Here is a 70,662-nt window from a genome sequence, read left to right on the forward strand (position 1 = left end):
ACATGAAGGCGACAGGAGCGGCCACATAACATGACCGCTCTCAGTCAGCTCCAGCAGCAACTGAGGTGAGCAGCGCGATCAGGGATGACATCACTCAGGTCACTTGCGGCCACCACTGGATCCTCCAACTGTGAGAGCAAGTCGCCAAAGTGACAGAAGTGAGCTGAGCGATCTGCAAAAAAAGTCACAGGTGAGTTGCATCTCAGGTGGAGCACTCCAGCTAGCTGCAAGTAACCTGAGTGACGGCAGCGATAATCACACCGCTAACTTCAGTCACTCAGGGGTTTATCGGTCACCGGTGAGTCCTTCACAGGTGACCACTAATCAGGACGCTACACACAGACAGAGCCCTGGTATGACAATGAAGTCAGGTGAAGTTCATACGAGTTCATTCTCATCGCATGTCTCTGTCTGTGTCGGCTGTCAGCGGGTATGTAGCAACGACATTTTGCCACACACACGGATCATTTCAAACGGAAACCACACGCACGGACATTACATGTACGTATCTCACACATACACGGACATTCCACAAGCACACACGGGGAGCATACGCCATCACACGGATGTCACACGTACTGGAGAAACACCCATAAAAAACGGAACACGCACCCGAAAAACGGAACTTAAGACACTTTTTTTATGCGGAAATGTGGCAGAGGGCTAAGTGAGTAAAATAAGCTGCATAATGGATTTACAGCACTTTGTAGAAATACAGCAGAGTACGGCGGCTACACAGGGAGCAGGGAACACAAGAGTGTATACAGCACAGAATATAAGGAGCACCAGAGAGTAATCTGCGCCATCTGGAGAGTATATTGTGCTGTATACCTGTACACTGTATTCCTCAGCATTGAGTGAGGACATGCGCAGACATCACTAGGTGACACCATCAGGTACAGGAGGAGCGAGGATCCTATAAGGAGATGGGGTCACAATAGACAGATCGTGCTGTATAACGAGGGTCCGGCCATCATTGTCATAAACATCCTCCTTCCACCCAGTAGCTCCTGATAAGAGCAATTAAATCCCGGCTGATGACGGCTCCTGCAGCTTTATAAGATAATTCCTATAAAATAGGAGAACGTGGAGACATGAAAAGAAGAGAGCAGAATGTGAGGAAAGATTAGAGGGAACAGAGAAGAGTGTCAGTAAAGTGATGAGATAGGTCGAATCATATGGGGGTAGATATTGAACTGATCGTCCAGCATAGTGCATTCCAGAAAACTGGCTCATCACAAGAGAAGTCCTGAAGACAGAGGTTCACATTATGGAGGATGGGAGTCTCACATCAGACGTCTGTGTCTGGCAATCTGGCAGGCAGGTCACCGGAGCTCACACTCAGGGCTCCCCACTGCCCTCAAAGCTGAAACCTCTGCCGGAATTCCGTGCGGCCGTGTCACGTAATCCGGCAGTCTGGCAGCGGGTGTCAATACATGGAGGACTTTATGCCATTTTTTCAATTATTTATTTGCTTTTACTCTCCAGTTCGGGGACCCAGACATCTCGTGTTAGGGCAGCAACCATAGAAGCCGGCACAGAGGGAGATCTAATGCGCGGACCTGGAAGTAGTGAGACAGCCACTGGAGTCTCAGTAAGGCCAGAGCCACACGTGATAATGACTCAGAGACTCTGCATCACCCGGCACGGCCGCACACTCTCCGGACAGGAGCGGTCGGCTTTATGTGTTTCTATGCAGCTCAGATGCTCCTGTCCAGAGAGTGTGTGGCCGTGCCGGGTGATGCCGATGCGAGACTCGCCGTTATTAATGCCATCTGTGAATGTATTGCTGTAAAGAAAATATATGTAATAATTGTAATATAATCCTATACATGGCTATTATGCTCTGCTGCATAATCCCTGCGAGTCTGAGCATTGCATTTGCTGAGTAGAGCTGTTCTGTGTCTGATATTGGAATAATCGGGATTGCTGCGATGGCGGCTGCAGTGTAGATTAGTGATGAGCGAGCATGCTTGTCACTACTCGGTACTCGCACGAGTATCACTGTACTCGGGCTGCTCGGCGGGGACCGAGTAATCTCGCGATACTCGTGCTTTACTCGTGGTCTTCATTTCTGCATGTTGGCGCTCTTTTGAGAGCCAGCCCTCATGCAGGGATTGGCTGGCAGACCACTGCAATGCCACAGCCCTGTTAGTTGTGGAATTGCAGTGATTGGCCGGCCTGCACAGCGTCACCGAGCCTTTATATAGGCCGGCGCGCTGTGCTCTGCTCACAGCTATCCAGACAGTGAGTGTAGGGAGAGTGTCGCTGATTCAGGGAAAGCTTTGCGGCCCTTTATAGTTAGTTCCGGAGCAGGGCTGCAAACAGTGTGACCAGAAGTCCTTCTCAGGACTATTCTAGTTGTATACAGGCAGGCAGGGTATAGCCAGGTCGGAGTACAGTAGCAGAGTCCTTCTCAGGACTATTGTTGCTATATACAGGCAGGGTATAGCCAGGTCGGAATACAGGCTAGTGATCAGAAGAGTCCTTGTCAGGACTATTGTAGCAGTATACAGGCAGGCAGGCAGGGTATATATAGCCATTCCTAGTGGTGACCGTATACCAGCCTTCATCATATCTGGGGCTGGTGTACACAGTGTAAAACAGTCCAGATAGTGTCAGACTTCTCAGTAATTGTCGCTCCTAAAAACCAGTTAGGTTCTTATTGCGTCCGTGCTTGCATTTAAAAACAGCACGTGTGTGGCAGTCGGTGGCAGGGTACAGGTGCGCGTTTTGCACAAACTATTATATAACGCACAAGTCTAGTGTATAATACACGTCAGTCAGCAGTGTCTGATAGTGTCAGACTTCTCAGTAATTGTCGCTCCTAAAAACCAGTTAGGTTCTTATTGCGTCCGTGCTTGCATTTAAAAACAGCACGTGTGTGGCAGTCGGTGGCAGGGTACAGGTGCGCGTTTTGCACAAACTATTATATAACGCACAAGTCTAGTGTATAATACACGTCAGTCAGCAGTGTCTGATAGTGTCAGACTTCTCAGTAATTGTCGCTCCTAAAAACCAGTTAGGTTCTTATTGCGTCCGTGCTTGCATTTAAAAACAGCACGTGTGTGGCAGTCGGTGGCAGGGTACAGGTGCGCGTTTTGCACAAACTATTATATAACGCACAAGTCTAGTGTATAATACACGTCAGTCAGCAGTGTCTGATAGTGTCAGACTTCTCAGTAATTGTCGCTCCTAAAAACCAGTTAGGTTCTTATTGCGTCCGTGCTTGCATTTAAAAACAGCACGTGTGTGGCAGTCGGTGGCAGCGTCAGGCTCCACGTTGTCCCTGGATAGAGACGTGCATGAGGGCCTCAAAACATTGTTCCCATTGCAAAGGAGTGGGTCTCCTGTCGTTGTAATGTCCATTCTGCAAAGAATGGGCGAAAAAATTTACCACTGGGGGTATACCTGAAACAAAGGCCTAAGTATTGCAATTTGTAACGGTCATCATCATGGTGGCGCATGAGGAGAAGGAGGAGCAGTCCAGCGATTAGCCAAACTCCAGAAGTGTGTACCCATGGGTGAGTGGAGGTACATGGCAAACTTTAAATTCCGCTCTCATTTGCTGGTGGTGTGGTGAAGTCTGGCCCAATCCAACCCTTGTTCATCTTGATCAGAGTCAGCTTGTCAGCATTTTCAGTTGACAGGCGGGTGCGTTTATCTGTAATGATTCCACCTGCGGCACTAAAAACACGCTCTGACAAAACGCTAGCAGCAGGGCAGGCCAGGCCTTCCAAGGCGTAGAGAGCCAATTCATGCCACGTGTCCAGCTTGGATACCCAATAATTGTAAGGCACAGAGGAATGTCGGAGTACAGTTGTTCGATCTGCAAGGTACTCCTTCAGCATCTGGGCAAACTTAGGATTTCTTGTGGCACTACCCCGCACCTCAGGGGCTGTGGTACGTGAGGGGCTGAGAAAACTGTCACACATCTTAAAGACTGTTCCCCTACCTCTGGCGGATTGGACTTGTGCCTCTCTCGGCTGTACGCCTCGGTTGTCCACTGATTCATGACCTATGCCGCTAGCGTTTTGTGAGGGGAATGCTTTGCCTACTTCCGTGACTATGGCCTTCTGGAACTGCTGCATTTTGCCTGACCTCTCCGCCTCGGGAATAAGAGACATAAAGTTCTCCTTTTAGCGTGGGTCTAACAGTGTTACCAACCAGTAATGATTGTCGGCCAAGATGTTCTTAACGCGAGGGTCACGAGACAGGCAGCTTACCATAAAGTCAGCCATGTGTGCCAGACTCTTAACAGCCATCACTTCAGTATCCTGACCGACACGATGACTGAACATGCTGTCCTCCTCCTCCTCATCATCTACCCTGTCCTCTGGCCAGCCACGCTGAACCGAGGATATGACTGCATGTCATATCCTCAATTTGGCCAGAGAGTTGCTCCATGTCTTCATCCTCCTCCTCGTCATAGTCCTCCACTGCACGTTGTGATGAGACGAGGCTGGGCTGTGTGTTATCATCACCCACACCCACTACTGTTTCTTGCTGAAACTCATCGCGCTCCGCCTGCAATGCATCATGTTTGTTTTCTGAGCAGAGACCATTTTAGAAGGCAGAGAAGCGGTATGGTGACGCTAATAATGTCGTCATCGCCGCTCACCATCTTGTTGTAGTCCTCAAAGTTTTGGCGGATGGTGCATAGGTCGGACATCCATCTCCACTCCTCAGGTGTTATGTGTGGAGTTTGACCCATTTCCCGACGGCTTAGGTGATGCAGGTACTCAACAACTGCCCTCTTCTGCTCACATATCCTGACCAACATGTGCAGAGTTGAATTCCAACGCGTGGGGACATCACACACCAGTCTGTGTGCCGGAAGATGCAAACGGCGTCTTAAGGCGGCAAGGCCGGCTGAAGCAGTAGGTGACTTTCGAAAATGTGCAGACAGGCGGCGAACTTTTACCAGCAGATCAGACAGCTCTGACTATGACTTTAGAAACCGCTGAACCTCGAGGTTGAGCACATGGGCCACGCATGGAACATGTGTCAGCTGGCCTCGCCTCAAAGCCGCCACCAGGTTCCGGCCATTGTCACACACCACCTTTCCTGGCTTTAGGTTCAGAGTTGTGAGCCAGTGATCTGCCTGCTGTTTCAGAGCTGTCCACAGCTCTTCTGCATTGTGGGGTTTGTCACCTATGCAGATTAGCTTCAGCACTGCCTGTTGCCGCTTCGCCGAGGCAGTGCTGCAGTGCTTCTGTGTCGCCCTGGACAAGCCAGGGGCCACAGAGCACAACACTTAAACACCCCACACTCCCTGCAGGCATATCATAGTCAAAACACAAAATCCTTGTTGCCTTCCCCAGGGGCTGTTGTCCACACCAGGGTGTGGAGCCAGGCGGTTGGTCTCCACCCACCGAGGAGGAGGGAAAACACAGGCAGTGAGAGTTAAGCTAAGGAAGTGGAAGGAGGAAAGTAGTAGAGAGGAGAAAAGTGACAGCAAAGAGCCTGAAGTTGGTCCGGGTGTGTGGCCTGGACAGGACAGCAAGGTTGGCAGGATGTGGTGACCGTCTGCAGTGGAGGCCGATTGGAGTCTGCCGTAAGGACCGTGGACGGGTGGTGACCCGGCCGTACCGGACCGGTATACAAAGCGAAGCCAGCACCATTGGCAGAGGACTTTCGGATCCCGGCAAGGCTTGGTGTCGCCGTGAATTTGCCAAATCCGTTATTGAAGGGGACCTCAGGGTTTCCAAACAGCCAAGTCCAGATAGAAGGCAACCGTACAACCGTGAAGGGGAGACACAGCCACCGCCAAGGGCAACCGTCTCCCAGGGCCAGCGCCTGTGGGCAAAAGGGGCTCCTCCGGCCCATATCCAGGTCAGGGAGCGGGTTACCGTTGGGAAACCATCACTACCAACACTTAACTTCGGTGCAGGGAGAGACAGTCATCACTAACCTGCAGGGAGGAACAACCGCAGCCGTCCGAGTGACCCGTCCATCCAGCCACTTGTTTTACCCTGAACTGTGTCATCATCATTGGGCTGAGTGAGTACCTCCGTGCCGTGCGGCACAGCGCTGCCCCTGCGACCATGCACTTCATCAGGCCCCGCAACCCGCCTGTCATCCATCTCTACCCCATCACCAGGCCCCGGGACAACCAACCCCCCTACCCACGTAGGGGAGAAATAACAACAAAGCTGCTCCCTGTCACAGGCTCCCGGGATCCCCGTCCAGAGCAGCGGTGGTGTCCACACAATCACCACAACCGTGGGTGGCGTCACGGACAATATCCCCAAAACCCAAACCACCCCTTTTCACTCACGGGCGAGTAGCGCCGCTCGAGTCCCCGGGATCCGGCCATCGCTCGAGCCAACGAGCAGCAGCAGCCGTAGAGCTGCGTCAGCCGGACCCGAGCAGTGGGAGAGCGCACCGTCCCCTCCTCCGCCAGCGACACTTACAGCTTGGGACTGGTGTGGAGGGTAAAGTGGATCAGGATGCGCAGGAGGAGGAGGAGGCTGAGGAGCATGACATTCCGGAGCTGTAGAGTGTGTGTGAAACCCTGACTGAGGTAGGGCCTGCAAAACTTGGTGTGTGAAGGACGTATTCCGTCCCTCGCTCAGACTGGGTCCCAGCTTGCACAATATTAACCCAGTGTGACGTCAACGAGATGTAGCGGCCTTGCCCACATGCACTTGTCCACGTGTCTGTGGTTAGGTGGACTTTGGCTGAAACAGCGTTGTTCCGGGCACGTGTGATGTTTTGTGACACGTGGTTAGTTATGCAATGCGGGGACGGCACACAGGGAGAAATAGTGGCGGCTGTGGACCGAGTAACGTGGGACAGCTGCCACCATCAGTTCGCGGAATGCTTCTGTCTCAACCAGCCTAAAAGGCAACATTTCCAGCGCAAGCAGTCGCGAAATGTTAGCATTTAGAACTGTGGCATGTGGGGTGTTGGCAGTGTATTTGCGCCTGCGCTCAAAGGTTTGCTGAATGGATAACTGAACGTTGCGCTGGGACAAGGACGTGCTTGATGATGGTGTTCTTTCTGCGTAGGCAACTGCAGGTGCAGGAGTGGAGGAGGCTTGTTCGCAGGCAGCATGGACAGGGGATTGGCTCGCATGCACAACCAGCGAAGACGTAGCAGTGACATCAGCAAGCACTGCTCCTCGACTCTGTTGTACTTCCCACAAAGTCGGGTGCTTGGCTGACATGTGCCTGATCATGCTGGTGGTGGTCAGGCTGCTAGTTTTGGTACCCCTGCTGATGCTGGCATGGCAGGTGTTGCAAATGGCCTTTTTAGAATCATCTGGAGCCAACTTAAAAAACTGCCAGTGTCAGAGTTCCTGGTTTTCCAGTTTTCTTTTGAAAGAGCTTGCCCTTTGTTAACATGGAGTTTTCTGTTATGTTGCCCTACTTCCTGTCCATCTGTTTAAAAGCCGCCCCTAAAGCTTAGTCCAGTGCCTGAGTATACTGCTTCCTGTGTGCTCCTGCCCTGCTGCTTTTGGTTCCTGATTGTTATTCGGATCCTCTTGGAAAACAACCGACACCGACTCTGGACTTCATCTGGTATCATCTAGCTGTACCTGGACTCCGTTTGCCGTCTTTGGTCGGAACTTCTGCCCGGTTCCTTCCGTTTAATACCACTCTGGACTCACATCACGTACAGACATTTTTCGACTTACCTATTGCCCTTTTGTGTCCCGGCTGCTGCGCATTTAGGGCTTCTGGGGTGATTGCCAGACAGTCCCTGTATAGGGGTTTGCTGTTGGTGGTCTCCCTGGGGGAGTCCGGTGCGCGGTACCGGGAATTCCCTTTCGCTCAGTCCCTGGAAGGTATTTCCTGTATTTATGTTCTACTGTGTTTTTGTTCCGTTTATGTACATATTTGCTGGTTGCATATTATAAATGTCTTGCACCAAGAACTCGTCTCTGGTTGTCATTGCCCTAACGCAATCGAAATCCTCAATACATACAATAGTATTACAGCCAGACTCGGGAAGACCTAACATTTGTACAGGCACCTTGTGTCGTGTTGTTCCGGGGAACAGTTGACTGACGTCTGCCTGGGGCCACCACTCTGCTTCTTACTGCCTGTTGTGATGCTACGCCTCCCTCCCCCTGTGCACTGCTGTCCTCGCTCTGCATATCCTCCTGCCAGGTTGGGTCAGTTACTGGATCATCCACCACGTCGTCTTCCTCTTCCGCACCCTGCTCCTCCTCCTGACTTCCTGACAATTGTGTCTCATCATCGTCCACCCCTTGTTGAGACACGTTGCCAACTTCGTGAGAACGTGGCTGCTCAAATATTTGTGCATCTGTACATACAATCTCGTCATGGCCCACTTCAACAGGAGCTGGCGAGAGGCCAGAATTTGTGAATGGAAACGTGAACGAACAGCTATTCCGAGTGTCCAAGTGTGGGATCAGTAATGTCCGTGGACGTGTACTCGGCCTGGTGGTAGGAAGGAGGATCAGGTTCTGAAATGTGCGGTGCAGTATCACGGCTACTGACACTTGACCGTGTGGAAGACAGAGTGTTTGTGGTGGTGCCAATCTGACTGGAAGCATTATCCGCTATCCAACTAACAACCTGTTGACACTGGTCTTGGTTCAAGAGGGGTGTACTGCTGCGGTCCCCAAGAATTTGGGACAGGACGTGCGAGCGACTAGATGTGGCCCTTTGTTGTGGCGAAATTAGAGCTTGCACACAACCTCGGTGTCTGCCTGCACCACCATCACGTCCACTTCCTTGTTCGTTGACAACGCCCTTGCGCATTTTGCAATGCTGTGCTGATGTGTATTCACTAGACTTGTGTGTTATATCCAAGTTTGTGCAAAACTCACACAAATGCAGCGGAAAGCTGCCACCAACAGGCACACACGTGCGGTTTTTAAATGCAAGCACGGAGGCACTAAGAACCTAACAGGTCTCTATCCAGGGACAACGTAGAGCCTCCCAATGTTTGGCTTCCCTGCCTAAGGGCTATACTATAATACACCCACTTCCTTCCAATGGGCACTTCAGGTTTACAGGCCTTCATGCACGTCTCTATCCAGGGACAACGTGGAGCCTCCCAATGTTTGGCTTCCCTGCCTAAGGGCTATACTATAATACACCCACTTCCTTCCAATGGGCACTTCAGGTTTACAGGCCTTCATGCACGTCTCTATCCAGGGACAACGTGGAGCCTCCCAATGTTTGGCTTCCCTGCCTAAGGGCTATACTATAATACACCCACTTCCTTCCAATGGGCACTTCAGGTTTACAGGCCTTCATGCACGTCTCTATCCAGGGACAACGTGGAGCCTCCCAATGTTTGGCTTCCCTGCCTAAGGGCTATACTATAATACACCCACTTCCTTCCAATGGGCACTTCAGGTTTACAGGCCTTCATGCACGTCTCTATCCAGGGACAACGTGGAGCCTCCCAATGTTTGGCTTCCCTGCCTAAGGGCTATACTATAATACACCCACTTCCTTCCAATGGGCACTTCAGGTTTACAGGCCTTCATGCACGTCTCTATCCAGGGACAACGTGGAGCCTCCCAATGTTTGGCTTCCCTGCCTAAGGGCTATACTATAATACACCCACTTCCTTCCAATGGGCACTTCAGGTTTACAGGCCTTCATGCACGTCTCTATCCAGGGACAACGTGGAGCCTCCCAATGTTTGGCTTCCCTGCCTAAGGGCTATACTATAATACACCCACTTCCTTCCAATGGGCACTTCAGGTTTACAGGCCTTCATGCACGTCTCTATCCAGGGACAACGTGGAGCCTCCCAATGTTTGGCTTCCCTGCCTAAGGGCTATACTATAATACACCCACTTCCTTCCAATGGGCACTTCAGGTTTACAGGCCTTCATGCACGTCTCTATCCAGGGACAACGTGGAGCCTCCCAATGTTTGGCTTCCCTGCCTAAGGGCTATACTATAATACACCCACTTCCTTCCAATGGGCACTTCAGGTTTACAGGCCCTCATGCACGTCTGTATGCAGGGGCATTGGTGAACCTCACAATTTAGGACTGCCCTGGCTAAGGAAAATACTACAAAGACTCACTTCCTCAAAATGGGCACATTAGACTCAAGAGGCCTTCATGTACGTCTCTTCTCAGGGACATCGGAGTGCCACACAATGTTTTCACGTAAAATCTTTCATGTATTGATCTCAAAAAGTAACATACACCAGCTCTATCTCACTATTGGGTATGTGCCCTTAACATTTCCGCCATGAAAAATCATTTTGGGGTCATTTTGGAAGGTTTTCTGGTGAGTCCGTAAAAATGGCGTAAAACGCGGACAAAATTGTTCACAGCTGTGACTTTTGAGTGATAAATGCTTCAAGGGGTCTTCCCCATGCTGTTGCCATGTCATTTGAGCACTCTTCTGAGACTTTTGTGACATTTTTAGGGTTTCTCCATGCTGCCGGGAGGTCATTTCACAAAAATACTCGGGTCTCCCATAGGATAACATTGGGCTCGTTGCTCGGGCCGAGTACACGAGTATCTTGGGAGGCTCGGCCCGAGCTTCGAGCACCCGAGCTTTTTAGTACTCGCTCATCACTAGTGTAGATACAATAATGCCGCTATGTATCAGCCCCGTGTTTAGCTCCTCATTGTCACCTGCTTTGCTTGTATTGCAGGTAATTCATCTGATCTAATGCTAATGTTACAGCTAATAATAAACACATCATTATCCCCGCGGCTGATATATTGCCGTGCACCTATAGAAGTGAATAGGCTTTGTGTTATACAGATTTAGGCCGGTCTCTTCTGAATATATAGTAAATGCTGATGTTAGTGACTGCTGGTGATAAATATAATGTGATTATTATCGTCACTTACTGCTGCGGATTCTTACATTGCACTACATGGGGTCTATGTCGGCATAAGTGATGATTGGGACCGACATCCATTGCCTATTGGTCGCTGGTGCTGCTTTGAGCAGCGCTATTGGCTGTGTTCGGCCGTGGTTACTGTTTCCCCGTTGCTCCGCTTTGATAGGCAGCAGTGTCCGTCATGTCATGGATCGGAGGCTGATTGCAGGACTGAAGGGAGGAAGCAGGAGCCGCTCCCCGCTGTAGCTATCATGTCGCCTACTATTGTTACATGCATCATATGTAACATCATGTAACTAGACAAGCTGCCACATACCCCTGATGAATCTGGGCAGCAATCAGGAATTCAGATAAAACGCGTAGGGCGCGTACACAATAGAGAGCACAAGCACTGGAGATAAAATGATCTACCGCTCAGTTTTATTAATCTACTCAGTCACTGACTTTAATTTTGTAATGGTCATTTGAGAATTTAATACATAATATAATTGACTATCTCTGATAGGGTTGCCATTAGTGAAAAATTATAATAAAAATTTGTCCCCTCTCAGACCTATTGATCTATCAGCATTGTATGATCTGTTCAGTGACTTGTCTCCTATAATAGAGGAATCAACGCCATATGCATTCAGTCTGCTCTGTAAATAATGGCAGAATGAATGCTTGCTAAAAAGCCCATGTAATATGTATTGTGGATGGGTAGATCATATTTAGGCAGCAGTTTGCACCTTACTTTTTTCATATTCGTGATTTCCAAAATTGAACATTATAGGAATGGATTTTAAATGATCAAATAAAGGTCAATTTTTATCTCCAAATTAAGGAAAACTGTGAAATATATGTTTTTTTTTAAGACATCTATTACACGTTTAGTGAAAGGGACGTACAGAGGGGTTAAATGCTAAATACACAAATAATTACAGGCTAGTGGAGATTGCTCATTCATCATCTTCTTCCTCTTATTCTTCATCATCCTCTTCTCTTGAACTTTTCAGGCTCAGCAGGGACCTTTTTTTGGCTCTAATTCGCCTTTGTACAGATACAGCGCCATGTCCTTGTACGTCTTCAGTTTGGATGTTTCTTCTCGTAAGGCGCCTTGTTTCCTGATGAAATGCAATTCCACATCTCTCCTAATTTCTATGCAGCGTCCCCAATGGTCAGACCTGGCTGCTGCCCCCTGATTTCAGGATGGAACTTTTCCTTCTCTGTAGCAGACATTGTCTTCCCCTGTTCCCAGCACTTACTGGAGAATAATGCAAAGTTCACAGACGCATCAGGATGATTTTCCTTCTGCTCTTCTCTGCAAGTCTGTACAAAGTAGACATAGGAGGACACTATATTGTATACACTGCTGTATATATTGTACACAGTGCTAAATATACTGTACATACTTCTGTATACACTATATACTGTACTCTGTGCTCTATTATTATGGATACTTATAAAAGCCTGTTGTGCTGTGCAGTCTGTGCTGTATATACAACGGAGCTCTGTGTGTGGATTCTGTATATTGTGTCTCCGCTTTTTCCTCCGTATTTCACCTTTTGCACAATAGTTGGTGTCAGATGCGTGAATTAATATTTCTGTGATCACACGGATTTTTTCTGCTTTCTGATGGGGAGTGAGTCGCATTGTGAAGCCATCGCCCGATCACAGCTCTTCCCTCCATTACAGGCCTTAGAGATAAAAGCTTCACAGAGGATAAGACACAATCTTGTGCCGGAGATCGCACTCATCCTCCTCTGGGTGTGATCCACTAATGTGGGACGTGTCCTCCCCCCAATACTCTGCACACACGGGATAGATTTATATTCCAGCTCCGGGAGGTGCAGGCAGCGGAGGCCATCGCCTGTGTTACCCTTCTGGGCTCTCAGCAGCGCCAGGTCGCCCCCACATCGTACAATCCGCTTCCTGCACGATGGATAATGTAGTGAAGATCCCTGTGGTGGTGACAAGAGCCGGGAATAGGAGGACGAGCTCCCGCAGCAGGTTTATCTTCCCGGACACTCAGTGATGAGCAGATCGGGAGGACGGCGGCGCTGATCCCGGGATCCTCTGCGCTCTTTCCCGGCATCTCTGGCAGTGACGGCCACACACGCTCCGCGGAGATGATGGCGGAGGAGAAGTGATGGCGGAAGCTCCTCACCCGTCCGGCTGTAGCCGATAATATAGAGCTTTTATCCCGGGCAGGGAAGCACAAGGGGAGAGCGGAGCTTCACTGGGCTCAGCCGGGAGAAGGCGGGGCCTGTGCTGAGTGTCAGCCAATAGAAGCTCAGGAGGGTGCAGCTCAGCAGCCAATCAGTGCGCAGTAAGACTGTATATATAACAGGCGCCTCCAGCTCCGGCCTCAGTATTTTTCTCTCAGGAGATTTTTGTGCTTATTTCCCGCTCACACGATGGCAGAGACCGCACCGGCCGCCGCTCCTCCTCCCGCCGAACCGGCCGCCAAAGCGAAGAAGGCGCCGAAGAAATCCGGGGCCGCCAAGAAAAGCAGCAAATCCTCCGGTCCCAGCGCCTCCGACCTGATCATGAAAGCCGTGTCCGCCTCCAAGGAGCGCAGTGGGGTGTCTCTGGCCGCCCTGAAGAAGGTTCTGTCTGCCGGAGGATACGATGTGGAGAAGAATAACAGCCGCCTGAAGCTGGCCATCAAGGCTCTGGTCAACAAGGGCTCCCTGCTCCAGGTGAAGGGCAGCGGCGCCTCCGGGTCCTTCAAGCTGAACAAGAAGCCGGAGACGAAGGACAAAGCGGCCAAGAAGAAGCCAGCAGCTGCGGCCAAGCCTAAGAAGCCGGCAGCCAAGAAAGCGGCCAAATCTCCGAAGAAGCCCAAGAAGGCTCCGGCCGCGGCCAAGAAAAGCCCGAAAAAGGCCAAGAAGCCCGCAGCACCCGCCAAGAAAGCGGCAAAGAGCCCCAAGAAGCCGAAGGCCGCTCCAAAGCCCAAGAAGGTGACGAAGAGTCCGGCTAAGAAGGCGACTAAAGCCAAGAAGCCCGCGGCCAAGAAATAAGCGGAGCCGCTCTGTCCTCCTACCACAAAGGCTCTTCTCAGAGCCACAACCTTGTCCTGCAGAGCTGTATGATCAGTGTCACCACCTTGTCCTGCAGAGCTGTATGATCAGTGTCACCACCTTGTCCTGCAGGGCTGTATGATCAGTGCCACCACCTTGTCCTGCAGAGCTGTATGATCAGTGCCACCACCTTGTCCTGCAGAGCTGTATGATCAGTGTCACCACCTTGTCCCCTGTGCATACACTTTGTCGCTTCCCTTTGATCAGTGCTTGTCTATTGATTCGCGCGGTGATGTCATATACAAGGGGCGGTAGATGCCGGGAGCAGTTCTCGGGGATGCAGTGATAATGCGGGGGCTGCACTGTACAGCGCTGTGTGCGGGGAGATGGAGCTGCAGTTACATCGGTGTCGTATGCTCCAGATCTGCGTGTAGCCTGGAGGGGATAAGAGCGGGGTTAGTGGGGGGGGGGGAGCTTCTAAAAATGATTGGTCACAGACATTGGATGATTATTGGCTACATGATTTTCTTTTGTGGTAGTAGTCAATAGCGTGCAGGGGGCGTGTTTCTCACAGACCAATGAGGACGCGCACAGGAGGATAAATACTCTGCTCCCGCCGCTCTTCTCATCACTTCTGTTCTCCTCTATACATCGCTATGGCCAGAACTAAGCAGACCGCCCGTAAATCCACCGGAGGGAAAGCTCCCCGCAAGCAGCTGGCCACTAAGGCCGCCAGGAAGAGCGCTCCCGCCACCGGCGGAGTGAAGAAGCCGCATCGCTACCGGCCGGGGACAGTCGCTCTCCGGGAGATTCGCCGCTACCAGAAATCCACCGAGCTGCTGATCCGGAAGCTTCCCTTCCAGCGCCTGGTGAGAGAGATCGCCCAGGACTTCAAGACCGATCTGCGCTTCCAGAGCTCGGCCGTCATGGCCCTGCAGGAGGCCAGCGAGGCTTATCTGGTGGGGCTGTTCGAGGACACCAACTTGTGCGCCATCCACGCCAAGAGGGTCACCATCATGCCCAAAGACATCCAGCTGGCCCGCCGGATCCGCGGGGAGAGGGCGTAGATCTGTCCCGCACCCCCGAGCACAACACAAAGGCTCTTTTCAGAGCCACCACATCCTCCCTCAGACGAGCTGATTCCTTGTCTCTGATTCTCCTCATTCCCCGCAGTGTCCGGGGCGCGGTCTCTACATGTGACGGGCGGCGCTGCGGAGTCTCCTGTTCTTACTTTCCGCAGCTCTGCCTGTATCTGTAGTATCGCGCCCGCGGTTTATTTCAGTTTCTCCCCGTATTGAGAGCGGCTCATTGTGCGGTGTCTCCGGAGTCTGATTGAGTCTGATCTCATTCACTCAGGAGTAATCTCGGGCTTTCTGAATGGAGCTTTCTGCACTAAACTGACCCCCTCGAACCCCCCCCCCCCGACTTTATTATCCCTCTTGTCCTCCAGATGTCAGAAGCTGTGGGATCTGGAGATCTCGCAGGGGATCCCCTCTCTCACTCCAGTTCGCTATTCTGTCTGGAGAATATCTGCAGATTGTATCGGGCTGTGATGTCGCTCTGCACATTCTTATAGTGACGCGTTTGTTATTAGTTCAGATTCTTAGACTCGTTTTTAATGAGGAGATGAATAAAAACCAACTTCAGCGTCTGCAGATCTGTGTCGGATTGTAGAGATCTCAGCAGAACGTCCGCCCTGAGGCCGCGTGTTGCACGACGGAGACAAAGAGCGGGAGGAGCTATCGGCCACTGAGCGGGAAGTTCAAATTAGGGATTCAGCCAATCAGCACTCTGCATAAAGTCTATGGCCCCGCCCACAAGCCCCTCACGTTACAGGCACCACGTGGTTTCTGTGCTGGAGCTTCCCCGCAGTTATCGGGGCGGACCGCACAGAGGACTGCGGCTGATGACGCTTCAGCTCCGCCTCTTCCTCTAAATCTCGTTTTCCAATCTCCGTTGTTGTTTTTGCAGCTTGTAATGTGAAATATCTGAATGTAGAAGTAAAAGCCGCTCAGCACCGAGACTCCGCTCCTGCAGTCACTGCTTCCCCCATGTTATACGGGGCATTACCGGTCACTGCAGAGCGGGGGCAGAGTGACGGGCCCCGGGTGCACAGCGCCGTGTACACTGCGGGGTTTATAGCGCTGTATGGAGATCTGTAGTATGGGGGAGATACAGAGGAAAAAAGCTGCTGATGTGACGGCAGAGAGGAGGCAACCAATGAGCTGCAGGGGGCGGAGCTGGTTCAGTTTCCCTTTGTCACCCAATAGAACAGCGATGTGACAGCAGTGTCATTTGCATGGCCGGGCTATAAATACGGCCGCTCTGGGAGGAGCAGGAGCATTATTCTCTCTCCAGTGAAGAGATCTTTCTGCGCTCATCATGCCTGATCCCGCCAAGTCCGCCCCAGCGCCAAAGAAGGGCTCCAAGAAAGCCGTGACCAAGACTCAGAAGAAGGACGGCAAGAAGCGGAGGAAGAGCCGGAAGGAGAGCTATGCCATCTACGTGTACAAGGTGCTGAAGCAGGTGCACCCCGACACCGGCATCTCCTCCAAGGCCATGGGCATCATGAACTGCTTCGTCGGTGACATCTTCGAGCGCATCGCAGGGGAAGCCTCCCGCCTGGCGCACTACAACAAGCGCCACACCATCACCTCCCGGGAGATCCAGACCGCCGTGCGCCTGCTGCTGCCCGGAGAGCTGGCCAAGCACGCCGTGTCCGAGGGCACCAAGGCCGTCACCAAGTACACCAGCGCCAAGTGATCACCACCGCTGCTCCACGCCACAAAGGCTCTTCTAAGAGCCGCCACATTGTCTACAGCAGGGCTTTATACTGCGCTGTATGGGGTATTGCGGTCTCCAGTGCGCTCCTGTCTGTGGCTCCTGTAACCGCCTTTCTCAATAGGTTTTATTGCAGTCGGAGCCGCCGCTGAGAGGACGGAGCACAATATGGAGGGAGTGAAGTATGAATACACTAGTATGGGGATGTTCCCGGATGTGGGTGAATGTCAGTTTCTTATACAGCTCTATGTGGTGAGTGCAGAGCAGTGTATGGTGGTGGTAGATGCAGGATATACAGCACTATATGGCAGTGGTTTTTGGGAAGCACGTTGTGGGAAGTATAGAGCACTATAAAAGGCTATACATTAGAATACGGTGGTGTACAGCACTATATGGGGGTTATATAGCGGTATATGGAGCTATTCAGCACTATATTGCAGTACACAGCAGTATATGGAGATTTGTCTATTAAACAGCGAGAAAAAATAACCGGGAAATTCAAAATCACCAAATGTTCTGCGCTCAGCCAATCAGCAAAAGAGGGGCGGAGCTGAAGATGGAAAGTAACTTATATCCCCGCCCCCTGCGTCACCTCCTGTTCTTCTCCAGTGCCGCTCTATATACGGGGATTGTGCATCAGTCTCTATAGTGGTAATAGATTGTTTCTGACTATGTTAAGATGAGCGGCGCTGCGCTCGATCACTGCAGTCTGTGCTGCTCTAGGGTCAGCTGGGAATATCGCGGGCACAAAGGTGTTAACACAGAGCGCTTGTGGGTGGAGCCAGGGCCGTACTGAGTGCTGATTGGCTGAGCGCTGAATGTGAAATTCCCGCGCAATGGCTGAGTTTCACGCGCTCTTTGTTCCCTGTGATCCGCGGTGTCAGGCGGGAGCGGCTGCTGCGGGTGACGTCACATGCGCTGTTAGAGGTGTCCGGCCCCTTCTGTGTCCAGTTAGTGCAGTGTAACCCTTGTAGTGCTGGAGACACGTTATCCATACTGCTATACACCCCCATATAGTGCAGTAACCTCCCCTCATGGTGCTGGATATCGCCATACACTGCTGTGTGCACCGCCTTATTGTGCTGTATAGTTTCCATCCACAAAGTTCTGTTCTTGCAGCATCTGGAGACAGTTCGAGCACTAAAGGGTTAACACACTGTTCCTGTAGGCGGAGCTAAATTCATACTCTACTGATTGACTGAGCCTGTAACGGGGTGCCGGGGGTGCCTCGGGGGTTGTAGTCGTGGCCCCTTCCTGTATCAGGCTAACCCCCAGCGCAGCCGTCACTTTTGGGACAGGGGATTGTTCGTGGGGCAGAGTGTGGATGAAGAGAGCACGCTGACGGACATTACATTCCTCCCCTCTTTTTGCCTTAGCCTCCCGGCAAGGCTCGCATCTGAAAAACAAAATCTTAACCAGCAGGGCAATCTCTTATTAAAACTTTAAAACCTTCATGTAAAACACAATCAACAGCCGCACAAGTCAAGTGCCCGGAGTCCCTCCCAGGGAGCTCCCGGTCTTTGCAGCAGGTTTGCCCGGAGGCCTTCAACAGGCGCTCCCGGTCTTGGCTGGTCTTCTGCCCGGAGGCTTTCACAGCACTCGAGGCGGAGGCGGAGATCAGTTGAACCAAACGGCATTTTATTACACATAGTTTCACAACAGGCTCAATGCACGAATCTTGTAACACTCAATCACAATTCCTGCCGGGGAAAAACTGTTCCTGTCTTCTCTTCTCAGGGGACCTTGCCCGGCTACTCTAGTTTTCTTCACCTGGGCTCCCGCCATAACCGGACAATGAGCGGGAAATTCAAAATCTCCAACAGTTCTGCGCTCAGCCAATCAGCAGAGGAGGGGCGGAGCAAAACAAGTAACATTTTCCGCCTGTATTCGCGTCATCTCCCCTGTTTTCTTTCTGGTCCTCTCTCGCTGGATATAAAGGAGGACTGTGCGCTCGTCAGTCATAGTTTTCTGCTGACTACGTGGAAGATGTCTGGACGCGGCAAAGGAGGGAAAGGTCTGGGGAAGGGCGGCGCCAAGCGGCACAGGAAGGTTCTCCGGGACAACATCCAGGGCATCACCAAGCCCGCCATCCGCCGTCTCGCCTGCAGAGGAGGCGTCAAGCGCATCTCCGGCCTCATCTATGAGGAGACTCGCGGCGTCCTGAAAGTCTTCCTGGAGAACGTGATCCGTGACGCCGTCACCTACACCGAGCACGCCAAGAGGAAGACCGTCACCGCCATGGACGTTGTGTACGCGCTCAAGCGCCAAGGCCGCACTCTCTACGGCTTCGGGGGTTAATACTTCTGTAGTATGTAGTATGAATTCCCGCACAATGGCTGCTAATTTCTCCTTTGCGTGTGGCTGGGGGTGAATGTCTGATGTATATAGAGTATATTCAGCACTATGTGGCGGTATAATGTATTTTTTATGGGTATCCAGTGTTGTGTGGTGGGTGAACATTGTACTGTTTGGATGTTTACTGCATTTTGTGTGGGATACGCATACAAGTATTACACAGCACTATATGGAGGGTATACAAGACTAGAAAGCACATTGTGCATATAAAGCTCTATATGGCAGTAAGGATGAAAGATATTCAGCGCCATGTGGTGACATACAACATTATGGCGTTTATAGCAGTGTATGTTGGTATACAGCTCAAGTAAGGGCGTTATATGGAGCTTGGTGCCTCAGTGGTTAGCACTGCAGTCGTGTGGTGCCTCAGTGGTTAGCACTGCAGTCGTGTGGGGGCTTGGTGGTTACCACTGCAGTCTTGTTGTGCCTCAGTGGTTACCACTGCAGTCTTGTGGTGCCTCAGTGGTTAGCACTGCAGTGTTGTGGTGCCTCAGTGGTTAGCACTGCAGTGTTGTGGTGGCTCGGTGGTTAGCACCGTAGTCTTGCAGCTCTGAGTTCCTGTTTTCAAATCCCACAAAGGACAACATCTGCATGGAGTGTGTAATTTTTCCCCGTGTTTCTGTGTGTTTCCTCGGTTCTTCCCACACTACAATAACTGATGGGGAATTTAGATTGAGCCCCACTAGTGGCAGTGATGGTCACATCTCTAAATCTTTGACACTAAGCGCTATATAAGGCCTCCGACACACATTCATGCCGTCGGTACGTGTTTGGTACGTTTTTGCACGTATCGGTGGCATGGAGACACGTACATTAATGTTACCCTATGGTAACAGCCGCACACACACGTAAAACCACACAGAACGTGTGTCCGTGTCGTTTGTATGTGTGTGCATTTTTACACACTCTCAACATGTCCGTTTTTCTTCGGCATCACGCAGGCACGGACCCGCTAAAGTGAATGGGTCTGTGTCTGCACATATGTGACACGTAGCATGTCCGTGTTCTACCCGTCCGTGTGCGTTTGTTTTGGTGAATTCTGGATGCGATGTCGGTCAATCTCCCTCTGTCGGTCGGTTTCTTTCGCTGTCAGATGGTCACTCTGTCTGTCCCTCGCTCTGTCCATCGGTCGGTCTCTCCCCCTCTCGCATACTCACAGATCCCCGATCAGGGGCGCGGCGCTGCACAGCTGTGAAAAACCTCCAGTGGCTTTTTCTTTTTTGAAAATGCCAGCCGCTCATTATTCAATCTGGTATTCACTGCTTCCTCAGTCCAGGCACCTATGATTGATTGTAGTCGGACATGCCCCCAAGCTGAGTGACCGCTGTCTCACTGCAACCAATCACAGGCGCCGGCGGATCCATATTATGCAGTAAAATAAATACGTAAATGAACAAAATTGACGTGCGGTCCCCCCCAAATTTGATACGTCAGGGTAAAGCCACACCGCTTAAGGCTGGTATTCTCAGGATGGGGGGGCACCACGTTATGGGGAGCCACCCAGCCAAACAAGAACAGCCAGCAGCCGCCCAGAATTGCCGCATCCATTAGATGCGACAGTTCCGGGACTCTACCCAGCTCATCCCGAATTGGCCTGGTGCGGTGGCAATCGAGGTAATAATGGGTTAATCATGGCAGGTGTCTCCCCGAGATACCTTCAATGATTAACCTGTAAGTTAAAGAAAATAAACACACACATCAAAAAAATCCTTTATTTGGAATAATACACAAAAACAAACACCCTCTTTCACCACTTTATTAAGCCACAAATACCCATCCAGGTACGGCGTAATCCACGGAGGTCCCACAACGCTCTTAGCTCTGCTACATGAAGGCGACAGGAGCGGCCACATAACATAACCGCTCTCAGTCAGCTCCAGCAGCAACTGAGGTGAGCAGCGCGATCAGGGATGACATCACTCAGGTCACTTGCGGCCACCACTGGATCCTCCAACTGTGAGAGCAAGTCGCCAAAGTGACAAAAGTGAGCTGAGCGATCTGCAAAAAAAGTCACAGGTGAGTTGCATCTCAGGTGGAGCACTCCAGCTAGCTGCAAGTAACCTGAGTGACGGCAGCGATAATCACGCTGCTAACTTCAGTCACTCAGGGGTTTATCGGTCACCGGTGAGTCCTTCACAGGTGACCACTAATCAGGACGCCACATAAAGACAGAGCCATGGTATGACAATGAAGTCAGGTGAAGTTCATCCGAGTTCATTCTCATCGCATGTCTCTGTCTGTGTCGGCTGTCAGCGGGTATGTAGCAGCGACATTTTGCCACACACACGGATCATTTCAAACGGACACCACACGGACATTACATGTACGTATCTCACACATACACGGACATTCCACACGCACACACGGCGAGCATACGCCATCACACGGTTGTCACACGTACTGGAGAAACGCCCATAAAAAACGGAACACGCACCCGAAAAACGGAACTTAAGACACTTTTTTTATGCGGAAATGTGGCAGAGGCCTAAGTGAGTAAAATATGCTGCATAATGGATTTACAGCACTTTGTAGAAATACAGCAGAGTACGGCGGCTACACAGGGGGCGAGGAATACATGAGTGTATACAGCACAGAATATAAGGAACACTAGAGAGTAATCTGCGCCATCTGGAGAGTATATTGTGTACTGTATTCCTCAGCATTGAGTGGGGACATGCGCAGACATCACTAAGTGACACCATCAGGTACAGGAGGAGCGAGGATCCTATAAGGAGATGGGGTCACAATAGACAGAACGTGCTGTATAATGAGGGTCCGGCCATCATTGTCATAAACATCCTCCTTCCACCCAGTAGCTCCTGATAAGAGCAATTAAATCCCGGCTGATGACGGCTCCTGCAGCTTTATAAGATAATTCCTATAAAATAGAAGAACGTGGAGACATGAAAAGAAGACAGCAGAATGTGAGGAAAGATTAGAGGGAACAGAGAAGAGTGTCAGTAAAGTGATGAGATAGGCCGAATCATATGGGGGGCTAGATATTGAACTGATCGTCCAGCATAGTGCATTCCAGAAAACTGGCTCATCACAAGAGAAGTCCTGAAGACAGAGGTTCACATTATGGAGGATGGGAGTCTCACATCAGACGTCTGTGTCTGGCAATCTGGCAGGCAGGTCACCGGAGCTCACGCTCAGGGCTCCTCACTGCCCTCAAAGCTGAAACCTCTGCCGGATTTCCGTGCGGCCGTGTCACGTAATCCGGCAGTCTGGCAGCGGGTGTCAATACATGGAGGACTTTATGCCATTTTTTCAATTATTTATTTGCTTTTACTCTCCAGTTCGGGGACCCAGACATCTAGTGTTAGGGCAGCAACCATAGAAGCCGGCACAGAGGGAGATCTAATGCGCGGACCTGGAAGTAGTGAGACAGCCACTGGAGTCTCAGTAAGGCCAGAGCCACACGTGATAATGACTCGGAGACTCGGCATCACCCGGCACGGCCGCACACTCTCCGTACAGGAGCGGTCGGCTTTATGTGTTTTTTATGTTGCTCAGATGCTCCTGTCCAGAGAGTGTGTGGCCGTGCCGGGTGATGCCGATGCGAGACTCGCCGTTATTAATGCCATCTGTGAATGTATTGCTGTAAAGAAAATATATGTAATAATTGTAATATAATCCTATTCATGGCTATTATGCTCTGCTGCATAATCCCTGCGAGTCTGAGCATTGCATTTGCTGAGTAGAGCTGTTCTGTGTCTTATATTGGAATAATCGGGATTGCTGCGATGGCGGCTGCAGTGTAGATACAATAATGCCGCTATGTATTAGCCCCGTGTTTAGCTCTTCATTGTCACCTGCGTTGCTTGTATTGCAGGTAATTCATCTGATCTAATGCTAATGTTTCAGCTAATAATAAACACATCATTATCCCCGCGACTGATATATCGCCGTTCACCTATAGAAGTGAATGGGCTTTGTGTTATACAGACTTAGGCCGGTCTCTTATGAATTTATAATAAATGCTGATGTTAGTGACTGCTGGTGATAAATATAATATAATTATTATCGTCACTTACTGCTGCGGATTCTTACATTGTACTACATGGCGTCTGTGTCTGCATAAGTGATGATTGGGACCGACATCCATTGCCTATTGGTCGCTGGTGCTGCTTTGAGCAGCGCTATTGGCTGTGTTCGGCCGTGGTTACTGTTTGCCCGTTGCTCCGCTTTGATAGGCAGCAGTGTCCGTCATGTCATGGATCGCAGGCTGATTGGAGGACTGAAGGGAGGAAGCAGGAGCCGCTCCCCGCTGTAGCGATCATGTCGCCTACTATTGTTACATGCATCATATGTAACATCATGTAACTAGACAAGCTGCCACATACCCCTGATGAATCTGTGCAGGAATCAAAAATTCAGATAAAACGCGTAGAGCGCGTACACGATAGAGAGCACAGGCACTGGAGATAAAATGATCTACCGCTCAGTTTTATTACTCAGTCACTGACTTTAATGTTGTAATGGTCACTTGAGAATTTAATACATAATATAATTGACTATCTCTGATAGATATAATTGACTATCTCTGATAGGGTTGCCATTAGTGAAAAATTATAATAATAATTTGTCCCCTCTCAGACCTTTTGATCTATCAGCATTGTATGATCTGTTCAGTGACTTGTCTCCTATAACAGAGGAATCAACGCCATATGCATTCAGTCTGCTCTGTAAATAATGGCAGAATGAATGCTTGCTAAAAAGCCCATGTAATATGTATTGTGGATGGGTAGATCATATTTAGGTAGCAGTTTGCACCTTACTTTTTTCATATTCGTGATTTCCATAATTGAACATTATAGGAATGGATTTTAAATGATCAAATAAAGGTCAATTTTTATCTCCAAATTAAGGAAAACTGTGAAATATGTTTTTTTTAAGACATCTATTACACGTTTAGTGAAAGGGACGTACAGAGGGGTTAAATGCTAAATACACAAATAATTACAGGCTAGTGGAGATTGCTCATTCATCATCTTCTTCCTCTTATTGTTCATCATCCTCCTCTCTTGAACTTTTCAGGCTCAGCAGGGACCTTTTTTGGCTCTAATTCGCCTTTGTACAGATACAGCGCCATGTCCCTGTAGACTGTAAGCCCTCGCGGGCAGGGTCCTCTCTCCTCCTGTACCAGTCTGTTATGTACTGTTAATGATTGTTGTACGTATACCCTTTCACTTGTAAAGCGCCATGGAATAAATGGCGCTATAATAATAAATAATAATAATAATAATAATAATAATGTCCTTGTACTTCTTCAGTTTGGATGTTTCTTCTCGTAAGGCGCCTTGTTTCCTGATGAAATGTAATTCCACATCTCTCCTAATTTCTTTGCAGCGTCCCCAATGGTCAGACCTGGCTGCTGCCCTCTGATTTCAGGATGGAACTTTTCCTTCTCTGTAGCAGACATTGTCTTCCCCTGTTCCCAGCACTTACTGGAGAATAATGCAAAGTTCACAGACGCATTAGGATGATTTCCCTTCTGCTCTTCTCTGCAAGTCTGTACAAAGTAGACATAGGAGGATACTATATTGTATACACTGCTGTATATACTGTACATACTGCTGTATATATTGTACACAGTGCTAAATATACTGTACATACTTCTGTATACACTACATACTGTACTCTGTGCTCTATTATTATGGATACTTATAAAAGCCTGTTGTGCTGTGCTGTGTATACAGCGGCGCTCTGTGTGTGGATTCTGTATATTGTGTCTCCGCTTTTTCCTCCGTATTTCACCTTTTGCACAATAGTTGGTGTCAGATGCGTGAATTAATATTTCTGTGATTACACTGATTTTTTCTGCTTTCTGATGGGGAGTGAGTCGCATTGTGAAGCCATCGCCCGATCACAGCTCTTCCCTCCATTACAGGCCTCAGAGATAAAAGCTTCACAGAGGATAAGACACAATCTTGTGCCGGAGTTCGCACTCATCCTCCTCCGGGTGTGATCCACTAATGTGGAGACGTGTCCTCCCCCCAATACTCTGCACACACGGGATAGATTTATATTCCAGCTCCGGGAGGTGCAGGCAGCGGAGGCCATCGCCTGTGTTACGCTTCTGGGCTCTCAGCAGCTCCAGGTCGCCCCCACATCGTACAATCCGCTTCCTGCACGATGGATATTGTAGTGAAGATCCCTGTGGTGGTGACAAGAGCCGGGAATAGGAGGACGAGCTCCCGCAGCAGGTTTATCTTCCCGGACACTCAGTGATGAGCAGATCGGGAGGACGGCGGCGCTGATCCCGGGATCCTCTGCGCTCTTTCCCGGCATCTCTGGCAGTGACGGCCACACACGCTCCGCGGAGATGATGGCGGAGGAGAAGTGATGGCGGAAGCTCCTCGCCCGTCCGGCTGTAGCCGATAATATAGAGCTTTTATCCCGGGCAGGGAAGCACAAGAGGAGAGCGGAGCTTCACTGGGCTCAGCCGGGAGAAGGCGGGGCCTGTGCTCAGTGTCAGCCAATAGAAGCTCAGGAGGGTTCAGCTCAGCAGCCAATCAGTGCGCAGTAAGTCTGTATATATAACAGGCGCCTCAAGCTCCGGCCTCAGTATTTTTTTCTCAGGAGATTTCTGTGCTTATTTCCCGATCACACGATGGCAGAGACCGCACCGGCCGCCGCTCCTCTTCCCGCCGAACCGGCCGCCAAAGCGAAGAAGGCGCCGAAGAAATCCGGGGCCACCAAGAAAAGCAGCAAATCCTCCGGTCCCAGCGCCTCCGACCTGATCATGAAAGCCGTGTCCGCCTCCAAGGAGCGCAGTGGGGTGTCTCTGGCCGCCCTGAAGAAGCTTCTGTCTGCCGGAGGATACGATGTGGAGAGGAATAACAGCCGCCTGAAGCTGGCCATCAAGGCTCTGGTCAACAAGGGCTCCCTGCTCCAGGTGAAGGGCAGCGGCGCCTCCGGGTCCTTCAAGCTGAACAAGAAGCAGGAGACGAAGGACAAAGCGGCCAAGAAGAAGCCAGCAGCTGCGGCCAAGCCTAAGAAGCCGGCAGCCAAGAAAGCGGCCAAATCTCCGAAGAAGCCCAAGAAGGCTCCGGCCGCAGCCAAGAAAAGCCCGAAAAAGGCCAAGAAGCCCGCAGCAGTCGCCAAGAAAGCGGCAAAGAGCCCCAAGAAGCCGAAGGCCGCTCCAAAGCCCAAGAAGGTGACGAAGAGTCTGACTAAGAAGGTGGCAAAGCCCAAAGCTGCCAAGAGTCCGGCTAAGAAGGCGACTAAAGCCAACAAGCCCGCGGCCAAGAAATAAGCGGGAGCCGCTCTGTCCTCCTACCACAAAGGCTCTTCTCAGAGCCACAACCTTGTCCTGCAGAGCTGTATGATCAGTGCCACCACCTTGTCCTGCAGAGCTGTATGATCAGTGCCACCACCTTGTCCTGCAGAGCTGTATGATCAGTGCCACCACCTTGTCCTGCAGAGCTGTATGATTAGTGCCGCCACCTTGTCCTGCAGAGCTGTATGATCAGTGCCACTACCTTGTCCTGCAGAGCTGTATGATCAGTGCCACCACCTTGTCCTGCAGAGCTGTATGATCAGTGTCACCACCTTGTCCTGCAGAGCTGTATGATCAGTGACGCCACCTTGTCCTGCAGAGCTGTATGATCAGTGTCACCACCTTGTCCTGCAGAGCTGTATGATCAGTGACACCACCTTATCCTGCAGAGCTGTATGATCAGAGCCACCACCTTGTCCTGCAGAGCTGTATGATCAGTGTCACCACCTTGTCCTGCAGAGTTGTATGATCAGAGCCACCACCTTGTCCTGCAGAGCTGTATGATCAGTGTCACCACCTTGTCCTGCAGAGCTGTATGATCAGTGTCACCACCTTATCCTGCAGAGCTGTATGATCAGTGCCACCACCTTGTCCTGCAGAGCTGTATGATCAGTGTCACCACCTTGTCCTGCAGAGTTGTATGATCAGTGCCACCACCTTGTCCTGCAGAGCTGTATGATCAGTGCCACCACCTTGTCCTGCAGAGCTGTATGATCAGTGTCACTCTTGTCCTGCAGAGCTGTATGATCAGTGTCACCACCTTGTCCTGCAGAGCTGTATGATCAGTGTCATTCTTGTCCTGCAGAGCTGTATGATCAGTGCCACCACCTTGTCCTGCAGAGCTGTATGATCAGTGTCACTCTTGTCCTGCAGAGCTGTATGATCAGTGTCACCACCTTGTCCTGCAGAGCTGTATGATCAGTGTCACCACCTTGTCCTGCAGAGCTGTATGATCAGAGCCACCACCTTGTCCTGCAGAGCTGTATGATCAGAGCCACCACCTTGTCCTGCAGAGCTGTATGATCAGTGTCACCACCTTGTCCTGCAGAGCTATATGATCAGTGTCACCACCTTGTCCTGCAGAGCTGTATGATCAGTGTCACGACCTTGTCCCCTGTGCATACACTTTGTCGCTTCCCTTTGATCAGTGCTTGTCTATTGATTCGCGCGGTGATGTCATATACAGGGGTCGGTAGATGCCGGGAGCAGAGTTATCGGGGATGCAGTGATAATGCGGGAGCTGCACTGTTCAGCGCTGTGTGCGGGGAGATGGAGCTGCTGTGTAGCCCCACAAGTGCTGTGTCGGTGCATTACCTTCAGGGACTCCACTGGATCAGTCTGGTCACAGGTAGGAAACCTTCTTTTAGGATTGTGTCAGGGCCAGGCGGTCGGGCAGACCCAGGAGGTGGATCCACTGGGCCGAACTCTAAGATGGTGGTAAGGAGTCCGGTAGCTGAAGCAGTATGGGCAGTAGAACAGTCCGTGCAAGAGAGCGTAACGAAGAAGTCCCTGGGACCACGGAGTCACGGATGATAGTCCGGGTGACGTAGCTCAGGTTCGGAAGCCGAGATGATGTCAGGCGGGGTCCGGAACCTTTTGGAGCAAGATGACGGGTCACCGCAGGGATCCGAGATGGTACGGACTTCAGATGGCAGACGGACAGCGTGCGGGGTTCCGGATTCAGCAGGACCGGATGGCGAGGCAGGATCAGCTCTAGAAGAGAGATACGTGAGTATGGCAAGAAGATACAAGGAGACCTGACTCCTAGCTTGGAAAACACGAAGATCAGGCCCCGCCCCCTTGGACAATAACCCCCTTTATACCCTGTACCTGTTCAACCTCATTTCCTGTTAATGGACGCTGGCCCTTTAAGAAAGGGTCAGTGACCGCGCGCGCGCCCTAATGCGCATGCGCGCCGCCCGGGTGCCAGAAGCCAGGGAAGGAGGCTGAGAGGAGGACGCAGGGGAGCCGGCCAGGTCCTGGGAAGCCGTCGGGCGCCGGAATCGGGCACCAGGGGGCCTGGGAAGGACGGGCACCGGAGGCTGGAGAGCGGGGAGCGTGGCAGGTGAGCCGGGGAGCGGGGGTGAGGACCCGGGGAGCGTGACAGTACCCCCCCCCCCACGCCCCCCTCCCCGCAACCGGGACATGAAGGCACGGATAAGAGGAGTGCCCACGTTCTCCCTGGGCTCCCAGGACCTATCCTCAGGACCATACCCTTCCCAGTCCACCAGGAAGAACTGTCGACCCCGTACGGTCTTCATGGCCACGATATCCCTTACCGCATAGATGTCGTCATCGGCAATAGGTGGAGGAGCCGGACTGGCAGTAGCGGAGAAGGGACCAAGGACAACCGGTTTGAGCAGGGAGACGTGGAACGAGTTGGGTATCCTCATCGTGGCCGGGAGCTGTAGCTTGTAGGAGACCTCATTGATCTTGCGGAGGACCTTAAACGGCCCGATGTAGCGAGGACCCAGCTTGTAGGATGGAATCTTCAACCGGATGTACTGGGAAGCAAGCCAGACCAGGTCACCAGGAGAGAAACGCGGAGGGTCCAGACGCCTCTTGTCAGCGTGTTTCTTCATCCGCTGGGAAGCGCGTCCAAGGGACGCCTTGACAGAGTCCCAAATGGTAGCGAAGTCACGGGCTACAGTATCAGCCGCAGGGACATCCGAAGAAGGGGATATAGGCAATGGGACGGAGGGCTGAAGTCCGTAAACGACATGGAAGGGAGATTTGGAGGATGACTCACTGATGTGGTGGTTATGTGAGAATTCCGCCCAAGGCAGAAGCGTGGACCAGTCGTCGTGATGGGTGTTGACATAGTGACGTAAGAAGGAGGTCAAGATTTGATTGACCCTCTCCACTTGGCCATTAGACTGAGGATGGTAAGCAGAAGAAAAGTCCAGAGTCACTCCCAGATGTTTGCAGAGCGCCCTCCAGAAGCGGGAGGTGAACTGAGTTCCTCTGTCGGACACGATGTGGGATGGAAAGCCATGCAAGCGGAAGATGTGATGTATATAGGCTTCCGCGAGTTCCTGAGCAGAGGGCAGTCCAGCCATAGGGACGAAGTGAGCCATTTTGGAGAACCGGTCCACCACGACCCATATGACTGTGTGTCCGGAGGATAATGGCAAGTCCGTAATAAAATCCATCGCTATGTGTTGCCACGGAACTGAGGGTATCGGCAGAGGCAGAAGACGGCCATAGGGCAGGTGTTTGGGCGTCTTGTTCCTGGCACAAGAGGAGCAGGCAGAGACAAAAGCAGCGACGTCCGTGCGAAGGGATGGCCACCAGTAATGGCGTACAATCGCACCCCATGTTCTCTTCTGGCCTGCATGACCGGCTGTTTTTGAGGCATGACCCCAGTGTAACACTTTTTGCCTGTCTGTCTCAGAGACATAGGTCTTCCCGGGCGGTATCTGGGCCAGGGTGACAGGGGCCACCGGAATAATCTTGCTAGGAGAGATGATAGGTTGGGTAGTCTCTTCCTCCTGCTCCATGGGCATGAAAGACCTAGACAAGGCATCAGCGCGTACATTCTTGTCCGCGGGTCGGAAATGGAGCTGGAAGTCAAACCTGGCAAAGAATAAGGACCACCTGGCTTGCCGTGGGTTCAGTCGCTGAGCGGACCGCAAGTATTCCAGGTTCTTGTGGTCCGTGTAGATAATCACGGGGTACACTGCTCCTTCCAGGAGGTAGCGCCACTCCTCCAGAGCCAGTTTGACCGCCAATAGTTCTCGGTCACCGATGGTGTAATTACGTTCAGGTGCTGAGAAGCTCTTGGAGAAAAAACCGCAAGTCACCATCTTGCCGGAGGAGGACTTCTGCATGAGCACTGCTCCGGCTCCCGAGGAGGAGGCATCCACCTCCAAGGTGAACTGGCGGTTTAACTCCGGACGGTGGAGTACAGGAGCGGAGGCAAATGCTCGCTTCAGTGAGCAAAACGCGGCGTCGGCCGCAGGTGACCAGTCCTTTGGATTAGCCTCCTTTTTGGTCAAAGCGGAGAGAGGAGCAGTCAGGGCAGAGAAGTGAGGGATAAACTGGCGGTAGTAGTTGGCGAATCCCAGGAACCGTTGGATTGCCTTCAGTCCAGAAGGGGGAGGCCAGTTGAGTATGGAGGAGACCTTCTTTGGATCCATTTGCAGTCCAGTACCCGAGATGATGTATCCCAGGAAAGGAAGAGAAGACTGCTCAAAGACACACTTCTCATATTTGGCGTAGAGACGATTCTCTCTCAGTCTTTGTAGAACCAGCTGTACGTTCTCTCTGTGGGTCTGGAGGTCCGGAGAGAAGATAAGGATGTCATCCAGATAAACTACTACACAGATGTAGAGGAGGTCCCGGAATATGTCGTTCACCAATTCTTGGAAGACTGCTGGTGCGTTACACAAGCCGAAGGGCATCACGCAGTATTCATAGTGCCCATCGCGAGTATTAAACGCGGTCTTCCATTCGTCCCCAGAGCGGATACGAACTAGGTTGTAGGCACCCCGCAGATCCAGCTTGGTGAACACACGGGCTCCTCTGAGCCGGTCGAACAATTCGGGGATGAGCGGCAGAGGGTACTTGTTTTTGACGGTGATCTGATTCAGACCCCGGTAGTCGATGCATGGGCGTAGGTCACCCTCTTTCTTCTTAACGAAGAAGAAGCCTGCTCCCGCAGGAGAGGAGGATCTCCGGATGAATCCCTTTGCCAGGCTCTCTGTGATGTAGGTAGACATGGCCCTGGTTTCGGCTGGAGACAACGGATATATCCGTCCTCGAGGTGGTGTTGTTCCTGGGAGCAGGTCGATGGCACAATCGTAGGGACGGTGTGGCGGAAGTACCTCAGACTCCTTCTTGTCAAAGACGTCTGCGAAGGACCAATAGGCCGAGGGCAGTTCCGGTAGGTTCTCTGGAACCGGAGGTCGTCGGATAGGTTGTATGGACTTCAGACACTTCTCATGACAAGCAGGACCCCATCGGGTGATTTCGCCAGTACCCCAGCTGACTGATGGTTCGTGTGTCCGCAACCAGGGAAGTCCCAGCAGGATTTGATGGGACATGTGTGGAAGGACGTAGAGAGCGATGTTCTCGGTGTGCAGGGCACCGATACGCAGTTCGACCGGTCTGGTGACCCAGGAGATGGTATCAGATAGGGGTCTCCCATCCACCGAGGCAATCACTAGGGGCTTCTCGAGTAGAGTAACAGGCAGCTGGTACTTGTCCACAGTGGCCTGCTGGATGAAATTGCCTGCTGCTCCAGAGTCGAGGTATGCCTCAGCCGTAAACCGCGTCTCTCCCGTTGACACTTGCACAGTCCACATAACCGGGTCTGAGAGAGTCCCAGCACCTAGGGTGGCCTCTCCTACCAACCCTAGGCTTTGGAGTTTCCCGGCCTTTCTGGACAGGAGCGTAGGAGGTGTGTTCCCTCTCCGCAGTAAAAGCAGAGACCCTTGGCGAGCCGCTCTGCTCGACGTTGTTCAGACTGTCGTACTCGGTCGATCTGCATGGGCTCGTGGACGGGAATCCCAGCTGTTGATGACTGAGGTACGGAGGGCTTCTGTGGAGGAGAGGAATGCCGTACCGGACGTCTCTCACGAGACAGCTCTTTGGAGCGCTCCTGAAAACGAATGTCCACTCGAGTTGCTAGGGCAATCAGGGCATCTAGGGTGGAGGGCACGTCACGACCCGCCAACTCATCTTTGATGCGACTCGAGAGCCCTTCCCAGAAGGCGGCTGTTAGGGCCTCATTATTCCACCCGAGTTCTGAAGCCAAAGTGCGGAAACGGATGGCGTATTGGCCCACCGTCAGTGTTCCTTGACGTAATCGGAGAAGGGATGAAGCAGACGCAGAGGCGCGTCCCGGCTCGTCAAAGGTGCTGCGAAAGGCCTGCAGGAACTCTTGAAGAACCTTGGTCATAGGATCCTCCTTCTCCCACAACGGGTTCATCCACGCCAGTGCCTCGCCCTCCAGGTGAGACATGATGAAGGCGACCTTGGCTTGGTCGGAGGCAAACAGATGTGGCAGCTGCGTGAAATGGAGGGAGCATTGGTTTATAAACCCCCTGCAGGTCTTGGGATCTCCGGCGTACCGGGGTGGTGAGGCCAAACGCAGTCTGGAAGCATCCGAAGAGACAGCCACGGGAGCGGGGGACGTGGCTTGACTAGTGGCGGCTTGGGATGTTGAAGACGTGACTGCCGCTTGTAGCGTGGTCAGGCGGGTGTCCACGGAAGTCATAAAGTTCAGCATGCGGGTCTGGACTTCACGCTGGCGTTGGAGTTCCTCTTGCAAGGCCGCTAGTGCTGCAGCGGGATCCATGGCCTGATCTTACTGTCAGGGCCAGGCGGTCGGGCAGACCCAGGAGGTGGATCCACTGGGCCGAACTCTAAGATGGTGGTAAGGAGTCCGGTAGCTGAAGCAGTATGGGCAGTAGAACAGTCCGTGCAAGAGAGCGTAACGAAGAAGTCCCTGGGACCACGGAGTCACGGATGATAGTCCGGGTGACGTAGCTCAGGTTCGGAAGCCGAGATGATGTCAGGCGGGGTCCGGAACCTTTTGGAGCAAGATGACGGGTCACCGCAGGGATCCGAGATGGTACGGACTGTCAGATGGCAGACGGACAGCGTGCGGGGTTCCGGATTCAGCAGGACCGGATGGCGAGGCAGGATCAGCTCTAGAAGAGAGATACGTGAGTATGGCAAGAAGATACAAGGAGACCTGACTCCTAGCTTGGAAAACACGAAGATCAGGCCCCGCCCCCTTGGACAATAACCCCCTTTATACCCTGTACCTGTTCAACCTCATTTCCTGTTAATGGACGCTGGCCCTTTAAGAAAGGGTCAGTGACCGCGCGCGCGCCCTAATGCGCATGCGCGCCGCCCGGGTGCCAGAAGCCAGGGAAGGAGGCTGAGAGGAGGACGCAGGGGAGCCGGCCAGGTCCTGGGAAGCCGTCGGGCGCCGGAATCGGGCACCAGGGGGCCTGGGAAGGACGGGCACCGGAGGCTGGAGAGCGGGGAGCGTGGCAGGTGAGCCGGGGAGCGGGGGTGAGGACCCGGGGAGCGTGACAGATTGTCGTGACGCCACTCAGAATTGCGGTCAGTGGGGACCGCCACTGCAGATTAAGGGATGCCTGGGGCTGATGGTGGGTGCAGTCAGTTGTAATAGCCTCCTGAGAGTGAGGCAAGCCCCAGGGCCCTGTGTAGGTGTGTAGAACCACAAGGCGCAGAATAACTCCACACAAGCAGAATGTCTTTCAGGGGTTTTACTCACAGAAGGTGGCAGGGTGAGTAACCCGGGCGTAGCTGGGATGAACCAGGCTGGAACCAGGTGTCCTTCAGGCTGACTGATGAGGGTGACTACCGACTCGCCTTCCTTAGCCCTTCTGTGGTTTGTGGTAACCCCGACTTTTAGTCCCTATGGGGGTCACCCAGGGAAGTAACTGCTCCCCTCGTTTGTTTGCCGTTTGCTTGTCGCCTGGACCAGATCACTCCAGCTGCTTGCCTCCTGTGAACTATGGGCCCTAACTGTGGCTACGTGGCTGCGGCCTTTGGGGTGTTGTGGCGTGGGCTTTGAGAGCCCCACACCGGCAGGTTTAGCAAGGAAAGGTGGATCTATCCCCGCACCGCGATCTGCCGCCCGTTTGGGCCTGGTACTCCCTGACAGTCTCCGTACTTTCCACTACGTTGCTCTCTCTCTAGCTGTGTGTGGAGTTCGGGCAGCACTCCCAGGTGACCGTTCTCCCCCGTCGGTAGTCACTGCGCGGACGCTGTTAGACTGCAACAGCTCCAGGGGCTGCTTCTGCTCTCCCTGAGCTGCACACTAAACCGGCTCACTTGAGGGACCTGCACTCCTGCTCCTGTCAGAGCTCCACTTCATGCTCCTCACTCCTCCCCACTCTGCTTCAGACTCTAACTCCTCCTTCTCTTTTCCCTTTGTGCCTGCCTACGCCACCTAGCAACCAGGCTCTCCACCACACCCCTTGATTGGAGATGGAGGCTTCGCCCCCTCCACTCTTCCAGTGGAGGTGAAGGCTTTACCCCCTCCTGGGATCCCCAGGGGTCCTCTCAAAGGTACATGTGTGAGACCTGATCACTATGCGCCTGTGTAGTCACACCTCGGTCAGCCTTCTGGATTACCTGTATTGTACTGTCCCCAGCATGGGTGCAGTACTCAGTGGTGCCTGACCAGGTCAGGGGCGCCACATTCCCCCTTAGTTATCACCAGCACGTCCTCGGGCTGCAAGACAACATTTTAAAATGCATAAAACATTAAAACATGGTAAAACATTTTAAAACCACCAGGTACCATACATCACCACCCTCCACCCACAAGTCCGTCAACCCACCCAAAACCCTCTCACGTTGGCCGCGCCTTCAGCCACTTCTGGCAGGATGTAGAGGCGGCTTTCATGGTCTGGTGGTTTCAGGGTATACCTGGCCTGGTGGAGCCGCGCCTTCAGCCTCTTCTGGCAGGATGTAGAGGCGGCCTCCGCAGTTGGTGCTGACCAGGTACCCTTTTTGTGGTGGAGAGCCAGGCCCCATAAACAGGCATGCTCCCTGGTTGCAGGCGAGCCAAGGCCCCTAAACAGACGTGCTCCCTGGTTGCAGGCGAGCCAAGGCCCCTAAACAGGCTGGCTCTGGTGGTGGTACCTCTGGGGTAACTATTTACACTGCGAGAGTTTGTGGCTATAGCCAGTTCATAGCCTTAAGGTTTATGGGTTTCTCACATTAGTTCATGTGGGCACATTTCTTGAACATTAACGTTGCAAACTGGTCAAAACTTTAACTTGCTGTACTTCTTACTTTGCTTTACGCAGATTCCTCCTTACCAGGGCTTGGGCCTGTAGGGCTGCGGCACCTGTTGCCTTCTTCATTTCTCTCATCATCGGAGGTAGTCTCATCAGTGGGTTCTTTATCTTTCCTTTCTTCTTCTGTATCTGTTTCTTTTTCTGTATCTGTTTCTTTTTCTGTGTCTGTTTCTTTTTCTGTTGAGACAGCAGGTTCACTGTAGGGATTTCTGGGACATGGCGTAACGTCAAGTGCATACCATCCTCTTTCTCCCTGATGCATTGTGAATTCCACTGTATCTCCCATCTGTAGGTTCCTTCCTGGATGTCCTCTGGGCAAATGGGCTCTAACGTCTCTTCTGTTAACAAAGATGCCTTCTTTCATACCAGGAGCTACTATGAAACCATATCCACTCTTCAAACTGAAGTCTTCCACAACTCCCCGACAAAGTGGACCTCTAACCTGGGATTTGGCCCTTCTCAGGAACCGTTTCTCTTCCAAGTCTCTGGCCATGACTTCGTCTTTCTGCTCTGGAGACTGCGGTGCAGGGGAAAACTTTGTTCTGCTACGGCGCCGTGTCCTACGGGCTGGATTCCGCTGGGCTGTTACTTCACTGCCTGCAGGCCCCCAGGTGAGGTTTCTGGGCAATTCTTCCTCTTCATCCCAGCGGGAATACGGCAGCATCTCTGGCTCGGGGCATGGATCCACTGCTGATGGCTCCGGGGTCAGCTCCTCAGCTTCCTGGCCTCCTCTCCCCCTTAGTTCTTCTGAGCACTCCTGTTGTGGCAGCGCCGGGGATGGGTGGTCATCAGCAGGCCCAGGCGGGGGACTCTTTGGCGTGGTTGCTGCAGGAGTCGCCTTGGGGGTGTGCGGAGGGAGCAGATACCGGTCCACCATCTCCTGTGGGAACTGGGCCTCTAGGTCAGCCTTCAGCTTCCAGTATGCGGGGGTCCTCTCCTATAAGGGACTTCCTAGCAGGGACTTCCTTAGACTGGGGAGCGGTGTCTGCTCTGGCCTTGCAGGCCGGGGTAAACAGTGGTACCTTCTTGTCTTTGTGGGCCGTGCCTGACATGGCGGCGGCCTGGTCTTGGCGGGCCGCGCCTGACATGGCGGCGGCCTGGTCTTGGCGGGCCGCGCCCTGCATGGCGGCGGCCTGGTCTTGGCGGGCCGCGCCTGACATGGCGGCGGCCTGGTCTTGGCGGGCCGCGCCCTGCATGGCGGCGGCCTGATCTTGGCGGGCCGCGCCCTGAATGGCGGCGGCCTGGATCAGCGTCGCTGTCGTAGTCTCACTCAGGGTCGCAGCTGGAGTCTTAGCGGGCATCGCTACTGTGGCCGGTTCTTGGCGGGCCGGGCAGGGCATCGCTGCAGCGATCGGAGCTTGGCGGGCCGCACCTGGCGTGGCTGCGGCCTGATTCAGCACATCACTTGCGGCGCGGACGAGCGTCGCTGCTGCGGTGGGGTCTTGGCGGGCCGGGCCCAGCAGGGCGGCGGCCTGGGTCAGCGTCACACCTGCGGCGTGGATGAGGGTCGCGGTGGCAGCCGGATCTTTGCGGGCCGGGCAAGGCATCGCTGCGGCGGCCTGGGCTTGGCGGGCCGGGCAGGGCATCGCTGCTGCGGCCTGGTTCAGCGTCGCCGCGCCGGGCGCCTCTTCAGGGACCGCGGGCGTGGCAGCAGGGGTCGGGGCACTCGCGCTGGCAGGGGCAACACTGGACTCACCCATCGGTGGCACCATCGGGGTCTGAGTCGTCGCCGCTCGGTCTGGCACTCGTCGCGCAGCTTTTTCCTCATAGGCCTGCACCGCGGCAGCCATCTCCAGAAGCGCCGTGCGTTCCTCGCTGATCTGCCGTATAACCCTGGCCTCCAGTTGGTCGCAGAACTGGGCAAGCTCTTGATACCACCAGGCAGCGGAGCCTGGCTCTGGGTCTCTGCGTTCAGACGCCATTTCCTCTGCGCCTTCTTCTGCACGATTTCCCAGCAGCGGACTCGTCGCTGCCTCCAGTAGCAGGCTCTTCAGTTTCTGCTCTGCCTCTTCCAGCAGCAGGCTTCTGGCTCCCTTTCTGTCCCGACGTCTCTGAACGCCTCCGCTCTCTTCACTTGCGAGGTCAGGACTCTGCAGGGGATCTCTGGGTAGCCACACCTCTTCGTGGGCGGTAACTTCTCCCAGCGCGGGCTGCTGTTGTTTTTCAGCGCGCTTTTCATGGTGGCAATATGGCGGCGCTTCCAATTTTCCAAGCGGACCGCCCAGGCACATGGTCACCTGTCTGAACAGGTCTAGTCCTTATCCTGTTCGTGACGCCAGATGTGTAGCCCCACAAGTGCTGTGTCGGTGCATTACCTTCAGGGACTCCACTGGATCAGTCTGGTCACAGGTAGGAAACCTTCTTTTAGGATTGTCGTGACGCCACTCTCAGAATTGCGGTCAGTGGGGACCGCCACTGCAGATTAAGGGATGCCTGGGGCTGATGGTGGGTGCAGTCAGTTGTAATAGCCTCCTGAGAGTGAGGCAAGCCCCAGGGCCCTGTGTAGGTGTGTAGAACCACAAGGCGCAGAATAACTCCACACAAGCAGAATGTCTTTCAGGGGTTTTACTCACAGAAGGTGGCAGGGTGAGTAACCCGGGCGTAGCTGGGATGAACCAGGCTGGAACCAGGTGTCCTTCAGGCTGACTGATGAGGGTGACTACCGACTCGCCTTCCTTAGCCCTTCTGTGGTTTGTGGTAACCCCGACTTTTAGTCCCTATGGGGGTCACCCAGGGAAGTAACTGCTCCCCTCGTTTGTTTGCCGTTTGCTTGTCGCCTGGACCAGATCACTCCAGCTGCTTGCCTCCTGTGAACTATGGGCCCTAACTGTGGCTACGTGGCTGCGGCCTTTGGGGTGTTGTGGCGTGGGCTTTGAGAGCCCCACACCGGCAGGTTTAGCAAGGAAAGGTGGATCTATCCCCGCACCGGGATCTGCCGCCCGTTTGGGCCTGGTACTCCCTGACAGTCTCCGTACTTTCCACTACGTTGCTCTCTCTCTAGCTGTGTGTGGAGTTCGGGCAGCACTCCCAGGTGACCGTTCTCCCCCGTCGGTAGTCACTGCGCGGACGCTGTTAGACTGCAACAGCTCCAGGGGCTGCTTCTGCTCTCCCTGAGCTGCACACTAAACCGGCTCACTTGAGGGACCTGCACTCCTGCTCCTGTCAGAGCTCCACTTCATGCTCCTCACTCCTCCACACTCTGCTTCAGACTCTAACTCCTCCTTCTCTTTTCCCTTTGTGCCTGCCTACGCCACCTAGCAACCAGGCTCTCCACCACACCCCTTGATTGGAGATGGAGGCTTCGCCCCCTCCACTCTTCCAGTGGAGGTGAAGGCTTTACCCCCTCCTGGGATCCCCAGGGGTCCTCTCAAAGGTACATGTGTGAGACCTGATCACTATGCGCCTGTGTAGTCACACCTCGGTCAGCCTTCTGGATTACCTGTATTGTACTGTCCCCAGCATGGGTGCAGTACTCAGTGGTGCCTGACCAGGTCAGGGGCGCCACACTGCAGTTACATCGGTGTCGTATGCTCCAGATCTGCGTGTAGCCTGGAGGGGATAAGAGCGGGGTTAGTGGGGGGTGGAGCTTCTAAAAATGATTGGTCACAGACATTGGATGATTATTGGCTACATGATTTTCTTTTGTGGTAGTAGTCAATAGCGTGCAGGGGGTGTGTTTCTCACAGACCAATGAGGACGCGCACAGGAGGATAAATACTCTGCTCCCGCCGCTCTTTTCATCACTTCTCTTCTATACAGCACTATGGCCAGAACTAAGCAGACCGCCCGTAAATCCACCGGAGGGAAAGCTCCCCGCAAGCAGCTGGCCACTAAGGCCGCCAGGAAGAGCGCTCCCGCCACCGGAGGAGTGAAGAAGCCGCATCGCTACCGGCCGGGGACTGTCGCTCTCCGGGAGATCCGCCGCTACCAGAAATCCACCGAGCTGCTGATCCGGAAGCTTCCCTTCCAGCGCCTGGTGAGAGAGATCGCCCAGGACTTCAAGACCGATCTGCGCTTCCAGAGCTCGGCCGTCATGGCCCTGCAGGAGGCCAGCGAGGCTTATCTGGTGGGGCTGTTCGAGGACACCAACCTATGCGCCATCCACGCCAAGAGGGTCACCATCATGCCCAAAGACATCCAGCTGGCCCGCCGCATCCGCGGGGAGAGGGCGTAGATCTGTCCCGCACCCCCGAGCACAACACAAAGGCTCTTTTCAGAGCCACCACATCCTCCATCAGACGAGCTGATTCCCGGTCTCTGATTCTCTTCATTCCCCGCAGTGTCCGGGGCGCGGTCTCTACATGTGACGGGCGGCGCTGCGGAGGCTCCTGTTCTTACTTTCCGCAGCTCTGCCTGTATCTGTAGTATTGCGCCCGCGGTTTATTTCAGTTTCTCCCCGTATTGAGAGCGGCTCATTGTGCGGTGTCTCCGGAGTCTGATGGCGACTCCGCATCTCATTCACTCAGGAGTAATCTCGGGCTTTCTGAATGGAGCTTTCTGCACTAAACTGACCCCCTCGAACCCCCCCAAACTTTATTATCCCTCTTGTCCTCCAGATGTCAGAAGCTGTGGGATCTGGAGATCTCGCAGGGGATCCCCTCTCTCACTCCAGGTCGCTATTCTGTCTGGAGAATATCTGCAGGTTGGGCGCAAATTGTATCGGGCTGTGATGTCGCTCTGCACATTCTTATAGTGACGCGTTTGTTATTAGTTCAGATTCTGAGACTCGTTTTTAATGAGGAGATGAATAAAAACCAACTTCAGCGTCTGCAGATCTGTGTCGGATTGTAGAGATCTCAGCAGAACGTCCGCCCTGAGGCCGCGTGTTACACGACGGAGACAAAGAGCGGGAGGAGCTATCGGCCACTGAGCGGGAAGTTCAAATTAGGGATTCAGTCAATCGGCACTCTGCATAAAGGCTATGGCCCCGCCCACAAGCTCCTCACGTTACAGGCACCACGTGGTTTCTGTGCTGGAGCTTCCCCGCAGTCATCGGGGCGGACCGCACAGAGGACTGCGGCTGATGACGCTTCAGCTCCGCCTCTTCCTCTAAATGTCGTTTTCCAATCTCCGTTGTTGTTTTTGCAGCTTCTAATGTGAAATATCTGAATGTGGAAGTAAAAGCCGCTCAGCACCGAGACTCCGCTCCTGCAGTCACTGCTTCCTCCATGTTATACGGGGCATTACCGGCCACTGCAGAGCGGGGGCAGAGTGACGGGGCCCCGGGTGCACAGCGCCGTGTACACTGCAGGGTTTATAGCGCTGTATGGAGATCTGTAGTATGGGGGAAATACAGAGGAGAAAAGCTGCTGATGTGACGGCAGAGAGGAGGCAACCAATGAGCTGCAGGGGGCGGAGCTGGTTCAGTTTCCCTTTGTCACCCAATAGAACAGCGATGTGTCATTAGTGTCATTTGCATGGCCCGGCTATAAATACGGCCGCTCTGGGAGGAGCAGGATCATTATTCTCTCTCTAGTGAAGAGATCTCTCTGCTCTCATCATGCCTGATCCCGCCAAGTCCGCCCCAGCGCCCAAGAAGGGCTCCAAGAAAGCCGTGACCAAGACTCAGAAGAAGGACGGCAAGAAGCGGAGGAAGAGCCGGAAGGAGAGCTATGCCATCTACGTGTACAAGGTGCTGAAGCAGGTGCACCCCGACACCGGCATCTCCTCCAAGGCCATGGGCATCATGAACTGCTTCGTCGGTGACATCTTCGAGCGCATCGCAGGGGAAGCCTCCCGCCTGGCGCACTACAACAAGCGCCACACCATCACCTCCCGGGAGATCCAGACCGCCGTGCGCCTGCTGCTGCCCGGAGAGCTGGCCAAGCACGCCGTGTCCGAGGGCACCAAGGCCGTCACCAAGTACACCAGCGCCAAGTGATCCCCACCGCTGCTCCGCACCACAAAGGCTCTTCTAAGAGCCGCCACATTGTCTAATCTGAGCTTTATACTGCGCTGCATGGGGTATTGCGGTCTCCAGTGCGCTCCTGTCTGTGGCTCCTGTAACCGCCTTTCTCAATAGGTTTTATTGCAGTCGGAGCCGCCGCTGTGAGGACGGAGCACAATATGGAGGGAGTGAAGTATGAATACACTAGTATGGGGATGTTCCCGGATGTGGGTGAATGTCAGTTTCTTATACAGCTCTATGTTGTGAGTGCAGAGCAGTGTATGGTGGTGGTAGATGCAGGATGTACAGCACTATATGGCAGTGGTTTTTGGGAAGCACGTTGTGGGAAGTATAGAGCACTATAAAAGGCTATACATTAGAATACGGTGGTGTACAGCACTATATGGGGGTTATATAGCGGTATATGGAGATATTCAGCACGATATTGCAGTACACAGCAGTATAGAGTTTACAGCAGTATATGGAGATTTGTCTATTAAACAGCGAGAAAAAATAACCTGGAAATTCAAAATCACCAAATGTTCTGCGCTCAGCCAATCAGCAAAAGAGGGGCGGAGCTGAAAATTGAAAGTAACTTATATCCCCGCCCTCTGCGTCACCTCCTGTTCTTCTCCAGTGCCGCTCTATATACGGGGATTGTGCACCAGTCTCTATAGTGGTAATAGATTGTTTCTATGTTAAGATGAGCGGCGCTGCGCTCGATCACTGCAGTCTGTGCTGCTCTAGGGTCAGCTGGGAATATCGCGGACACAAAGGTGTTAACACTGAGCGCTTGTGGGTGGAGCCAGGGCCGTACTGAGTGCTGATTGGCTGAGCGCTGAATGTGAAATTCCCGCGCAATGGCTGAGTTTCACGCGCTCTTTGTTCCCTGTGATCCGCGGTTTCAGGCGGGAGCGGCTGCTGCGGGTGACGTCACATGCGCTGTCTGCGGGTGACGTCACATGCGCTGTTAGAGGTGTCCGGCCCCTTCTGTGTCCAGTTAGTGCAGTGTAACCCTTGTAGTGCTGGAGACACGTTATCCATACTGCTATACACCCCCATATAGTGCAGTAACCTCCCCTTATGGTGCTGGATATCGCCATACACTGCTGTGTGCACCACCTTATTGTGCTGTATAGTTTCCATCCACAAAGTTCTGTTCTTGCAGCATCTGGAGACATTTCGAGCACTAAAGGGTTAACACACTGTTCCTGTAGGCGGAGCTAAATTCATACTCTACTGATTGACTGAGCCTGTAACGGGGTGCCTCGGGGGTTGTAGTCGTGGCCCCTTCCTGTATCAGGCCTTCCTGTATCAGGCTAACCCCCAGCGCAGCCGTCACTTTTGGGACAGGGGATTGTTTCGTGGGGCAGAGTGTGGATGAAGAGAGCACGCTGACGGACATTACATTCCTCCCCTCTTTTTGCCTTAGCCTCCCGGCAAGATTCGCATGTGAAAAACAAAATCTTAACCAGCAGGGCAATCTCTTATTAAAACTTTAAAACCTTCATGTAAAACACAATCAACAGCCGCACAAGTCAAGTGCCCGGAGTGCCTCCCAGGGAGCTCCCGGTCTTTGCAGCAGGTTTGCCCTGAGGCCTTCAACAGGTGCTCAAGGTCTTGGCTGGTCTTCTGCCCGGAGGCTTTCACAGCACTCCCGGTCTTTGTAGGCAGGGAGCACAGACAATAAAAGTCTCCGTCAACTTCACAGAGGGAGTCCTTGCACAGTCCGGCATCAGGCTCCTTCCGGGCTCGGTAACTTGAACGTTGTTACAACTATAAATCTTCACCGGTTCTTTCAACAATACCGGCTCTTAGCACAGATATGTCCACCACCTCCGGTCGCTATGATTCACACGGGGTGGTAAGCTCGTAGCCATTCGGCCCGCTGGGCCCTCACATAATCGGAGAGGGACTGGCCTGGCAAGCGGCGCAGCCTCCGGAACGGTTCATAGTTAACCGGTGTCTCCGATTCCTCTGTCTCCGGTTTTGGCCCCTCGACTCCCGGCGGAGGTGACGGGGTAGCTGGACGGGGACGGCTGTGGGCTCCCAACAACGACCACCGGGTGCGTCACCATACTCTGGCGAATCGCCAATACCGCCGGCGTTCCTTTTTCCGGCTCAGCTACCGGTTCTGTAATCACTCCTGGCGACACCGCCAGCGTATTTCTTGGCCGACAAGTCTCAGCCAGTACCGGTCTCTGCTGCGTACGTCTCCGGCACTGACATTCCTCCCACTCGATCTCTTGTTGCCACTGTGCGGCCTTCTGGGCAGTGGGCGTCCGGGTCACTCCCACGGCAAATAGGCCCCGGCATCCTACTTCTCTCCAGAACTTCACTTTCTCCCCCGAGTACAGTGTATGGAGGCGTTGAGGTAACCCTTCAATGTCCAGATTGACCCGGTTATAAAAAAAAATGATCACCGGTCTCATCGTCTTCTATGAACCCGTATCCCTCGCTCTGGTTGAACTTGACCACGGTGCCAAGGCTACACTGCCGATCAAATTCTTCACTAAGGGGACCGGCCATCATCTCCCGGGCCACGGTCTCGGCCAGCAGCCTTTCTCGCACTGGGTCTACCTCAGGCGGCGGGAACTGTCGTCGGGTTAGGGGCGCCGGCTTCACCGGCTCCCAGAAAAATCCCCACTCGTCTTCTTCAAACTCCAGGGCATGTTGCTCTCCCGGGGCCAGAACTTCTGTGGGGACTGGAGGTCCTACCTTGACCGGCGTCACCACCTCCGGACTCTGGAGGGGTATTCCCAGTGTCTCGCTTGCCGGCTGCAGTTGCGTCTTGTAGGTGGCCCGGACTTCAGTGGATGTTTCACCGGTCACGGCATCCCACGAAGTGACCCATGTAACTTTTGCGGGCCGCTCCGGACCTCCTGGCACAGCCGGTAGCTTAATGGTAAGTGCCTCCTCGGCTACACTCTGCCTCGGGCGTCCTCTTCCCAGGCTGGTTGCCACCAGCGCGCCCGCTGCAGCTCGCTGCTTTGTCTGGGTCTCCATCTCACTTAGAGTCAGTTGCTGAGTTGGCGTCTCTTGCAGCTCTTCCTGTAATGGCGCCGGGAATGGTGGAGATGCTGGGGAAGATGGAGGCGGGCCTTCTTTTCCCGCTGTTGCGTACACTCCACCCCCAGTCTCGCACACCAAATCGACCCAGCATAGGCGACACTTCTTTTTTTTCTGTAACGCCGCCCTCTTCACATGTCTTCAGCAGCATCTTGGGGACAGCACCTCCCCTCTTTGGGCGGCGCACTCTGTACTTCTTTTTCTTCGCCGGCCAGCTCAGGGTTCTTCGCTTGGTGCCAATTCTTCGCGTGCTCGCTGTATTCGTGAAGACGGCGGCCATCTTAGCGTCATCTTGTGCCTGGTCCAACGTCTTAGGCACCACTTGGTCTTCACCTTCAGGGATCGGGTCCCCCCGCAGATAGTCCGAATCCTGCCGACTACGTAACACCCCACATGTAACGGGGTGCCGGGGGTGCCTCGGGGGTTGTAGTCGTGGCCCTTTCCTGTATCAGGCTAATCCCCAGCGCAGCCGTCACTTTTGGTACAAGGGATTGTTTCGTGGGGCAGAGTGTGGATGAAGAGAGCACGCTGACGGACGCAGGAAGATTCTGCAGGCGGAGATCAGTTGAACCAAACAGCATTTTATTGCACATAGTTTCACAACAGGCTCAATGCACGAATCTTGTAACACTCAATCACAATTCCTGCCGGGGAAAACTGCTCCTGTCTTCTCTTCTCAGGGGACCTTGCCCGGCTACTCTAGTTTTCTTCACCTGGGCTCCCGCTCCGGCTACCGCAGATTTGACCCACACAACTCTGTTTCACCGACTAGGACACTTTCTTCTCCTTTCTTTTGCTAGCTGCCACCATAGCTCCCAAAGTGTGCCCCCGCTGCTCTTTCTCCCCCGTCCCGGAATCAACTGAACTCACTAACTTCTCACCCTTCCCCCTAAGCTGCCGGCTCCACCTCTCTCCTGCACTGTTTCTATGGGGACAGCCGTCCCACCCGGGCTCTAGGGGGGGAAAACCCATAAACACAGTAAAACACAATTACAAGTTTTTAACAACCCCAGAGTGGGGTGTCTTCAGGGGGGAAAAACTGCACCTCCTGGTAAGGGGTCCGTCCACCCCTTACAAGCCCTCAATTTGAAATTCCCGCCAATGGCTGAGTCTCCCGCCCTCTGTATAACGCGCAGGGTCAGAGGCTGAGAGCGAGAACCTGATAGAGATAAATATACTGTATATATTATGTGTGTGGCGATGTAATGTAGGGTTTGGGGGTATACAGCCCTATAGGTAAGGTATATAGCACGTCACGTGATCGCATACAGTTCTATATGGAGGTAATCTGCAGTGTTAGGGGGAGTTCAGCATGTGAGGAATATACAGCGGTATATGGAGATATACAGCAATATATGGGGCGTATATAGCATTATATGAGGTAATACAGAATGTAGCGATTACCCCAGGATCACCAGTGACTGTATGATTAGCCCCGGAGCCTCCGGCCGCACACACCGCTCCTCTCCACACTCCGCACACACCGCTCCTCTCCGCACTCCGCACACACCGCTCCTCTCCACACTCCGCACACACCGCTCCTCTCCACACTCCGCACACACCGCTCCTCTCCACACTCCGCACACACCGCTCATCTCCACACTCCGCATACACCGCTCCTCTCCACACTCCGCACACACCGCTCCTCTCCACACTCCGCACACACCGCTCCTCCCCACACTCCGCACACACCGCTCCTCTCCACACTCCGCACGCACCGCTCCTCTCCACACTTCGCACGCACCGCTCCTCTCCACACTCCGCACGCACCGCTCCTCTCCACACTCCGCACGCACCGCTCCTCTCCACACTCCGCACACACCGCTCCTCTCCACACTCCGCACGCACCGCTCCTCTCCACACTCCGCTCACACCGCTCCTCTCCACACTCCGCACACACCGCTCCTCTCCACACTCTGCACGCACCGCTCCTCTCCACACTCCGCACACACTGCTCCTCTCCACACTCCGCACACACCGCTCCTCTCCACACTCCGCACACACCGCTCCTCTCCACACTCCGCACACACCGCTCCTCTCCACACTCCGAACACACCGCTCCTCTCCACACTCCGCACTCTCCTCTCCTCTATGAGGGTTATTCCGCTGTGAAGACACAAGGTTCATTTCCCTCCTGATCTGCAGCTTCTCGGGGATTTCTGCTGATCTTACATTTGACCCTTTCGTTCCCGAGGCCGATGGAGGCGCCTGATTCATTATTAATATGATAAGAAAGTGATTTATTTCCAGGTGTGAATCTCACATTGTCAGTAATGGAGAATTCAGCAAAGTATTTATCCATCAGAAGGAGGAGGAGGAACATCACATCAGGAGAGGGAAACTCCACATCACCAACAGTTATCACTAACGTCTATGCATCCGGATTTGCATTTCTGGCCTCTTGGGGCCCCCTTTCACCAATACTTCATGCATAATCAATATGTATTGATTTAATCATTTAATCGTTGCTTATTAAAGTATCCCTGTTTATAATGTTGCACCATCTTTTGTGAACACAATTGCTGTTGTTTTTATACTGTTTTTAATCTTGTTTCATGCTAATTTACTAATTTTCTTCTTTTTTGTGTATGATCTTTATATAGGCACCTCCATTTCTATTTATTTGTGGCTATCACATTTTCCATGATCCTTTAACTACTACTCCTTCCCCATCGGTGGATTCCTTGAAAACCTGCAAAGATTGGATTTACATATGTCTGTTTTACAGCCATTATGTTATTGTATTAAGCATCTCTCTATTTCTGTGTCTGTGCCTTCATGTCCTTGCCATCTACACACCGCTTGGTACACTATACATACCTTGTGGATTTGCACGTCTGCCGGTTGGCTGATCTCTGGAGGGTGTTTGCATGACACTGTCCTCTCTGGGCGCATGCGCGGAAGCTATGGAGACGTTCGCTCTCCCGCGCATGCGCCCTGCTATGCAGTGGTCTTCTGTCTGTTTCGTCCTCTGGTCTCTGCCCCCGGCGCATGCGCATTAGCGGCCACCGTATTACCATGATTCACTACACCTGCGCTGACTCCTTATATTCTGTCAGCGCTTTCAAACAGATTACCTTCTTGAAAAAGCGCCAAAGGGAAACGGACGTTGGAGCCCTCCCTCCACTTCCCCGCTCTGCCACCCCACCAGGAAATCTCTGGCCCTTTGATTGTCGCATCAGCAATTCCCTTGGCATCCATTTACATTGCTCTCAGCTGACACGGTCCTTTACCTCATATCTGCCTGCAGTACATTCTTCTTTTTCATACTCTTTCCTGCCCCTCACTTCCCTTTACCTGTTGGATGATCCGGTTTGCGGGTGTGCCGCTGTCCACCACAGCAGCATAGTTTACTTTCCTGTCTACTCTTTGACATTCCCTGTTTTATACAGGTTTATGTATCTGGGCTGTACACAATTAATTTACTATTTTTGCTGCTGTGGTCGGCACTGGTACCTCTGCTCACCATCCCTCCTACTTTCTCCTTTCTTCTTCTTTTGGATTTCCATTCCTATATATACTATTTCAGTGTTGATATTATTTGTACATATCCCATGTGGTCTGGTATAATATATATAAGGGGGCTGCACAGTTTACGTTGGTACTTTTTGGCCAAACCCGTTATTTACAATTGGCCTCTACTTACGCTTGATTCATACCTTATTTGAGCCAACTTTTTCTTTGCAACCTGACCTCTGTGACCCACGGCTATTCTTAACATACTATAACCACAGGGTTTGTTTTTGATCATTGGTGGGCTGCATATGTAGTGATTTCTGGCCTTACCCTCGTGACCCATGACTATATACATTATTCTAGTGTTAATGTAATTGTATATGTCGCGGGCGAAGGAGGGCGTGCTGCACTCTCGCCCACTGCTCGGGTCCGGCGGTGCTGCGGCCTACTTGCTCGCTGCTCGGTGGCTCGAGCGGCGGGCCGGATCCCGGGGCCTCGAGCGGCGCTCCTCGCCTGTGAGTGAAAAGGGGGAATTGGTTTTGGGGATTTGATTGTCCGTGACGCCACCCACGGTTGTGGTGAGGTTGTGACACCACCGCTGCTCTGCACGGGGATCCTGGGAGCGATGACTGGGAGCAGCTTGGATGTTGGGTCTCCCCTCCGTGGGTAGGGGGTTGGTTGTCCCGGGGCCCGGTGAGGGTTAGGATTGGCAGGCGGGTTACGGGGCCTGGTGGGGTGCAGGGTCGCGGGGGCAGCGCGGTGCCGCACGGCACGGTAGTACTCACTCAGCCAATCACGAAGACAAAGTCCTTGGTAAAACACACGGCTGGATGGACGGGTCCCACAGACGGCTGCGGTGGTTCTTCTCCCGGCAGGTTGATGGTGACTGCCTTTCCCTGCACCTGTGTTGTGTTACGGTTCCAATGGCTTCCCACCGCTAACCCGCTCCCCAGCTTGGATGTATGCTGAGGGAGCCCCTTTTGCCCGCAGGCTCTGGCCCTGGGAACTGTAGCCTTGGCGGTGACTGTGTTTCCCTTCACGGTTTGAGCTGTCGCCTTCAATCGGGACTTGACTGCTGGTAAACCCCCGGAGGCTCCCTTCGCTAATGGATTTGACAAATTTGACGGTGACTCCTAGCCTTGTCGGGGTCAGTAAGCCCTGCCGGATGGTGCTGGCTTCTCTTTGCTCGCCGGTCCGGTACCGTCGGGCCACTGCCCGTCCACGGTCCTTACGGTTCGCTCCAATTAGCCTCTCCTGCAGACGGTCACCACCGTCTGCCAACCTTGCTGTACCGTCCGGGCCACACACCCGGACGCCGTCAGACAGTTACTCTCCTGCCACTTCACTCCTCACTTCTCTAACTCCTGAACTAATCTGCCCCTTTTCCCGCCTCCAGGACTGTGAACTCCTCGGTGGGTGGGACCAACCACCTGGCCCACCCCCTGGTGTGGACATCAGCCCCTGGAGGAAGGCAACAAGAATTTTGTGTTTGACTTCGGTGTGCCTAGCCGGGGTGTGGGGTGTGTTGGTGTAGTTCTGTGATGACCTGGCTTGTCCAGGGCGCCACATATACACCCCATGTGGTCTGGTCTTGCTATAAAGGGGTTGTCTAGTCTGGTATTTTTTTGACCAACCCCCTTTTATTCACGATTGGCCCCTAATCACATTGTTTCATACTGTATTCGAGGTAATTTTTTATCTCTCTTTTTTGCAGCCTTACCTCTGTGACCCATGGCTATCTTCACACCTTATAAACCACAGGGTCTGTTTTTGACCTTTGGTGGGCTGCATATACAGTGATTTTTGGCCTTATCCTCGTAACCCAAGAATACTTTGTAGCCATCTAAGTTCAACACTCTGTCCGGGGTCATTTCAACTTCCTACATCTCTGCAGCCTTACCTCTGTGACTCATGACTATCTCATTGTAATTTATTGGCTACCTCCACACGACTATAGGGGCTTTTTTCGGACCTCGGCCCTTATTGTGGCACCCTCCCCTTTTACTGCAGCCTTTTATAGAGCCGCCTACCTGGTTCTTTTTCAACTCTTTTATGTGGCAGGGTTAACAGGGGTGGTGTTTTGGTTTTATTACAATTGTGTTCTTCATTGTATCCATCATTGTCATCCATCCACACCTCTTTGACCTCGATTTTATCATTTTTCTTGCAAACGTTTTGATTGTTTTGATACTAAAGATTAAATATGTTGATATTAATATTCTATAATAAACATTTTTTCTTTGCATAATTCAACTGTCATTTCCTTCTTTGTCCTCCTTGTATAACAAAGTATTTATCCAGCAGCAGAAGGAGGAGACCAGGAACATCAGAAGAGGGAAACTCCACATCACTAACAGTTATCACTAACGTCTCATCATGTGTCATATCATGTCCTCCTGTGTCCTCATCACCTCCTTCATGTCCCCCCAGGTCCTCATCACCTCCATCATGTCCCCCTGTGTCCTCATCACCTCCATCATGTTCCCCTGTGTCCTCATCACTTCCATCATGTTCCCCTGTGTCCTCATCACCTCCGTCATGTCGCCCTGTGTCCTCATCACCTCCATCATGTCCTCCTGTGTCCTCATCACCTCTATCATGTCCCCCTGTGTCCTCATCACCTCCATCATGTTCCCCTGTGTCCTCATCACCTCCGTCATGTCGCCCTGTGTCCTCATCACCTCCATCATGTTCCCCTGTGTTCTCATCACTTCCATCATGTTCCCCTGTGTCCTCATCACTTCCATCATGTTCCCCTGTGTCCTCATCACTTCCATCATGTCCTCCTGTGTCCTCATCACCTCCATCATGTCGCCCTGTGTCCTCATCACCTCCTTCATGTCCCCCTGTGTCCTCATCACCTCCATCATGTCCTCCTGTGTCCTCCTCACCCCCATCATGTCCCCCCGGGTCCTCATCACCTCCATCATGTCCCCCTGTGTCCTCATCACCTCCATCATGTCCCCCCGGGTCCTCATCACCTCCATCATATTCCCCTGTGTCCTCCTCACCTCCATCATGTCGTCCTGTGTCCTCCTCACCTCCATCATGTCGTCCTGTGTCCTCCTCACCTCCATCATGTCGTCCTGTGTCCTCCTCACCTCCATCATGTCCTCCTGTGTCCTCCTCACCTCCATCATGCCCCCATGTCCTCAGTCTCCTTCTGTCTCCATCACCTACATCAGGTCCTCCTGTGTTCTCGTCACCTCCATAATGTCCCATATATAACCAAACTAATGTTACCAAACTAAACATAATGAGTATATGTTAAATCTATATCAAATTTGGAGAGAAAAGGGTTAATAAACCGCGCTGCCGTAGAAAGGAGTATCCATGTGGAAGGAATGATTTTACTTGTCTACGTGTTTCTCAGGTTCATGGCTTCTTCCTCAGGACACATCATGTACCAATTAGAATCATTCCTTCTACATGGATCCTCCTTTCTACGGCAGCGCAGTTTATTAGCCATTTTCTCTCCAAAATTGAACTACGTCTCCACGTGGGTTCTGCTGCAGCCGTATTTACGCCATTACAGTGGTTGTGACTCTCACATCCACACCAGGTGAGTCTACCCTTACAGCACCATCACTGACATTGTTTTAGGATAAGACCCTATTTACGTTTACTGTCTCTTCCAGAACTTTTAACAACTATATGTTACATTTAACATACACAATGACTGAATATGTCAATTGCGAAATTAACTGGCGAAACCCAGGAACCACTGAATCGCTTTCACTCCATCCAGACAAGGTCACTTATGGACCGCCGAAACCTTCCCCAGATCTATCTTCTAGCTGCTGTGGGGGATTATGTAGCCCAGAAGGGAAAGGATTTCTGTTGCACATTGGTATTGTTGGATCCTGAAGCAGGAGCACGTTAGCTCCGAAACGCATAGAATTATGAACAATACAATCTGCTGATCATTTCAATTCCTCTCCTGAATCCATTTGGCAGTGCAGCATGACAACCCATTACTTTCTACTCCACAAATTAATAAACATGACATTATTACAAGAAGAAAAGATAAGTTATGAATCTGTTAACACTTCCTCAGCATTTGACATTTTAGTGCATCCAATGTTGAGTTTTTCTCCTTCATGCAAAGCTCAAGAACTGAAAATAATCCAAGATTGTAGATCTGCCTGGATGTGAAGGATCAGGTGGAGAATCACCCCAACAAAATACAAAGGTTTTCCAAATTGTGTTATATATTACATCTGTTGCAAAAAAAGACAGTTTATTATTATTATTATTATTATTATTATTATGCCATCAATTCCATGGCGCTTTACATGTGAAAGGGGTATACATAATAGGGACAAGTACAATAATCATAAACAGTACAAGGCACAGACAGTTACAGGAGGAGAGAGGTCCCTGCCCGCGAGGGCTCACAGTCTACAAGGGATAGGTGAGGATACAGTAGGTGAGGGTAGAGCTGATTGTGCGGCGCTGCATCAGACTGAGGGTTACGGCAGGTTGTAGGCTTGTCGGAAGAGGTGGGTCTTCAGGTACCTTTTGAAGCTTGGCAAGGTAGGCGAGAGTCTGATGTGTTGTGGCAGAGCATTCCAGAGTATGGGGGAGGCACGGGAGAAATCTTGGATGCGATGATGGGAAGAGGAGATGAGAGGGGAGCAGAGAAGGAGATCTTGTGAGGATCGAAAGTTACGTGCAGGTAGGTACCAGGAGACTAGGTCACAGATGTAGGGAGGAGACAGGTTATGGATGGCTTTGTATGTCATGGTTAGTGTTTTGAACTGGAGTTGTTGGGCAATGGGAAGCCAGTGAAGGAATTGGCAGAGAGGAGAGGTCGGGAAGTAGCGGGGGTCAGGTGGATTAGCTGGGCAGCATAGTTTAGAATAGATGGTAGGGGTGCGAGACTGTTAGAAGGGAGGCCACAGAGCAGGAGGTTGCAATAATCCAGGCGGGAGATAATAAGGGCATGTAGGGTTTTTGCAGCTTCTTGGGAAAGGAATGTACGGTTCCGGGGAAATATTTTTGAGTTGGAGGTGGCAGGAGATGAAAAGGGCTTGGATGTGTGGCTGGAAAGAGACATCAGATTCTAGAGTTACTCCCAGGCAGTGAGCACGTGGCACTGGGGAAAGTGAGCAGCCATTGACATTGATGGATATGTCAGGTGGGGGAGTTGAGTGGAGGAGGAGGAAAGACAATGAATTCTGTTTTGTCCATGTTCAGTTTTAGGAATCGAGCAGAGAAAAAGGATGAAATAGCAGACAGACATTGTGGGATTCTGGTTAGTAGGGAGGTGATGTCAGGTCCAGAGAGGTAGATCTGCGTATCATCAGCATAGAGATGATACTGAAAGTCGTGGGACTCTATGAGCTGTCCCAGGCCGAAGGTGTAGATGGAGAACAGCAGGGGTCTAAGAACTGAACCTTGGGGGACCCCGACAGACAGGGGGCGAGATGAGGAAGTGGTGTGAGAGTGGGGGACGTTGAAAGTTTGGTTGGATAAGTATGAGGAGATCCAAGATAGCGCCAAGTCTGTGATGCCCAGAGATGAGAGAGTTTGTAATAGAAGAAAGTGGTCTACTGTGTTAAAGGCAGAGGACAGGTCCAGTAGGAGGAGGACAGAGTAGTGTCGCTTGTCTTTTGCGGTTAGTAGTAGAGATGAGCGAACCGGTCGCGGTTCGGCTCGAGGTCGGCTCGCCGAACGGGGGTCCCGTTCGAGTTCGGTTCGTCGAACGTTCGACGAACCGAACTAGAACCAATAGGCTATAATGGGAGGCAATCACAAACACATAAAAATGCATGATAAATGTACACAAACAGTTAATAAACATTGCCATAACACTTACCGGTCCTCGCGATCCCTTCTGCACTCTGTCTCCTGCCGCTATTCCATCCGATGATCGCTGAATCCTCCCGTGACCGGCACTGCCAGCAGAGATGCAGGACCTGTCGTGACGTCAAAATAGCCATGTGACCAGTCACGTGGCTATTATCTCATTGGCTACAGACTGGTCACATGACTATGACGCGTCATGTAGGACCTGCGAGTGCATCTCTCCGGTACACGGTGCACATATGTGTATCGCCGTGTACCGGCGACATGCTCTAGCACACGGTCGACTCCTCGTTTCGTTAGGGACCGGCTGACACAGCCGGTCATTAACGGAGATCACCGTTGCCATAGCAACGCAGTTAGCGGTGACGTCACCGCTAACCGCAGCTCCGAGAGCACCGTTGCTATGGTAACGCGTCTGTCAGCGTTACCGCTGTTACCGCTGACAGCCAGCACTGATCACTCACGAAGTGAAGGCTGCACGCTGCTTCCCGATTGTAGTGAGGATTGTACTGAGGATGAGGTTCCCCAGCCCCAAGTGATGGGCTGGTGAACCTCATCCTCACTACAATCCTCACTACTACTACACTAGAAAGAAAGAAGACAGAAGAGCAGGATCGTGGAGGGCTGACAGGGGGTAATAAAGATGGAGTCTCTAATGTGTCTGTGTATTTATTTCTATTAAAGTATTTTTTCTCTGTGTGGTGTCTTTTTTTTAACCCTTTATTGGAGATTCTTAATGGCCGGGTCAAACGTGCCTGACATTAAGAATCTCTGGCTTAATACTGGCTAGTAAAACAAAGCCAGTATTAACTCATGATTACCCAACAAGCCACCCGGCTCCAGGGCTGTTGGAAGAGTTGGATACAGCGCCAGATGATGGCGCTTCTATGAGAGCGCCATTTTCTGGGACGGCTGCGGACTGAAATCCGCAGCAGAGGCGCCCAGAAACCTCGGGCTAACCTGTGCTGCGGATTCCAATCCCCAGCTGCCTAGTTGTACCCAGCTGGACACAAAAATGGGGCGAAGCCCACGTCATTTGTTTTTTAATTATTTCATGAAATAAGTGAAATAATTAAAAAAAAATGGGCTTCCCTATATTTTTGGTTCCCAGCCGGGTACAAATAGGCAACTGGGGGTTGGAGGCAGCCCGTGGCTGCCTGCTGTACCTGGCTAGCATACAAAAATATGGCGAAGCCCACGTAATTTTTTTGGTGGGCAAAAAACTTCTGCATACAGTCCTGGATGGAGTATGCTGAGCCTTGTAGTTCTGCAGCTGCTGTCTGCTCTTCTCCATACAGACAGACAGCAGCTGCAGAACTTCAAGGCTCAGCATACTCCATCCAGGACTGTATGCAGAAGTTTTTTGCCCCCTGAAAAGATTATGTGGGCTTCGCCATATTTTTGTATGCTAGCCAGGTACAGCAGGCAGGTACGGCTGCCCCCAACCCCCAGTTGCCTATTTGTACCCGGCTGGGAACCAAAAATAAAGGGAAGCCCTTTTTTTATTATTTCATGAATTTCATGAAATAATTAGAAAACAAATGACGTAGGCTTCGCCCCATTTTTGTGTCCAGCCAGGTACAACTAGGCAGCTGGGGATTGGAATCCGCAGCACAGGTTGGCCGGAGCTTTCTGGGCCCCACTGCTGCGAATTGCAGTCTGCAGCCGCCTCAGAAAATGGCACTTTCATAGAAGCGCCATCTTCTGGCGCTGTATCCAACTCTTCCAGCACCTGCCTGCTATACCTGGCTAGCATACAAAAATATGGCGAAGCTCACGTCCTTTTTTTGTAGTTTTTTGGCAAAAAAAATAAAAAATGCTTCCCTGGATTTTCCATTGCCAGTGAAGGTAACACCAAGCAGTGGGGGTTAGCAGCCAGTAGCTGCTTGGATTACCCTTAGCTAGCAATACAAAAAATGCAGCGGGAGCCCATATATATTTTTTTTAATTATTTATTTAAATAACTAAATATAAAATGGGCTTCCCTGTATTTTGATTTCTGGACATCACAGTGCTGTAAAAATAAATCTTTAAAAAAATGACGTAGCGCTCCGCGGTATTTTTGATTCTCAGCAGATAAAGCAGACAGCTATGGGTTGCCACCCCCATCTGCCTGCCGTTACCTTGGTTGGCAATCAAAATACAGGGAAGCCCATTAATTTTTTCTATTTAAAAAATAGTTAAAAATAAAAATGACGTTGGGTCCCCCCATTTTTGATAGCCAGCTAGGGTAAAGCAGACGGCTGTAGCCTGAAAACCACAGCTGGCAGCTTTACCGTGGTTGGGGATCCAATGTGGAGGTCCCCTCAGGCTCTTTTTTATAATTATTTTATAAATATTAATAATTACACAATAAAAGTAGGGTCCCCCCCAAATTGGATCACCAGCCAAGGTAAAGCGGACAGCTGTGGTCTGGTATTCTCAGGGTGGGAAGGTCCATAGTTATTGGGCCTTCACAGCCTAAAAATAGCAGGCCGCAGGCACCCCAGACGTGGCGCATCCACTAGATGCGCTAATCCTGGCGCTTCACCCCAGCTCATCCCGTGCCCTGGTGCAGTGGCAAACGGGGTAATAAATCGGATTGATACTAGCTGTAAAGTCACCTGAGATCAAGCCCAGCAGTTTGTGATGTCATGGCGTCTATTAGATACCCAACATCATAAACTGTCAGTACTAACAAAAAAAAAAAAAAAATCGACAAAAGAAATTTATTTGAAAAAACAGTCCCCAAAACATTTCCTCTTTCACCAATTTATTGTAAGAAAAAAAATAAAGGGGTCCCACGACGACTCTGGACCGTCTAGAATATGGGGGGGAGACACTCAGGGAACGTATCCCCCATTTTCTAGGAGTGCGGACCCTTCATGTGAGGAGTGTGGGTGCAATGAATCTGCACTCACTCTCCCCGGGTCCACAGCAGCAGAGTCCATGTCGTAATGGTTGCTACCAAAGCTGCAATGCCCTGCTCATGAGGTAAGGGCATGCCTAATCAGGAGAACTACTGTAGAGGAAGCTCTGCTCACTGGTATATAGGTGCTCAGAAGTAATAATAGATAAAATTAGTGAGTAACCTCGGCACTCTAAATCTCCCAGACTAAGTCAGTAAGTCACAACAGATAGTAATGCAAAATCACTCTTTATTGGTCCGTATTAAGAAAAAAAATTTTTCATAAGCATATATGTTTTTGTCCAAAACAAGTTACAAATGACGTTTCGGCCTGAGCCTTCGTCAGATTGGACTTATCTGCATGTAATCATGAAAAATGACAATAATCAGTATCACATAAGAGTGAGAGAACAATAACATAAACTCGAACAATGTAGAGGTACAATTGGGATGCAGCAAAAAAATTGCAACACAGCAAGAAATGAAACACATGATACAAATGTCATAATACAGTACAAGGACAATATAGTAATGACAAATATGGGGTCAGAGTAGGCTTAGACAGCTCTGGTACGAAAGAGATGTCAATCATAAAGTAACATGTGCAGTAGGTGTAGAGCTACAGTATGCATGGCAGAGCTAATGGGTAGACTGACCATAGAAAAAGTGGAGAAAAAGTGGAGAAAAAGTGGAGAAAAAATGGAGAAAAAGTGGAGAAAAAGTGGAGAAAAAGTGGAGAAAAAGTGGAGAAAAAATGGAGAAAAAGTGGAGAAAAAGTGGAGAAAAAGTGGAGAAAAAAATGGAGAAAAAGTGGAGAAAAAGTGGAGTAAAAATGGAGAAAAAGTGGAGAAAAAATGGAGAAAAAGTGGAGAAAAAGTGGGGAAAAAGTGGAGAAAAAAAATGGAGAAAAAGTGGAGAAAAAGTGGAGTAAAAATGGAGAAAAAGTGGAGAAAAAAATGGAGAAAAAGTGGAGAAAAAAATGTAGAAAAAGTAGAGAAAAAGTGGAGAAAAAGTGGAGAAAAAAATGGAGAAAAAGTGGAGTAAAAATGGAGAAAAAGTGGAGAAAAAAATGGAGAAAAAGTGGAGTAAAAATGGAGAAAAAGTGGAGAAAAAAAATGGAGAAAAAGTGGTGAAAAAATAAAGAAAAAAATGTAGAAAAAGTGGAGAAAAAGTGGAGAAAAAGTGGAGGAAAAAATGGAGAAAAAGTGGAGAAAAAGTGGAGTAAAAATGGAGAAAAAGTGGAGAAAAAAATGGAGAAAAAGTGGAGAAAAAATGGAGAAAAAAATGTAGAAAAAGTGGAGAAAAAGTGGAGAAAAAGTGGAGAAAAAAATGGAGAAAAAGTGGAGAAAAAGTGGAGAAAAAAATGGAGAAAAAGTGGAGAAAAAGTGGAGAAAAAGTGGAGAAAAAGTGGAGAAAAAGTGGAGAAAAAATGGAGAAAAAAATGGAGAAAAAGTGGAGAAAAAGTGGAGAAAAAATGGAGAAAAAATGGAGAAAAAATGGAGAAAAAGTGGAGAAAAAGTGGAGAAAAAGTGGAGAAAAAAATGGAGAAAAAGTGGAGAAAAAGTGGAGAAAAAGTGGAGAAAAAATGGAGAAAAAATGGAGAAAAAGTGGACAAAAAGTGTACAAAAAGTGGACAAAAAATGGAGAAAAAATGGAGAAAAAGTGAAGAAAAAGTGGAGAAAAAAATGGAGAAAAAGTGGAGAAAAAGTGGAGAAAAAGTGGAGAAAAAAATGGAGAAAAAGTGGAGAAAAAGTGGAGAAAAAGTGGAGCACCCTTTGGTGCCTTTCATGTGGCACTAAGGGGTGCTTAGCTTTGTATTTAGCCAAAAAAATGAAAAAAAAAAATGACGTAGGGTTCCCCCTAGTTTTGTAGCCAGCTAGGGTAAAGCAGACGTCTGCAGCCTGCAGACCACAGCTGGCAACCTCACCTTGGCTGGTAATCCAAAACTGAGGGCACCTCACGCTGTTATTTTAAATTAAATAAATAATTTAAAAAAAAAAACACGTAGGAGTCCCCCAAAATTGGATCACCAGCCAAGGTAAAGCAGACAGCTGGGGCCTGATATTCTCAGACTAGGGAGGTCCATGGTTATTGGACTCTCCCCAGCCTAAAAATAGCAGGCCGCAGCCGCCCCAGAAGTGGCGCATCCATTAGATGCGCCAATCCTGGTGCTTCGCCCCAGCTCATCCCGCGCCCTGGTGCGGTAACAAACGGGGTAATATATGGGGTTAATACCAGATGTGTAATGTCACCTGGCATCAAGCCCTGGGGTTGGTGAGGTCAGGCGTCTATCAGATACCCGACATCACCAACCCAGTCAGTAATAAAAAAAATAGATGACAAACACATTTTTATTTGAAAAAACACTCCCCAAAACATTCCCTCTTTAACCAATTTATTAGAATGAAAAACAAATCCAGGTCTGCTGTAATCCAAGGGGTTGCCATGACGATCCACACTGTCCCAGTCAATGAAGAGCAGGATGTTCCCCATTGGCTGGGAGAGCAGTGCAGTGACCTGAGCTAACATCAATGGGTCAGCCCAGGACACTGCAGGGGATGACAAGTGCTGCTGTCAGCGAGGTACATTACCTGCGGTGATCTCCTGCACACTGACAGCACCTCTCACTGAGTTCAATGACCGGCGTCTTCACACCAAATATCGCGAGAGGCCCGTGACGTCACCGCTAGTCAGTCTCGGGTCGGAAGCGAGAGGTGATGTGTCAAACGGCGGCCATAGAGGACAGTGACAGCGCTGAGGTCGGGATGGCGGGACTTCATCACCGCAGGTAAGCCGAGCGGGACCATGTGTGTGTGTGTGTGTGTGTATGTGAGTGTGTGTGTTACGGGGGGCTGTCTGATAACCTAAAGGAGTATCAGACAGTCAGGGTCCACCGTGCAAAGACTCTGCTGCAGACTATGGCAGAGTGCAATACCTCTGTTAACTCACAGAAGGATATAATAAGTAAGTAAAGCAATTCCTCCCTTACTTGGAGGGTGTGTGGAATGAACTCTGTTAATAATCACAGAGACAAAGGCAATGTGTGCGAAATGGCACCTACCTAGGTCCGCTCTTCTAGTGGTGCAAAAGAGACGAACAGCAGCGTAAGCCGCACAAAGCTCCTACCTCTGTTCGCTCCCCTAGTGTGCGAGGATACGAACAACTGCCAGACGCAGTATAAGGAACGTTACCCTAGCGGCAACGTCCACCTACGAGTCGAACCACAAGGCCCAGCCAGACCATGTGCCTCAGGCACCTGCCTATGTCCGCTCCCCTAAGAGGTAAGGATACGGACAGCAGCCGAAGCTGTAAGGTATAAGAACGCTACCCTGCCGGTAGCGCTCACCTAGCATAGACAGAGGAATGCCTAGAGGAACGCGCACAGAGCGTCTACTCTTATGCATGAACCGAGAGGACTGAGCGCCATGCGGCGTGTGTCAGGGTCTTATATAGACTCTGTGCCTCATCCAAGATGGAGGACACCAGAGCCAATCCGCTGCCAGAACGACAGGAGTGACGTCATGCTGGCCTATCACTGAGCAAGGCATCACAAGCACATGACCAGCGACCAATCGGCATAGAAGGTGTCAGAGACATGTGACCTCGTGTCAGCGATGATGTCACCCGCACATGTGCAATGGCTCCAAGATAGGACTTAGTCTCCGGCGCTCGCACATGTGCAGTAGCAAGAAATCTGGACTTAGTCTCCAGCGCTCACACATGTGCAGTAGCAAGAAATCTGGACTTAGTCTCCAGCGCTCGCACATGTGCAGTAGTAAGAAATCTGGACTTAGTCTCCAGTGCTCGCAGCAACCGTAACAGTACCTCCCCCTCAAGGGCCCCCCTCCCGGCGACGCAGGTAATCGGCAACTAAGTCGGGAGCATGGACAGCCTCCTCAGGCTCCCAAGAGCGATGTTCCGGGCCGTAACCCTCCCAATCTATCAAGAAGAACCTGCGCCCTCTAACCATCTTAGAACCAACTATGGCTCGTACCTCATAGCTAGAGCGAGAGAAATCAGAGGCAGGAGAGTGCACTTCACGAGCGTGAGGTAAAATAGCCGGCTTTAGCAGTGAGACATGGAATTTGTCATGAATCTTAAGATGGACGGGTAACTTCAATTGGTAGACTACAGGATTTACCTGTCGAAGAACCTCATAAGGACCCAGGAAGCGAGGAGCAAATTTGACAGAGCTCACTCTAAGTCTCACGTGTTTTGCAGAGAGCCACACAAAGTCCCCTGGAGAAAAGACAGGAGCCGGGCGACGAAACCGATCGGACACCGTCTTCCTACGGTCCTTAGCTGCTTGGATCGACTCTTGAGTCCGATCCCAAACCTCTCTGGCATTAGTTGCCCAGTCGGCCACAAGAGGAGGAGGTGCAGCAGCGGGAAATGGTACCGGTACCCTAGGGTGTTGCCCATTATTGAGTACGAACGGTGTCTGCCCAGTGGCCTCAGCCAGCGAATTGTTAAGGGCAAATTCTGCCCAGGGTAGGAGGGAGGACCAGTTATCGTTGTTCTCAGCAACAAAGTGTCGAAGGTATATAATCATAGATTGATTGGTACGCTCAACCAAACCATTGGTCTCCGGATGGTATGCCGAAGAGAGATTCAACTCAATTTGCAGAAGGCTACAAAGATCTCGCCAGGAATGGGAAGTAAATTGCGGGCCTCTATCACAAATGATACGATCTGGCATCCCGTGAAGCCTAAAGACATGCTTGAGGAATAGTTTGGCTAGTACCCTGGAAGATGGGATTCTCGATAACGGTACGAGATGAACCATCAGGGAGAAATGGTCCGTAATGACCCACACAAATCTATGTCCCTGTGAACATGGAAGATCACCCACAAAGTCCATGCCTACCACCTCCCATGGTCTATCTGGCACTGGTAAAGGATGCAAGAGTCCAGCCGGTCTCTGCCGTAATGGACGGTTGCGAGCACACGAGTAGCAGGAACCGACATATCTCTTGACGTGGCTGGCTAAGTGTGGCCACCAATACCACCTCTCCAGTAACTCTCGTGTCCGCCTAATACCAAAATGCCCACCCACCTTTGAGGTGTGGGCCCATGACAGTATATCATTCTGTCGATCAGGCGGAACAAAGGTCTTGCCCGGTGGGATTTGGTCTAACGTCACAGGGGAGAGCGTATGAAAAACCCTGGAGGGAAGGATAAGACGAGGTTCGTCAATCTCCTCCTGGGTAGAAAGCATAGAGCGAGACAGGGCGTCTGCCTTGTTATTCTTACTCCCAGACAGATAGTTGATGGAGAAGTGAAAGCGGGAGAAAAACAAGGACCAGCGGGCTTGGCGAGGATTCAGACGCTGAGCGGTTTGTAAGTACGTCAGATTCTTATGGTCTGTATAGACCTGGAAAGGATGTTTCGCTCCTTCCAGCAAGTGACGCCACTCCTCCAAGGCTAATCTCAAGGCGAGCAGTTCCCTATCCCCAATGGTATAGTTTCTCTCTGCTGGTGAAAAGGTTTTCGCAAAGAAGAAACACGGCCTTTTTCTACCTGCACCGTTCTTTTGATACAAGACCGCACCAGCACCCACTGAAGAGGCATCAACCTCTAAGAGGAAGGGCTTACTCTCATCGGGTCTTTGAAGAACGGGAGCAGTTGAAAATTGTCTTTTTACTGCCTCAAAAGCCTGAGATGTCTCAGTAGACCAGGCTTTGGGATTAGCACCTTTCTTAGTCAAGGCCACCAAAGGGGCCACCAAAGTAGAAAAATGGGGTATGAACTGCCTGTAATAATTTATGAATCCTAAGAAGCGTTGCACCGCCTTCAAGGAATGAGGTTCGGAGCATTGCAGGACAGCAGAGAGCTTCGCAGGATCCATAGCCAGGCCCTCTTGTGAGATAATGTAACCCAAAAAAGGCAATGAGGACTGCTCGAATACACATTTCTCGAGTTTAGCAAACAATGAGTGCTCCCTTAAACGGGAAAGGACACGAACGACATCCTGAGGATGAGTCTCCAGATCAGGAGAAAAAATCAGGATGTCGTCCAGATACACCACTACTGAGGATAACAGTAAATCCCTGAACACATCGTTTACGAAGTCCTGAAATACTGCGGGTGCATTACATAACCCAAAAGGCATGACGAGGTATTCATAGTGACCGTCTCGGGTGTTAAAAGCGGTCTTCCATTCGTCACCCTTTCGAATTCGTACCAAGTTATACGCACCCCGCAGATCCAACTTCGTAAAAACTTGAGCTCCTCTCAGTCTGTCAAAGAGCTCCGAAATTAAAGGTAATGGGTATTTGTTCTTTATTGTGATTGCGTTGAGACCCCTGTAATCTATGCAGGGACGCAAATCACCCTCTTTCTTCCGAACAAAGAAAAACCCAGCTCCCGCGGGAGAGACAGACTTACGAATGAACCCCTTCTCTAAACTCTCTCTTATATAGGTCGACATGGCCTCCGACTCAGGTATCGACAGGGGGAAAACCCTGCCTTTAGGTGGAACCGAACCTGGGATAAGGTCTATGGCACAGTCATACGGCCTATGGGGTGGAAGAACCTCAGCACCCTGTTTGGAGAACACGTCAGCGAAATCCAGATAGGGTGTAGGTATGGGAGAGAGATCAGTAGATGCAACCGCAATGACCTTAGGTGGTAAGGGAAGACATCGGGACTGACATTTCGAACCCCAACTAATAATGCTGTCAGACTCCCAGTCAATGTGAGGAGCATGAGTCCGAAGCCATGGGAGACCCAGAAGGATGTCGTCTATACCCTCAGGCAAAACAAGAAAAGAAATCTCCTCTATGTGACCCTGAGACAGGGAAAGGCGCAAGGGAACTGTCCTCAATGTAATGGAGTCAGACAACATAGTTCCATTAACAACACGGACAGGAATAGGCGCCTCTAACATGATAGAGGGAATATTGTGTCCCTTTACAAATCCTGAGGACACAAAAGTCCCGTCAGCTCCGGAATCCACAAAAGCCATAATAGGCCATGTATTCTCAGATAACGAGAGCTGACCTGGGATACAACACTTAGAGGGTGCAGAAGACGTCTCTAGTAACCCCCCTCTAATGGTTACTAGGCCAGGGAGTTTCCCTGACGACTAGGACACTTGTTGGCATAGTGCCCAGCCTGACGACATACGTAACATATAGGAGGACCAGACTTGCGTAGTCTGGAAGACGTATGACCTAACTCCATAGGAGTGGGAGATGTTTCAAATGCTGAGGAAGATGGTAGTGGACCCTCAACAACTGGAATAGCCCGATGCTTAGGGCGTGAGGAAGAGACCTCGAGTCTACGTTCCTTATGGCGTACATCGATCCTCGTTGCTACTGTGATCAAGTCCTCCAGAGAAGCAGGGACCTCACGAGTAGCAAGAGCATCCTTGACATAGCCTGCCAACCCTCTCCAGAAGATAGGAATCAACACCTTCTCTGGCCAATCTAGTTCTGCCACCAGAGTTCTAAAAGCAATGGCATAAGAACTAGTGGATAACGAACCCTGAGATAGATCTAACAGTCTCAGGGCCGCATCATGGGTAACCTGCGGACCCATGAATACCGCCTTAACCCCTTCACGACCATGGACGGATCTTTCCGTCATGGATCGTGTCCCGGTAAGCCCCGCCCCCTGCCGCGGGCAGGCGGCGTGGATCGGCACACATATCAGCTGTTTTCAACAGCTGACATGTGTGCCTACATGTTCCGAGTGGAATCGCATTCCACCCGGAACATTAACCCCTTAGATCTCGCTGCCAAAGTCTGGCAGCGAGATCTACATGCGCGCGGCCATCTTTTTTACTTACCACCGCCCCCTCCGGACGTCACGTGAGTGATCACGTGACGTTCGGTGGTTGCCATCGTAGCACAGGGTCATGTGATGACGCCTGGTGCTACGAAGTTTCACTTTCATTCTTCCTCGGCACGGAGCAGAGGAAGAAAGAAAGTGACTGAATCTGCTGATTACAGCGGTATAGCTGTGATCAGCAGATAGCGATCAGCAATCGGATTGCTGATTGCTATAGCCCCCTAGGGGGACTAGTAAAATAAAATAAAAAAAGTAAAAAAAAAGTTTTAAAAAATTAAAAAAAAACAAAAAACCTAAAAGTTCAAATCACCCCCCTTTCCCCCCATTGAAAATTAAAGGGTTAAAAAATAAATAAATATACACATATTTGGTATCGCCGCGTTCAGAAATGCCCGATCTATCAAAATATAACATCAATTAATCTGATTGGTAAACGGCGTAGTGGCAAAAAAATTCCAAACGCCAAAATTACGTTTTTTGGTCGCCGCAAGTTTTACGCAAAATGCAATAACAGGCGATCAAAACGTAGCATCTGCGCAAAAATGCTACCATTAGAAACATCAGCTCGAGACGCAAAAAATAAGCCGTCACTGAGCCATAGATCCCAAATAATAAGAACGCTACGTGTTTCGGAAAATGGCGCAAAACGTGCGCCACTTTTATTGGACAAACTTGTGAATTTTTTTTAACCCCTTAGATACAAGTAAACCTATACATGTTTGGTGTCTACAAACTCGCACCGACCTCAGGTATCATACCCACACATCAGTTTTACCATAGCGTGAACACCGTGAATAAAACATCCCAAAAACTATTGTGCCATCACACTTTTTTTGCAATTTTTCCACACTTGGAATTTTTTTGCTGCTTTCCAGTACACCATATGGTAAAACTTATGATTTCATTTAAAATACAACTTGTCCCGCAAAAAACAAGCCCTCATATGGCAAGATTGACGGAAAAATAAAAAAGTTACTGCTCTCGGAAGAAGGGGAGCAAAAAAAAAAAACGCAAAAACGGAAAGTGCCCCGGGGCTGAAGGGGTTAAGAGCATCAAGAAAGTCTTGATGTCTCAGAGTAACCACATCAGAGCGCTCCCATAGGGGAGTCGCCCATTATAAGGCTTTGTCCTGAAGTAAGGAGATGATAAAGCCTACTCTGGACCTCTCCGTAGAGAAGCGAGAAGAGTTGACCTCTAGGTGTATCTGACACTGACTAATGAAACCACGACATGATCTGGCATCGCCAGAATACCTGTTTGGCAGAGCAAGTCGAGGATCATGTGCAGATGTCACCATGGTCTGAGGTTTATCCTCTATACTCTTGAGCCGTGACTCAAGTACTTGTATGTAACGGTGTAACTGCTGATATTCTGCCATAACTGCCAGACCCTTGGCTCAGTCCTAATGTTACGGGGGGCTGTCTGATAACCTAAAGGAGTATCAGACAGTCAGGGTCCACCGTGCAAAGACTCTGCTGCAGACTATGGCAGAGTGCAATACCTCTGTTAACTCACAGAAGGATATAATAAGTAAGTAAAGCAATTCCTCCCTTACTTGGAGGGTGTGTGGAATGATCTCTGTTAATAATCACAGAGTCAAAGGCAATGTGTGCGAAATGGCACCTACCTAGGTCCGCTCTTCTAGTGGTGCAAAAGAGACGAACAGCAGCGTAAGCCGCACAAAGCTCCTACCTGCGTTCGCTCCACTAGTGTGCGAGGACACGAACCACTAGATATGGCACCTGCCTAGGTCCGCTCTTCTAGTGGTGCAAAAGAGACGAACAGCAGCGTAAGCCGCACAAAGCTCCTACCTCTGTTCGCTCCCCTAGTGTGCGAGGATACGAACAACTGCCAGACGCAGTATAAGGAACGTTACCCTAGCGGCAACGTCCACCTACGAGTCGAACCACAAGACCCAGCTAGACCATGTGCCTCAGGCACCTGCCTATGTCCGCTCCCTTAAGAGGTAAGGATACGGACAGCAGCCGAAGCTGTAAGGTATAAGAACGCTACCCTGCCGGTAGCGCTCACCTAGCATAGACAGAGGAATGCCTAGAGGAACGCGCACAGAGCGTCTACTCTTATGCATGAACCAAGAGGACTGAGCGCCATGCGGCGTGTGTCAGGGTCTTATATAGACTCTGTGCCTCATCCAAGATGGAGGACACCAGAGCCAATCCGCTGCCAGAACGACAGGAGTGACGTCATGCTGGCCTATCACCGAGCAAGGCATCACAAGCACATGACCAGCGACCAATCGGCATAGAAGGTGTCAGAGACATGTGACCTCGTGTCAGCGATGATGTCACCCGCACATGTGCAATGGCTCCAAGATAGGACTTAGTCTCCGGCGCTCGCACATGTGCAGTAGCAAGAAATCTGGACTTAGTCTTCAGCGCTCGCACATGTGCAGTAGTAAGAAATCTGAACTTAGTCTCCAGTGCTCGCAGCAACCGTAACAGTGTGTGTGTGTTACGGGGGGCTGTCTGATAATAACCGAAAGGAGTATCAGACAGTCAGGGTCCACCGTGCAAAGACTTTGCTGCAGACTATGGCAGAGTGCAATACCTCTGTTAACTCACAGAAGGATATAATAAGAAAGTAAAGCAATTCCTCCCTTACTTGGAGGGTGTGTGGAATGATCTCTGTTAATAATCACAGAGACAAAGGCAATGTGTGCGAAATGGCACCTACCTAGGTCCGCTCTTCTAGTGGTGCAAAAGAGACGAACAGCAGCGTAAGCCGCACAAAGCTCCTACCTGCGTTCGCTCCACTAGTGTGCGAGGACACGAACCACTAGATATGGCACCTGCCTAGGTCCGCTCTTCTAGTGGTGCAAAAGAGACGAACAGCAGCGTAAGCCGCACAAAGCTCCTACCTCTGTTCGCTCCCCTAGTGTGCGAGGATACGAACAACTGCCAGACGCAGTACAAGGAACGTTACCCTAGCGGCAACGTCCACCTACGAGTACAATCACAAGGCCCAGCCAGACCATGTGCCTCAGGCACCTGCCTATGTCCGCTCCCCTAAGAGGTAAGGATACGGACAGCAGCCGAAGCTGTAAGGTATAAGAACGCTACCCTGCCGGTAGCGCTCACCTAGCATAGACAGAGGAATGCCTAGAGGAACGCGCACAGAGCGTCTACTCATATGCATGAACCAAGAGGACTGAGCACCATGCGGCGTGTGTCAGGGTCTTATATAGACTCTGTGCCTCATCCAAGATGGAGGACACCAGAGCCAATCCGCTTCCAGAACGACAGGAGTGACGTCATGCTGGCCTATCACCGAGCAAGACGTCACAAGCACATGACCAGCGACCAATCGGCATAGAAGGTGTCAGAGACATGTGACCTCGTGTCAGCGATGATGTCACCCGCACATGTGCAATGGCTCCAAGATTGGACTTAGTCTCCGGCGCTCGCACATGTGCAGTAGCAAGAAATCTGGACTTAGTCTCCAGCGCTCGCACATGTGCAGTAGCAAGAAATCTGGACTTAGTCTCCAGCGCTCGCACATGTGCAGTAGCAAGAAATCTGGACTTAGTCTCCAGCGCTCGCACATGTGCAGTAGCAAGAAATCTGGACATAGTCTCCAGTGCTCGCAGCAACCGTAACAGTACCTCCCCCTCAAGGGCCCCCCTCCCGGCGACGCAGATAATCGGCAACTAAGTCGGGAGCATGGACAGCCTCCTCAGGCTCCCAAGAGCGATGTTCCGGGCCATAGCCCTCCCAATCTATCAAGAAGAACCTGCGCCCTCTAACCATCTTAGAACCAACTATGGCTCGTACCTCATAGCTAGAGCGAGAGCAATCAGAGGCAGGAGAGTGCACTTCACGAGCGTGAGGTAAAATAGCCGGCTTTAGCAGTGAGACATGGAATTTGTCATGAATCCTAAGATGGACAGGTAACTTCAATTGATAGACTACAGGATTTACCTGTCGAAGAACCTCATAAGGACCCAGGAAGCGAGGAGCAAATTTGACAGAGCTCACTCTAAGTCTCACGTGTTTTGCAGAGAGCCACACAAAGTCCCCTGGAGAAAAGACAGGAGCCGGGCGACGAAACCGATCGGACACCGTCTTCATACGGTCCTTAGCTGCTTGGATCGACTCTTGAGTCCGATCCCAAACCTCTCTGGCATTAGTTGCCCAGTCGGCCACAAGAGGAGGAGGTGCAGCAGCGGGAAACGGTACCGGTACCCTAGGGTGTTGCCCATTATTGAGTACGAACGGAGTCTGCCCAGTGGCCTCAGCCAGAGAATTGTTAAGGGCAAATTCTGCCCAGGGTAGGAGGGAGGACCAGTTATCGTGGTTCTCAGCAACAAAGTGTCGAAGGTATATAATCATAGATTGATTGGTACGTTCAACCAAACCATTAGTCTCCGGATGGTATGCCGAAGAGAGATTCAACTCAATTTGCAGAAGGCTACAAAGATCTCGCCAGAAACGGGAAGTAAATTGCGGGCCTCTATCACAAATGATACGATCTGGCATCCCGTGAAGCCTAAAGACATGCTTGAGGAATAGTTTGGCTAGTACCCTGGAAGATGGGATTCTCGATAACGGTACGAGATGAACCATCCGGGAGAAATGGTCCGTAATGACCCACACAAATCTATGTCCCTGTGAACATGGAAGATCACCCACAAAGTCCATGCCTACCACCTCCCATGGTCTATCTGGCACTGGTAAAGGATGCAAGAGCCCAGCCGGTCTCTGCCGTAATGGACGGTTGCGAGCACACGAGTAGCAGGAACCGACATATCTCTTGACGTGGCTGGCTAAGTGTGGCCACCAATACCACCTCTCCAGTAACTCTCGTGTCCGCCTAATACCAAAATGCCCACCCACCTTTGAGGTGTGGGCCCATGACAGTATATCATTCTGTCGATCAGGCGGAACAAATGTCTTGCCCGGTGGGATTTGGTCTAACGTCACAGGAGAGAGCGTATGAAAAACCCTGGGGGGAAGGATAAGACGAGGTTCGTCAATCTCTTCCTGGGTAGAAAGCATAGAGCGAGACAGGGCGTCTGCCTTGTTATTCTTACTCCCAGACAAATAGTTGATGGAGAAGTGAAAGCGGGAGAAAAACAAGGACCAGCGGGCTTGGCGAGGATTCAGACGCTGAGCGGTTTGTAAGTACGTCAGATTCTTATGGTCTGTATAGACCTGGAAAGGATGTTTTGCTCCTTCCAGCAAGTGACGCCACTCCTCCAAGGCTAATCTCAAGGCGAGCAGTTCCCTATCCCCAATGGTATAGTTTCTCTCTGCCGGTGAAAAGGTTTTAGCAAAGAAGAAACACGGCCTTTTTCTACCTGCACCGTTCTTTTGATACAAGACCGCACCAGCACCCACTGAAGAGGCATCAACCTCTAAGAGGAAGGGCTTACTCTCATCTGGTCTTTGAAGAACGGGAGCAGTTGAAAAGTGTCTTTTTACTGCCTCAAAAGCCTGAGATGTCTCAGTAGACCAGGCTTTGGGATTAGCACCTTTCTTAGTCAAGGCCACCAAAGGGGCCACCAAAGTAGAAAAATGGGGTATGAACTGCCTGTAATAATTTATAAATCCTAAGAAGCGTTGCACCGCCTTCAAGGAATGAGGTTCGGACCATTGCAGGACAGCAGAGAGCTTCGCAGGATCCATAGCCAGACCCTCTTGTGAGATAATGTAACCCAAAAAAGGCAATGAGGACTGCTCGAATACACATTTCTCGAGTTTAGCAAACAATGAGTGCTCCCTTAAACGGGAAAGGACACGAACGACATCCTGACGATGAGTCTCCAGATCAGGAGAAAAAATCAGGATGTCGTCCAGATACACCACTACTGAGGATAACAGTAAATCCCTGAACACATCATTTACGAAGTCCTGAAATACTGCGGGTGCATTACATAACCCAAAAGGCATGACGAGGTATTCATAGTGACCGTCTCGGGTGTTAAAAGCGGTCTTCCATTCGTCACCCTTTCGAATTCGTACCAAGTTATACGCACCCCGCAGATCCAACTTCGTAAAAACTTGAGCTCCTCTCAGTCTGTCAAAGAGCTCCGAAATTAAAGGTAATGGGTATTTGTTCTTTATTGTGATTGCGTTGAGACCCCTGTAATCTATGCAGGGACGCAAATCACCCTCTTTCTTCCGAACAAAGAAAAACCCAGCTCCCGCGGGAGAGACAGACTTACGAATGAACCCCTTCTCTAAGCTCTCTCTTATATAGGTCGACATGGCCTCCGACTCAGGTATCGACAGTGGGTAAACCCTGCCTTTAGGTGGAACCGAACCTGGGATAAGGTCTATGGCACAGTCATACGGCCTATGGGGTGGAAGAACCTCAGCACCCTGTTTGGAGAACACGTCAGCGAAATCCAAATAGGGTGTAGGTATGGGAGAGAGATCAGTTGATGCAACTGCAACGACCTTAGGTGGTAAGGGAAGACATCGGGACTGACATTTCGAACCCCAACTAATAATGCTGTCAGACTCCCAGTCAATGTGAGGAGCATGAGTCCGAAGCCATGGAAGACCCAGAAGGACGTCGTCTATACCCTCAGGCAAAACAAGAAAAGAAATCTCCTCTATGTGACCCTGAGACAGGGAAAGGCGCAAGGGAACTGTCCTCAATGTAATGGAGTCAGACAACATAGTTCCATTAACAACACGGACAGGAATAGGCGCCTCTAACATGATAGAGGGAATATTGTGTCCCTTTACAAATCCTGAGGACACAAAAATCCCGTCAGCTCC

General features: G+C 51.3%; 6 protein-coding genes across 6 annotated transcripts; all 6 read left to right on the top strand.

Annotated features, from left to right (window-relative positions):
- Positions 1-13,196: 13,196 nt before the first annotated feature.
- On the top strand, positions 13,197-13,802 carry LOC142302220 (histone H1.01-like). The gene has a single exon (XM_075343308.1). The coding sequence runs from the start codon at positions 13,197-13,199 to the stop codon at positions 13,800-13,802; it is 606 nt and encodes a 201-aa protein (XP_075199423.1).
- A 656-nt stretch (positions 13,803-14,458) lies between these two features.
- LOC142300975 (histone H3) lies at positions 14,459-14,869 on the top strand. The gene has a single exon (XM_075341995.1). The coding sequence runs from the start codon at positions 14,459-14,461 to the stop codon at positions 14,867-14,869; it is 411 nt and encodes a 136-aa protein (XP_075198110.1).
- A 1,315-nt stretch (positions 14,870-16,184) lies between these two features.
- On the top strand, positions 16,185-16,567 carry LOC142300976 (histone H2B 1.1). Its single transcript, XM_075341996.1, has one exon. It carries the CDS (start codon positions 16,185-16,187, stop codon positions 16,563-16,565), a length of 381 nt encoding a protein of 126 aa, XP_075198111.1. The 3' UTR covers positions 16,566-16,567.
- Positions 16,568-25,554: 8,987 nt separating this feature from the next.
- On the top strand, positions 25,555-26,199 carry LOC142302221 (histone H1.01-like). The gene has a single exon (XM_075343310.1). The coding sequence runs from the start codon at positions 25,555-25,557 to the stop codon at positions 26,197-26,199; it is 645 nt and encodes a 214-aa protein (XP_075199425.1).
- Positions 26,200-38,775: 12,576 nt separating this feature from the next.
- LOC142300977 (histone H3) lies at positions 38,776-39,186 on the top strand. The gene has a single exon (XM_075341997.1). It carries the CDS (start codon positions 38,776-38,778, stop codon positions 39,184-39,186), a length of 411 nt encoding a protein of 136 aa, XP_075198112.1.
- A 1,312-nt stretch (positions 39,187-40,498) lies between these two features.
- LOC142300978 (histone H2B 1.1) lies at positions 40,499-40,893 on the top strand. Its single transcript, XM_075341998.1, has one exon. It carries the CDS (start codon positions 40,513-40,515, stop codon positions 40,891-40,893), a length of 381 nt encoding a protein of 126 aa, XP_075198113.1. The 5' UTR covers positions 40,499-40,512.
- Positions 40,894-70,662: the final 29,769 nt, after the last annotated feature.

This window comes from Anomaloglossus baeobatrachus, chromosome 4 (assembly GCF_048569485.1).
Source record: "Anomaloglossus baeobatrachus isolate aAnoBae1 chromosome 4, aAnoBae1.hap1, whole genome shotgun sequence".
Lineage (NCBI taxonomy): Eukaryota > Metazoa > Chordata > Amphibia > Anura > Aromobatidae > Anomaloglossus > Anomaloglossus baeobatrachus.

Excerpts from the sequence above, each read along its gene's own strand:
- LOC142302220 (XM_075343308.1), top strand. The coding sequence starts at position 13,197 with ATGGCAGAGACCGCACCGGCCGCCGCTCCTCCTCCCGCCGAACCGGCC.
- LOC142300975 (XM_075341995.1), top strand. The coding sequence starts at position 14,459 with ATGGCCAGAACTAAGCAGACCGCCCGTAAATCCACCGGAGGGAAAGCT.
- LOC142300976 (XM_075341996.1), top strand. The coding sequence starts at position 16,185 with ATGCCTGATCCCGCCAAGTCCGCCCCAGCGCCAAAGAAGGGCTCCAAG.
- LOC142302221 (XM_075343310.1), top strand. The coding sequence starts at position 25,555 with ATGGCAGAGACCGCACCGGCCGCCGCTCCTCTTCCCGCCGAACCGGCC.
- LOC142300977 (XM_075341997.1), top strand. The coding sequence starts at position 38,776 with ATGGCCAGAACTAAGCAGACCGCCCGTAAATCCACCGGAGGGAAAGCT.
- LOC142300978 (XM_075341998.1), top strand. The coding sequence starts at position 40,513 with ATGCCTGATCCCGCCAAGTCCGCCCCAGCGCCCAAGAAGGGCTCCAAG.